Source organism: Ananas comosus, linkage group 6 (assembly GCF_001540865.1).
Source record: "Ananas comosus cultivar F153 linkage group 6, ASM154086v1, whole genome shotgun sequence".
Classification (NCBI taxonomy): domain Eukaryota; kingdom Viridiplantae; phylum Streptophyta; class Magnoliopsida; order Poales; family Bromeliaceae; genus Ananas; species Ananas comosus.
In genome coordinates this window covers 10,730,874-10,801,241 of record NC_033626.1, presented here as the reverse complement: position 1 = coordinate 10,801,241, position 70,368 = coordinate 10,730,874, and the positions used below count along the sequence as shown (strand labels likewise).

The window sequence follows — 70,368 nt, the reverse complement described above, 5'->3', positions numbered from 1 at the left end:
CGAGGATGGACCTATATTTTCCTGCCCACACAAGCGTTGGAAGGAATGGAAAAAATAGGATCTCTTCTGTTCTTCGTTGCGGATTTGTCTTCCCGAGTCGTCTTCGACAAAATGTACCGCATTGCCACGCTTCCGATCGTTGGCCACTGCATGAAAAAATTTAGTGTTTCTATCACCTTTCCTGAGCCAGTGCTGCTTTGCTCTAGTTTTCCATAGGATTTCTTCCTCCTTGAGGATGAGTTGAAGCTGAGCCTTGAGATCGATCCGTTTATCCAACATATCCTGAGTCAGGACATTCCGTTCCTTGAGAATATCGATACTTTGAATTTCTTCCTGAAGAAGCTTTAAAGCGTTGGAAATACTATGAAAATTCGTCTTGCACCATTCCTTCATCCTAACTCTACAATGTCTAAGTTTAGCCGCTAAAGTTAGAATAGCCGAACTCTTGCTTGGAACTTCGCTCCACCAGATTGGTACACTCATAGGGAAATCCTCCTTAGTGAGCCAAACCTTCTAGAACCGAAATCTCCGCGGAGTCGGGAGGAACCCTGTAGATAAGGCTATCGGTGTATGGTCCGAGGTAATCCGAGGGAGCGCCGAAACCCTGCAGTGCGGAAAATTTTGGTCCCATTCCGTTGATACCAGAAATCTATCTAACTTAGCCATGGTTGGTCTGCGTTGCATATTCGACCACGTGAATTCTTGATTAGAAATGGGCAAATCAATGACTTCCAGATTCGAAATGAGATCTGAGAACAAAGCCATCGCTCTATTGCTCCAAGGATTTCCGGATCGTTCGGCTTGATTTCTAGTAAGATTGAAGTCCCCACAGATGATCCAATTGTTGACGCAAGTGTCCCTGAGAGAGAGAAGTTCATAGCAAAACTCTTCTTTCCCGTCCCAAATTGGTGGCCCATAAACATTTGTTAAATAAAAACTCTTCCCACTGGCAAAATGAGTCAAAAACAAGGTGAGCGAAAATTCTCGAACAATGACTTCTGAGCAAGAGAAAAGTTTAGAATTCCAACAAGTAACTAAACCACCAGAAGCCCCAGTAGCCGGAATGAAATGGCACCTGTCCAACCATGAACCGCAAAACGACCGAAGAAAAGAACGCGACATAGAGTCCACTTTAGACTTGTTCGGCTCGAATTTAGCTCGTTACAAATTTCTATTATTCGGATTTTAGGCCAACTAAATGTAAAGATACCTATATTATGAATTTTAATTATTAGATTAAAATTTTAATTTTTTAATTTTTCTTTCAATTTTTCATCTAATAGTAGAGTTAACAATTTAACTTGATATTCGTGAGTCAACTCATGTTTGACTTGTTAATAAATAAGTTATACATAAACTGAACTTTTCAGCTCAATATTTAACGACTCAATTTATATTCGACTAGTTTAATAAACGAGTGAACACAAGCGCCCCAGCTCACACAGTTTCAACTCGTTGACGGTTCTAACTGCAAGTTTTAGGGACTTAAACATACTTCACCCTTAAATAAAAAAAAAAAGGCTTGCATGTACAAAAATGATTTTCAGTTTTGTCATCTTCTAAAAAGATAAGTAAAAACACTGAAAATATTTTAGAATACGTGCAATTTGTGATTTAAATTTTATAAATTATTATAATCAAGTTTTATAATTTAATTTAATTGACGAAATATTAACATGTTAACATATGGCTAATGTAGAAGTGATATAATATTTTAATTACTATTGCGTCATCAATTACAACACTCCTATATTACTTTCGTTTCAGCAAAATGTCAATATTTAGTCAACGAAACTAGATTATGAGACTTGATTGTAAAAATTTTTCATGATCGAATCAAAATTATAACAAATTAATTTTAGAGACAAAAGTTTTAAGCACCCTATAGTTATAAATAACTTTTATTCAAGTATACAAAAGAAAATTGAAAGTACGGGTATAACAACTCTATTAGAACAAGAATAATGTTTGGGGTACAGTAATCAACCGTCCCTAGAGCAAGTAGTAAAAACTTGATGGTTGGTATCCGAGACTCAAGTTCGAATCCTAGTTGATTCACATTTTCCAGCTAAGTTTATTTCTAAATGAAATAAACGAAACATGTAGCGTGGTACCTATCTCTCAAAAAAAAAAAAAATTGTTTGGGGTACAGTACTAAGCACTCGTAAAATGGAATGCCATTGGATGGGATGGGCTAAATATAAAAAATATTATTCTTTTATAGTTTAATTTATTTATTTTTTATATTATTTAATATAGAAGTAGGAGATTGTAAGTTGGAGGCCCTCCAACCAGAAAAGTGGTATTTCTTACCCTTCCCTTTTTCTTATTTTATTTTCTTTTTCCTTTTTAGTTTTGGCAATTTGGGCCAGAGATGGGCCCGGACAAGGCCTCTTTTGGACTAGCCTTGTAATGGGTGGGCCCAACATGAGTGAGAAAAATTTCCTCTTTAGAACACCAAACAGAGTTGGGATTTACCCAATTCAAAAATATAAAAAATTGAAATTTATATAAATTGATGTGCAGGGTACTTTCGAAATAAATTTCGATTTCGTTTGGATTCAATTTTTTGATCTTGTCTTTTAGGCCGAATTAAAAAAAAAAAGAATTATATGATTCTCATTCCTGTTGAAAATTTGAATCAGAAAAAGGCTCCCCCATAACAAACACCCATAATCGAAATTGTCTATTCCTATTCTGATTTTGGAGTCAAAAAGTGTTGAATCAAAAATACCCAAAATATTCTTAATGTAATGAATAAGCATATAAATTCTATAACCAAAATTTGTAAATAGATAATTAGAGTAATTTAAAAATGAATGATAGGAATATATATACATATATCTATATACTAACCATTACTTTATGATGGAACAAAAATTATTAAAAGAAGTCAATTATATGAAACGGACTTATGAGACACGTTACAGAATTTTTTACACAATAAAAAAGTAATAAATTAGCAACCAAATACTTTGGGCTATTAAACAAAAGACGCTATAATTATAAATGGAAAGATCTCGTCTATAGAATATACAACTTTTATTTCCGTTAGGAATAAATTTTATACTTATTGGCGTAACATGATTCACCAAAATACAATTTAGAATAAAATTTTATCAGTCAATTTGGTTAAACTCATAAAAAAAAAAAAAAACAAACAAACAATTGCAAATTAACAACAACTAATTTTGCTTGATAAGAAACCATAAAAGTTAATTAATAACTCCGCGAAAAGATGAGAAAAATAAAAATTATCTATGGTTTATTATTTATGGCGTGGGAATCAAGTGATTTTTGTATTTTTTTGAATATGGTCGATCACCTTCTCAAAATATACTTTTATTTGCAAAATATGTTATTGCTGACAAAAATAAATAAGATATTTCTTAATTGTACTCTTTCACTACACATGACATTACTCTCTTGTGATCAGAATATGTTTATTATCCTTAAGGCTGTGTTTGGTTCGGGTATAAATAAAAACTGCTTATTTTAGAAATAGATACAAATTCAAGTATAAACATGAATTAGATCAATTTTGCATTTAGATGAATAAGCAGGGATAGGTACAAATTCATTTACAAACAGGAACTAGAGTAATTTTGCGTTGAATGAAAATTGAGTTGTTCCTAGAAATAAAGTAAATAGTATTTGTATGATTAGATTGGAACAAGAGAAATAAGAGTTATAATTTTAAATTAAAGTTATTTTATCTAATTAATTAACATCAAAATATTGTTTAAAACATATATCCCTGTTTAATCAAAAAAAAAAATTGTTTAAAACTAATTTAATAAATTAATAAATTTATTAGCCCTGAATATTGTATAAGACTAGTTGAGTATTCGAGGAAATCCACGTAACAAATATTTTAATAATTATCTTAAATTATATAAATTTGTACATTTCATTTATTCAAAAATTTATAATATAAAATTTAAATTCTAAAAAAATAAATTTATTTATTATACACTATTAAAAAATATTTGCTACATTTAACTCAAATTTAAATAATTGTTGCCAACAATAATTATATAATTTTTATTTTATAAAATTTATATATTAGTGTAGATTTAGGTATACATCGAATATTTTTCTATATTTTTTTTAATTCTGATAAATTTAAAATATAAATATATATTTTAAACTAAACGTATCAAAATTGAAAAGTTAATATATACATAGAATAAAAATAATATATAAATACTTATCTTAAAAAAAAATCGAATGATAAAAATATTTAATAAAAAATAAAATATTAATAGTTGGAGAANAATTAATTAAATATAAAGTATAATTTAAATTTTTAATTAGTTAGTAAATTATTTAAGTTGGATAACTAGTGAAAAATTAATTAGATTAATAGAAATATTAATGGTTGATCAATATAAATATGTTTATGGATAAATACATTAAATTATTAATAATTAATTATAAATAATAAATTAATAATTATTTTATTATTTAAGCAATAAATAATAATTTAAATATATTAATTAGATTAATTAATGATTTAATATCATAATTAAAATTAAATTTATACTGTTATTAAGTTTGTTTCTACCTGGAAAGAAGCTTGTTTCAGAGAAAAAAAAAAAGGTGGAACAGCAGTTTCAACCTTATACTAATTTATTTCAAAAATTATATAACTACTATTTTTAGGTGCTAAAAATCATATTTGGAAACAAAAAAGAAATTAAGGACTTATTCCGTTCCTTACTTCCCAACCAAACATTGTCTAAAAGTTGTAAGGGCATGCAATGATTTGCCAATAACAGTAGGTGTGTACTTATAGAAATATTTAGTGCGAAGTGCTAAGTACAAAAAAAAATATATTTTAATAGAAAAGTACAATTGAGAAATATTTTATTTATTTTTATAAGCGATAGCACTTCTTGCGAGTAAAAATATAACCTGAGAAGGTGATCGACCATATCCAAAAAAAAAAAAAACAATAATCACTTCCTTTCCGCATTTATTTTTCTCCTTTTTTCATGGAGTCATTAATTAACTTTTTATGGTTTTCATCAAGCAAAATTAATTGTTGTTTATATGCACTGTTTGTTTGTTTTTATTTTCTGAGTTAGCCAAATTGTCTAATGATATTTTATTCTAATTTGTATTTTTGGTGCATTGCATTTTTTAAGTCTAAACCACCAACATTATGCATCTCATAACTCATTGTCACCAACCCAAAGAATATCAATCAAAGAGAGAGAGAAACAAAAAAAAACGAGAAAAAAAAATGCGCAGAATAGTAAAACTACACACACCTAACTTCTGGTAGTGCTTGTCATGTTTTTATTATTATTATTATTATTATTATTATTAGAAATAAAACTTTTAAATCGCGTAACTTAACTGGGCACGGCACATCTCAATGTGCAAGCTAATTAAATATTCAAATTGTCAACAGTTGACCATGTTAGAGTACACGTAAGCAAAGTTTGGCCGAGAAAAAATGGTAGTTGTGGTACAAAAAAGAAAAAAAAAAACAGTGGATTATTTTCCCCTTAAGGGGGAGAAAGTGAGGGAATTATTAGAAGGTTTTCGATAAAGAGATCAAGAAGAAGAAGAAGAAGAAGAAGAAGAAGAAGAAGAAGAAGAGGGGGGCGAGGATGGACGTGACGGAGCGCGAGGACGCGACGAAGAACGCGCCCATGTGGTGGGGAGTCGTGCGGCGGCCCGAGGTGGTGCTCGCCGGCTTCGTGATAAGCCTGCTTCTCGTGGTGTGCTTCTCTGGTGTTGGCGGGTGGAGCGCGCTCACATTTTCGTCTCAGACAATTGAAGCAGTAAAAGATAAAGGTAAGCGCCAATTATCTAATTAAGAATTTTTTTTTAATTTACAATTTGATTTATGTAAGTAAAGAATGTACTAACAAACTACGTATGTCCAAACTATGCACCTAATATTTTTACTTCGAATTATTCACTTAGTAACTAAGATAAATTTGTTATCAAATTTATTGCCAATCTAACTGAGGCCTCAAGGCACAAGAGGAACTGTTTGATTCATCCAATGAGGTGCACAAATATTTCACCTTTAGGTTTTGTTATTAAGAATTCAGAGTACCATTCTCACGCAGTTGTAGCAATTATCAAACTAGGTTTTTTTACTTCGATCAAATATATTGAGGGCCACCGACCATTCCTAGAGAAAGTGGCAAAGGGCTGGGTGGTTAGTACTCGAGACCTAAATCCGAATCCTCGTTGATTCACATTTACAGCTAAGTTTATTTCTAAATGAAATAAACGAAGCGGGTAGCGTGCTACCTATCTCTCAAAAAAATATATTGAGGGCCATTTTTAACTTCTGAGTTTCGAGTGAATGCAAATGTCGTTGGTCGTAGGATTTCTGTTTGTAGGGTAAAAGAAAACAAAGAAAATTATTGTTATACTACCATTAAAGCTTTTCTGAAAAATCACTAGTGTGCTGGTGTAGATGAGTACCGTGTAACAATTGATTCACAGAGCGTAGTTAGCATATAATAGCTACTAAAAAATGGTAGCATAAGGAGTATAATTGCACATGTAGTCATACACCTGAAACTTGAACTGAGATTAGTTGTTGCTATGCATTTAACTGTACCGATGAAAGCACGTTATGGCGAAATATTCAATTCGATTCATCTAGCAGATCATTTATCATCACACATAACAACTTCAATGTATGTTCATCATTTATCATTTATATCTTCTACTATATTAGATTAGACATCACATTAATTCATCACCAATAATCTTTCCATTTACATGTCTTAGAATTAGTCATGTTCAAAAAGGGCAAGTTGCAGATTACTACTTAAAGGGCAGATGCAGGCCCAAAGTCAACAGTTCTCCCGTGGTTTCTTTTCTCGATTTTTTGTTCACATCCTATACTGAATTATTTACATCTATATATTTCCTTGAAAAAATTTATTACATTTATGTAAAATCTCTTTACCTAGAGGTTGAATATGCATTTTAGCTATATCTTAAAGGATAAATGAAATTGATTGCAACAGGGTCCCTTAACCTATTAACATACTTTCCAATTAGTCCTCAATTCTTCAATACAATTAGACCAGGAATATCTCATTTTCATTTGGTGAAAGTTATTGGTCAAATTGCAGGAGTAAAATGTCTATATAAATAGCACATATCCAAATACCTATCACAAGTTACAAGCATTTCACAATATGGCGATTTTATTAAATTTTATTTGTATTTTGTGAAGTAAAGGTAGAGAGACTGTACCCACTACCAGATTGTTATCTGTCGTAAGATAGCGATCAGAGCGAAGAACTAAAGAAAAAATCTATCTTATAACATTAAAGATTAAAGATTAGAGACTCAGTAGTGGAATTTACAAAAGAAATGTAGCAAGCAAGGAGTTTTCCGCATCGCTCGCTATGCTGACTTCCAAGGATGTATCATTTGCAGCAGATGTCATGGCCAAAGACAAACTTCTTGGTGGATTACTTTCCTCTGAATTCGACGAACACTCCTGTCTGAGTCGGTACCGAGCCGTCCTCTACCGTAAAACATCTCACCATCTACTATCCCCATACCTCGTCTCCAAGTTACGAAAGTACGAAGCCCTCCACAAGAAATGCGGCCCGGGCACTCCACTCTACAAGAAGTCCCTGGAACAGTTGAAGCACAATCACAGCACCGAGCTCGAATGCAACTACGTATTTTGGAGCCCGATTGCAGGCCTAGGGAACAGAATGCTCACTGTCACTTCTATATTTCTCTATGCGTTGCTCACGAATCGTGTCCTCCTGATCGACCAGCCTAATGACATGGTCGACGTCTTCTGCGAGCCGTTCCCTGGCACCTCTTGGGTTCTGCCCGACGATTTCCCTATTAAGAACATGTGGAGCTTTCACCACCGTACCGAAGAGAGTTACGGAGTTATGCTAGAGAAAGGCTTGATCAGAAATGACCCTAACGTTCCGAAGGAGTCGTTGCCTTCGTACGTTTACGCTCATCTTCCACACGATTACAATACGATGTCGCATAGGCTCTTCTTCTGCGACGAGGATCAGTTGGTTCTCAGAAAGGTGAATTGGCTACTGATTCGATCAGATAACTACTTCGCGCCAGGTCTGTTTATGATTCAACAGTACGAAGATGAACTCCGACGGATGTTTCCGTTCAAAGAGACTGTATTCCATCACTTGGGGCGATATCTCTTCCACCCTAGCAACACGGTCTGGGGACTGATCACGCGATACTATGACTCTTATCTAGCCAAGGCTGATGAGAGGGTCGGCGTTCAGATTAGAACTTTCTTCTGGACACGGCTTTCGTCAGACGACCTCTTCGAAGAAATCATCAGATGTGCTCAAAACGAAAAATTATTGCCGCCAGTCAATCGTACCGAATCGCAGCCTTCAGATACTGAAAAACGAAGGATCTCGAAAGCAACTCTAGTGGTCTCATTGCACTACAACTACTACGAGAAAATGAAGAGCATGTACTACGAGCACTCGACTACGACGGGGGAGATTGTGAGTGTGTATCAACCAACGCACGAAGGGAATCAGCAGACGGAGAAGCAATCACACAACCAAAAGGCGTTGGCGGAGATATGGTTGCTGAGCTTCTGCGACGAGCTCATTACGACATCAGTGTCGACGTTTGGGTACGTAAGTAACGGTCTTGCCGGCTTGAAGCCGCTGTACCTGGCAATGAGTGCAGAGATTGACAAGGTTCCTGACCCTCCCTGCCGCCGAGCCGTTTCGATGGAGCCGTGCTTCCATTCCCCGCCAAACTTCGACTGCAGAACGAAAAAGGATGCTGACACAGGGATGTTGGTTCCACATGTGAGGCATTGCGCGGATGTGAACGATGGTGTCAAATTGGTTGATTAGGCTCATCGAATTTTTGTTTCCGGTTTTTTTGTTTTGTGATATCAGGCTTCTATTTCCTATTTGTAGAGCAAAAAGAAGATCACAGCTGTTTCCTTAGAAAAATTTGATTTTATAGTGTAAGAATCGTAGTTTTATACTTCTTTTTGGAAATAAAGAAAATCAGTTAACAATTTTTTTTTTTTTTTTCCATGATTTCTCATTCACTGCTTCATCTGATCTTCGGGCTACTTGGCCCCGCAAGAGTTTCTGAAAAATTTCTTTTTCAATATCAATTACAAGCTTTCTCATCACAATCTTCAACAAGCTATAACAATGTAACAAGAACAGCGCGGATTGAACACTGTGATTCATGTAATCAAGACATTTATACTCATCAGAAAAAGATGAGAAGCCTGTTTTATGAATAAGTACAGAATATCATGTAACTAAGGAACTCTAGACTTATCAGCATACAGGAAATATACGACAACGACAAAGTTAGTAGTGTACCGTCAATTACTTCAAGGACTGCGCCTTTTTTCTGGCTAAGAACATGACGATCCGCGGAAAGAACGATCTCTTCCTCATCTTCAGTTCCGGTACAGCATTTTGTATATGATCCCTTGGCCTGTTCACTCTAGGACTTAGAGGACCGATGACGCGGCAGGTCTCTTCTTCACTAGCAAAATTTGGGAACTCAGCTAAGCCTTGAGCCGCACCGCTAGCTTTTCTTCGCTGCTCGTGCTCTTCCCTCCACTTCCTCAGCTCATCTTCTATAGCCAATTTCTCTTCCTTAGCCTGCTCGGCCTTCTCTATTGCAACTCTTAAAGCATTTTTGCTCTCTTCGATTTTTCTATGCGCCTCCTCTAGCTTCTCCAAGCTTCTTGCTTCGCTATCCTTCGCCGCTTTGATTTGCTCTACGGCCGAGATAACTCGCTTATTCGCTAGCTCTTCGTTTTCATGGGCCTTCCCGCTGAGAGTGTAGTATTCTTCGACAGTAAGTGTCACCCCAATAGGGGAGCCAGGTTCAAGACTCGCGGCTTGTTCACTCTCCTCTAGTGTTTTTATGGATGCAAGTGCCAGCTTCTCCGATTCTTTAGCTGCCTCGATTTCCTTCAACGCGGCATTTAGCCTATTCTCCATTGTACTCACCCCGGCCTTGGCGAGCTCGGCTTCTTCCTTGGCTTTGTTTAGTTCCTCTCTTGCTAACTGAGCAACCGAGTTTGCTCGGTCCGCATCATTAGCCGCTTGCTGCAGCTCTTTTGGCAGCTCAGCCGTCTTATCTCTCGCTTCATTTTCCTTGGTTTGGATGAACTCAAGTTCGGTGTAGGCACGGTTCAGCTCAGCCTCGAGAGACTGAGCCGACAGAGTTGCTAATCCTTCCTTCTGCCGCAAAGTAGCAAGGGCCGCATTTTCTCTCTCTAGATCAGAATTCAATGAAACAGCAGCGACTCGTAAGCACATCACTTCATCCTTCGCCTTCTCAATGCTAGATTTCACTTCCTCAAGCTCCTTCGTAGTTAGAGCTAAAGTTTCTCGAATGGTTCTCTGTGCTTCCTCAGTACCCCGCTCCTCATCTGCTGTTTTACCTTCCTTGTAAGCGGCTAGCTCCGCTTTTAGATTGAGCAGCAGAGCAGAAGCTGCCTCTAAGTTCGACTTCAGCTCATTCGTCGCAAAAAGCTGTTCATTTAGCTGTGTCAACTCATCTTCGGCTTGCTTGAGCTCATAGTCCCAGCGAATTTTATCCTCCTCCCAAGCCAAGGCGGTGTTAATTCTCTGCTCTTCAGCTTCGATATGCGCAGTATGTGCAGATTCTAACACTTCCTTCATTGTAATGAGTTCCAACATAAGATCCTCGACGGTCTTCTCAATCTCCCTTGATGCAGCAGTGGAGTATTCGGCCTTTCTAACTGCAATATCCCTTTCAGCAACTAAAGAACGATAATCTTTTCGCAGAGCTTCGAGCTCTTGTTTTACCGATACCAAATCTGCAACAGCTGTAGTATGTCTTTCCTTGGCGACCTCGAGTTGAGCTCTCGCTGCAGCGCTTTCGGTACTAGCGACGCCTTGTTCGATCTCTCTCACCCTGAGCACGGCTAGTTCCGAGTCTTGCTTTGCCTGGGCTTCCGCGGTTTGGGCTTTTTCTAGGTTTAGTTTGAGCTCCTCCAAGAGCCTTTTGGTGCTATCCAGCTCCTTTAGTACTCGTGCTTTAGCATCTTCTGCGGCTTCTGATTTTCTCTTGAATTCAGGAAGCTCTTCTTCGACATCCTCAAGTTCTAGTCGGACATTCTTTTGCCTCTGCACGCCGTAAAAAAAGAAAAAAAAAAAATCTCAACAGTATAGCATAATGTACAAATCTCAGTTGAGGAGAATATTCTTTTTCGGTGCATCGATTTTCATGCTGACAACGAAAGAACAGCCTTAAGATTCTACTAATTCAAAGAAAACGTTTCGATTTCATTGAAAATTGTAAGTGCTCCGAGTCTCTGACATTGAATCTGACAATTCTGGAATAACTTCTAATCCTTCTCAGCATGGAATGATCCGACGGAACAGAGATTCAAAATCTAACTCAACTTAAGACTGACGTGAAATGCGTGAGACCGCCGTATGTTAGTAAAGAGCTAGTAAATGGTATGGAATAAGGAAAAGAAAACAAGATTGTGTTACCTCCACGGTAACGGCCTTCTGGGCTTTCCAATCCACAATGCCTCCAAATTTGCTTACAGCTTCCTTAACAGATTCGAAAGGCGCAGCAGTGTCGATGACGCCTGTACCGACAATGCCCTGCTCGGAACGCTTTGATCTTCGGTCGCCAAATCTCATTCGACCTTGCGAAAGTTTATTTATAAACACCTGCTGGACCGACTCCGCATCTCGAAAGTCATGTTGCGCCGATGATGCGTCGGATGTGGCATCTTCACCAGCAGTTCCTGGTTTCTTCGGACTCCGCGATGAACATGATTCCGGTGCAGGGCCATCATGAAAAGCACTTTGAGTTGCCTCATCGGAGCCTTTCGGTTGGTTGTGATGCCGATTTGTATCGATGTTTTCATCAGGGGATGGCGAAACAAGTAGTGGATTCTCTTCGTCTTTATGTTCCTCCATTTTTCAAAGCTTCTAAGGAATCTCAATTAAACGAAAAGAAACTGCTTAACAAGCATAGATACATTGCAATCTATACAAACAACAATATCAATAAGGGAATGAAAATATAAAACTTGCAAATAATGTTTTCTTTCTTTCTTTTCTTTTCTTTTTTTAATGATAAATGGCATTGCATGAATCAGCTGCGTAGCCAATAAATATGAAAAATCTAGAACAAGCAACAAAGGAATCCATCTAAATGATCCAAAAGCTGCTGCAGAGGGATCATCACATAACCATTCAAAGAAAAAGAAAAAAAAAAAAAGATTGAGAAGGAAACTTACTTTACAGGAGATGTTTCGTCGTCATTTTCAGGTGATTGATTGTAGGGGAATGAAGAGGAAGAGAGAAAGGGATTTGGAATGTGGGAGGCGTAAGATGCGGTCCCCCTACACGCAGATGAGATACACACGTGTCTCTCGGTTGCTAAAATTCGCCATTATTTCTCACCATTGGATTGCTATCTCCTTGCCCTTTCATTCGAGCCTCTAAAATTTCCATAATTTTTTTTTAATCAATAAAACATTATCTAAAATCCGAATATCCGAGGTCGGAGTGGGACGCGAAACACCGCTGCCTCATTATCTCGACTGCGACAGGATTTGTAGCTCTTTTCATTCCCTTATTAATATATAATATTTATTTAATCTTTGTAAGGTATAAAAAAAAAAAAAAAAATATGGAGACCTCGAGCAAAAGTTTCTGTAGGAAACGGTCCCTGGTCGCCACCAGGAGACACTTATAATAATTGAAGTAGTAGTACAAGGGATGAGAATTATCCATTCATTGGCCAAGTATTCGTAACGGAAGGACGAAAGCCAGGAGTTGTCACTAGTGTGTCAGAGAATAGTTTTTAAATAATTGTATAGATTCGAGACTTCTTATAGTTAAAAAAAAATTAATAATTTTAGGATCTCAGCGTGGCTTAAATTTAAAATTTTCTGCTTTGATATTATATAAAGTATATGAAATAATCGTTGTATTATTAAAATTTAAACAGCTGCAGAATAATATTTTTAATATTTATATTTAATACTATGGGTGTGTAGTACGATTCAAACCACATGTCTATTTTGGCAATGTTAGATGGGTTCGATAATGGTTCGATAACGGTTTCCAATTTTAGAAAAAAATTGTTTTGTTTTTGCCAAAAAATTTTCTTTATAAGCCGTTATATATATATATAGAGAGAGAGAGAGAGAGAGTCCGGCTACTATACTCTTATGAGTATGATCACCTTCATTAGTTGTTTTTGATGATAAAGCTTTCGTATTGATGATCCATACTGTTAAACGTTATGTAGAGTATTTAAAACTTCTAGAAAATAAATTTCATAATTTTTTGACATTATTTACCTTACAATAAAAATATCTGAGAATTGATAATTTTTAACGGTCGGGGCAGGGTAGTTGCTAGTTTAACGGTGTTAAAAAATCGAAATCAGTTGAATTTTTGATAAAAAATTCTATTCACTATCTAGATAAAAATCAATAACTACGATCTTAAGTTGAAGAATCCAATCATCTATTTGTAGGATATCGTTCGATTTTGACCGTTTATTTTATACCTACTTGATAAACTTTATTATAACTTCAAAAAATTATAAAATTTATTTTTAGAAATTTTAAATACTCTAGATCATGTTGGACTGAGTGGATCGTCGATTCAGAATCTCTATCATCAAAAACGGCTTACGAGTATGAAGAGTTCTATACTCATAAGAGTATAGTAGTATTTCTATATATATATATATATATATATATATATATATATATATATATATATATATATANTATATATATATATATATAGAGAGAGAGAGAGAGAGAGAGAGAGAGAGAGAGAGAGAGAGCTGCTATGCTATCAGAAGTATGCAGAAGTTGATGCTTTCGACTTTTTAATTCTTGGATCAAAAATTATATGGTTAGTATAATTGCGGTCCTCCAAGGGTTGAGTAGTACCTCTAGGGCTAAGTGGTCCCCACGTGGTTATAGTATTAATCTAAATGTTAGAAATAATTAAAAGGGTTGATTTAAGGGTCAAAAAGTCAGAAGCACCAGATCATTTATAATTCTGATAGCATAGTAGGTATAGGGCTAGTGTGCTATTAGGAGCACAGCAGTCCTTATGCTCCTAACTTTTTAATCATCTATTAATTTTGATGGATGGTTAGTTTGAGAAAGAGAAAAAAAATAGAGAGAAATTCAAAAAGAAGACAAATTAAAACACTCAATTTATCTCCAATTTCTCTTTTCTCTCTCATCCTAACCATCCATTAAACTTGATGGATGGTTAGGAAGTTAGAAGCACAAGAATTACTGTACTCCTAATAGCACAGTAGTCTTACTCAAAGCTACTATGCTATCGGAAGTATAGAGGATCTGGTACTTCTGACTTTTTTGCCCTTAAATCAATCGTTTTGATCATTTCTAACATTTGTATTAATATTATTACTCTGTGGAGACCACTCAACCCTAGAGATACTACTCAACCTTGGGGGGATCGCAATCATTCCAACCGTACAATTCTTGATCCAAGGGTCAAAAAGTCGAATGTATCAAATCGTCTATACTTTTGATAGCATACTAGCTCTACACACACACACATATATATATATAGTAGGGCTACTGTGTTATTAGGAGTACAGCAGCCCTTGTGTTCCTACCTTTCTAACCATCCATCACTTTTTATAGATGGTTAGGAAGAAAGAGAGAAGATAAATTAAAGAGAAATTTATAGAGAAGATAAGTTGAGACACTCAGTTTCTTCTCAATTTCTCTTTTTTCTTTTCATCTTAACCATTCATCAAAATTGATGAATGGTTAAAAAGTTAGGAGTACAAAGATTGCTGTGCTCATAATAGCACAGTAGCCTGCTTTCTCTCTAGCTATATATATATATATATATAGAAAGAGAGAGCGAGAGAGAAATAGTAATGATTATAAAAATGGATATTAACAACTGTTCGTATACTATTAATAATATTCTAGATAAACTCTCTATCTATATTGTATGTTTAAAGTGTATGAATTTATTAAAAATCATAACATCATGTATGTCAATATATCAACAACTTACCAAAGCAACAGTAAAGAAGCAAAGAAGAGATGGATCAAATTTTTTTTTTTTCTTTAAGAAAAAGGTAGCATGCTATCTGCTTCATTTATTTCTTTTAAAAATAAACTTTGTTAGAAATATAAATCAACTAGGATTCAAATTTGGAATTTTGGATACTAACCACCAAGCTCTTTGCCACTTGCGTTAGGGACGGTCTATGAGATGGATCAAATCTTAATGTAAAATTTCGTAAGCTAATCAGTAATAAAATTATATGCAATACAAGTTACTTTTAAACCCATTTTACAGTTCAAAATGTCTAAATTTCACTTTTAGTGCTTCAAAAATTTAAAAAGAAAAATACCATTTTGTGTGATTGTCATAACAAAGTTGGCAAACGAGGTAAGCCAAATCTTAAAACGACTATTTGTCTGCTAGAAAATTGTATTGAATCTTCTGCATTTACTGCTGCTTCTCTCACAACAAAGGTTACCGAAGAAACAAGATTTTACTTTTTTTTTTGTTCATGATGAGCATACAAATTTACAACAAATTAAATCAGCCTCAACTGATTCAGTAATCTCATTTTAAAAATTGCAAACTGATGAGAAGATGAGGAAGAGTAATTAAGAATGTGATGCAACAGCAACACAAAGCAGATTACACAACTGCCACTCTGCAGTACTGCAACAAAACCACAGCTTGTTCTCACGAATTCGCGCCGGAAAGGGTTTGAATGATGGTTCTCTTGAAGGGGTCCGAAATGTGCGTCAAAAGGTTGTCGATCGGGCCGGCACGTGTCACATACGCCTGCACGAACATCCCGAGCATAGCAACCATCGCGAGCCTACCTGCGATGATCATAAAAAATTCTCCTATCAGCAAATGTTTCGTCTCCGTAGGGGCGTTTATTTCAGTTCCAGAAAGAATCGGCGAATATACCATTCTTGATTTCTTTCAGCTTTAGCTCATCCGCGTGCTCGATATCTTTCGCAAGGCCGAGTGGGTTGAACAGCGGCCCTCCCGGATAGCTGTTCGGGACGATCAATTCGTATTAGACGGAAAATATTAAGATTAGAACTAAGGTTGAGGTTGTATTAGCTTTATACTGAGAGCATGAAACATGGAACTTAGTTTTCGATATGTGCGATATTTTGTTAGCTAAAATTTAAATTCTATATAGCAAAGAATTGATGGATATATATACACAATAATTTCCCTTCGAAATGAGGATATATGTGCGCTGCTCACCCAGGCTGTAAACCTTCTAACGCAGCCTCCAAACCTAGGAAAGTTCCTTCTCTTGCTTGTGATCCAGGGTTAATAAAATCCATATACCTCTTGGTTTCTACAAATCTGGAAAATCGGAAACGAAAAACAATGAGACCAGAGAATTTTGGAAGAGTAAAAAAAAAAAGATAAATTCAATGTAATCTTACCCCATCAGGAAGAGTTGAACAATGAAGAGTGCACGAGTACTCGCAAACTCGAACTTCACGGCGCCTGCTTCAAACCATACTGGTATATTGCCGACTCCTGCGACGCGAAGTAACTAGAGAGCATCAAGATAATCAAACTTCAGGTACATTGTGGAAAACTTGTGCATATAAATAGAATTTTCGAGGAAACTTAAATAGGCATGATCTGCAAGCAAAATTGTCTCCATGAACACACATTCTGAAACATTGTGCCGGTACTACAGTTCAACGGCGAGAGAAAATTTAAGAAAAGCTCCAAGATATCATAAACAGAGTAGAGATCTTCGTTTTCTTTCATTTTCGTGTTATTTTGCTATTTTTTTACTTAATTTTCTATGCTTTTTTTTTTTTTTTTCTGGCAGTAGCATTGCTTATTAATTTATTTATGTAAAGATAAGTAGCATGCTACCTGATTTGTTTATTTTATTTAAAAAATAAATTTTGCTGGAAAAGTGAATCAACTAGGATTCGAACTTGGACCTCGGATGCCAACTATCAAGCCATTTGCTATTTGTGCTGGGGACGGTCTGTGCTTGATTAATTTTTAATGAATAAAGTTGGTGACATAACTTATATGTTCTTTTCTCGCTCACACACACACAAGGGAAAAAAAAAAAAAAACAATGCTACTAGTATACCATAAAGCTAAGTGTACATTTCTCTTCATTCAAAAATCATCAGTATTTTAGTATCATATCAAATTTTTTTTTTTACTAAACTCATTTAGATTTTTGTCAATCCTTTTGGAGTGTAAAAGTAGGATTCCTTGAAAAAAAAAAAAAAAAAGGGCAGCGCTATTGATAGACGGCTCACACTCTTTTCATTCAAAAATTATTATTTATTACTTGTCACATCAATTCTTTTTATGTTTATTAAGAATTATTTGAATTTTTGGGACTTTTAATATGGGAATTGTAAGATCTATACCATTTTTCTAGATGTACAAGTAGAATTTCAAAAAAAAAAAAAAAAATCCTCCACGAAACAAAGCTAATTCATACCAAAAGTTATTAAATTGTCATAATGCAGCAAAGTTACGTTTGCTAAAGAGTAAACACGAAAGATGTGCATTCAAAATCGGAATTTCTTCTTTTTCTTAGGACTACAATTAATTCTTTTCTGTTCAGAAAGAAAAGGATAATAAGTTATCCATCTTGTCCTCCAAACTCAACTAGAAATATAAAGTAATAAAATTTCAAATTTAAAATATTAAATATCAGCTATTAAATTCTTAACAAAGCGTACCAGACACGGTCAATAGGACTACAATCAAACTCAAAATCAGAAAGCCGACGGAGACGAATTACGTACATCGGTGACGAGAATGCCGGCAACGCCGGCCATGGCGAAGCGGCAATGCACGAGCTCCGCCTGGACGTACCATCTCAAGCTTTCCGGATCCTCGCCCAGCCCCAGCGGATCGAACCCGAAGTCCCCAGCTAGCCTACATCACACACCCAACTAACAATCAAATCATCCCACTAATTTTTTTAAAGAAAAATATGGAGTTCTTTTTTTTATTTGAGAGAAAAATAACGTAGTATCTATTTTATTTATTTTTTTAAAAAAAAATTTAGCTGAAAATATAAATCAACTAAAATTCTAATTTGAGACCATCAATTAGGCTCCGGATATTTCAAATAAGATATAATATCAAGATTAATTCCACATTCCTCTTTCGTCGTCGTGACCATCAATTAGGCTCCGGATAAAAAAAAATGTTGGGGGGAGGGGTAACGCACGTGCCGTCGAGGTGAGGCGGCGGGTCGAGGCCGGGGAGCCACGTGGCGCGCTGGGCTCGGGCTACGAGGCGAGATGCGCGCGGGGGCGTGGGCGTGGCGTAGCAGTAGCGCTGCGCGGGCGTTCCGGGGTAGTTATTGGTGCGCGTAGCAGGAGGGTGCGGGTGGGCTCCGGCGTAAACGCCGGGCGGCGCCGGGGCGGCGAACAACGCCATGGCTTTTTTTTTTTTTTTTCCGGTGATAGGGGGATCGATCGATGTGGTGGATATGGAAAGTGGAATTGTGAAGCCGAGTATTGGCCTCATCCTCCCTACTCCCTAGCCCCCACGCCCAATGAGAAGCGAGAACTCCTCATATGGGGCCCTCTTGTAAGAACTATTCACCTATTTTCTGCAATGGAATCTGAACAAGATTAATTAGGGGATGTTATAAATGCAGTAAATATAGTTGGAGATGTATGCAGTTGAAAAGATAATTATTAGGGCACGTTTGGTTCGCACTATGAAAGATTAGTAGGAGTAAAAAGATATCCAAAAATTTTATTCCTATTCATTCTATTACTTAGAATGTGGCATTCATGTGTTTGGTTCGCACGGTCATATTATTTAGTTATATTATTTAAGTTTACAAAAAATATACAACTTATTTATTTATTTTTTTAATAAATTTTAGATAATGCTATCAAAAATTTCAACATCTTTTTAGAAAAAATGGAGAGAAAATATAGGTTAGAGAGAGAGAGAGCATAATTAAATAATAAGAAGAGAAATAGAGTCGAGATTAGAGTGAGTGAGGGAGTTGAAATTTTAGAAAAAGAGGGGGAGAGAGAGCTTAGTTTAGAGAGAGAAAAAGAGTTGAAGTTTAGAGAGAAAAAGATAAGTTTAGACAGAGATATGAGGTTAGAGTATAAAGGATAATAATACTTACTAGCTGGCGGGTAGGAAGAAAGAAAGAGATTAAACATATTATAATTACCCAATTCATTAATATGAGGATACCCACTCTCCCGCAAGGGAATGAGATTAGTACTTTGGGATAAATCTCATTCCCAAGTGAATCTAATATTACCAACTAGATTATTTAGTGCCTTTAGCCAAACACCGTCATATTTTCTTATTCCCGTTGCATTACTAGAAATCTTAAAAAGATAGCGCGAACCAAACACACCCTTATAACTATATGCATTATGTTTGGTTGGATGTTGTAGAAACCACTCTAACTATAAATAATTTATTTGGTTGCATACAGTTGAGAAATTAGTATTAAAATTTTATTATTTTATATTTATGATAGTAAGATTACTAAATAAAAAATAATTAAAGAGATAAGTTTACCTTTTGTTTAAATTTGCTCTCTTCAACTGTTGCAGTTGGACTTCCCCCTGCAGTTCATATTATAACAGTTGGAGTTAAATACATCAAATCAAATACAAAATTTGTATTTGCATATAGTTACAATTGTCGTACAGTTGCAACTAGATACAACCAAACGATCCCTTAATTTTGATGCTGGCCCTTTTTCAAAAAAGGGAATTGAATTTTAATTTCTAGTTCATTTTGAAATAAAAATGAGTTTTGAAATGATCCAATCTATTTATGATTTTTCTAATTAGCATACTCCAAAATAAACTAGATAAAATTCTCTCTGACGAACATCTCTCTTTACTCTTTTCATTACTCTCATTTCTCTTAATCAATTTTTTTAAAAAAAAAAATCTAAATGTTCATTTTGATTTAACTAATTTTAGAATAAATTATTCAAAATCCCTTCTCACAAATATCTTTTACTTCTCGCGCTTCATTATTCTCCTCATCTTCTTGAATGAATTTTTTTTTCAAAATTTCAAATATTTCAAATTATCTAATTTTTGATTTGCATTTTAATGACAAACCAAATTTTTTCAGACGATTCGTTGTTCCATTTCTCATTTAAACACAATCTAATTTTATTTGTTATTCTATTTCAACCACAACCCAAATAGGTTCTTAATATTAAATAATTAAATTTTAAATTTAATATCGAATATTAATTATTAAGTTCAGAGTTTTCTCAGTCAAAGATTATCGTCTTTTCCAAGCGGCTTCAAATATTAATTTGCTAAGCATGAGGCTTGGACGCGGCTAATCCACCACTTTGTACAGGTAGAAAGTATTATTATTACCAACCGTCCCTAGAGCATGTGGCAAAGGATTTGGTGGTTGGTACCCGAGACCCAAGTTCGAATTCTAGTTGATTCACATTTCTAGCTTAGTTTATTTCTAAATAAAATAAACGAAGCAGGTAGCGTGCTACCTATCTCTCAAAAAGAGAAAGTATTATTATTATATTTCGAGCTATCATTAGTTGGTTAAATCAAAGCTGTCCAAACATTTGCTGTCTTAGTCGGTGTTACTTCGTACCAAAAAAATATCATTAAAAATTCCAGTCAAAATTGTAAATTGGATTATCTGTCTGTTGGATGTATAATCAGTAGATTTTTAAAGTTCAACATTCTAGAGAGTAGGCACATTTCGGAGACTGAGATGAAGGTCAAGGTGTCTGAAAACTTCTAGTTGGGGACAACCCAAAGGACAATAGTAAGGAATCTAAATAGAATCGCAACTCGTTTGTAGATGATTTAGTGGGAAAGAAACGACATAATTTTTAGGAACTAATTATTTGACCTTTTTTTTGATAATTAGACGAATCTGGAAAGTGAGTTAGAAATGAATTGAATTTTGCAGCTTTTAGTGACTTGATCTTGAATGAGGAGTAGAATTAGTAAATTTTTCTACGATTTTTTCTCTTTGTTTTTATTTGTTTTTTTTTTTTTTACCTTAAATGTTTTTCGCGGTCACGTTGGCTTAATTCCTGTAGCCAAATTTATTTTCTAAATAAATAAAACGGGTAATATGCTATATTTTTTTAAAAAAAAATTATAAAAAGAAAAGAAAAAAAAAGTCATAGCATCAATTAAAACTGAGAATTCCAAAAAAGAACGATTTCCATTTCTAAAAATTAGTCAATAAATAAATAAACACACTAACATATCAAAAGTTCAATCACTCGTGCCTAAGAAATACTGAATTGAATATTTTTCATCTGTGACAATTTGTTAAATTGTATAACAATTAATTAAATAATAAAAAAATGAAAAATTCTACTTTCGCTCATCTCTCTTGCTGAATCGGCAGTGGCCATTAAAAATGCAGGGCCCCACTTCTGCTGATGCAGCAGTCCTCTCTTTGACAAACAACTGTATAAAATTATTTTCTAAAAAACAAAACTCAGTCCCTAAAAAAAAGAAAAGAAATAGAATCAATCAAACAGTGGAAAGCAGAGCTCCACATCGTCCAGGGCAATCAAATCCTGCAGCCCATCCCACAACTCCACCATCTCCCAATCCTCCCCTTCCCAGCGCTTCTGCTGCTTCTGCTCCTGCTGCTGTTGTTGCGACTGTGCCTTCGTTTCGCGAAGCGGCGGCGGCGGCGGCAGCGGCAATTGGTCGGGGACGGGGAAATTGAGCTTGGCGCGGGCGCCGCGGAACTCGATGGCGGCGAGGTCGTAGGCCCGCGCCGCCTCCTCGGCGGTGTTGAACGTGCCGAGCCACTTGCGCGCCGCGCGCCGCGGGTCCCTGATCTCCGCGGCCCACTTTCCCCACGGCCGCTGCCGAACTCCCCGGTACAGATTCTTATTCTTCCTCCTCTTCCTCTTCTCGGCAACCGCCGCCACCGCAGCCGCTCCTCCGTTGGCGAAATTCAGAACAACTGCCTCGTTCTTTCCTCCGCCGGGCGCGAACGTTTCGCAGCCGAGACACCCGTCGATGCCACAGAGGCGGCACGGGGCGGCCGACTGCCCCGAGAGGACGCGCACGAGTGCGGCGACGATGACAGCGGTTTCGTGCTCACTGCGGAGCTGCGAAAATGGAGCAGCAGCAGCAGCAGCAGCTTTGATGCAGAAGTGGGAATTGGGTTCGCTGAAGTGGAGTTCCTGTTTCGGGACCATTGCGTTGTGTACTGTACTGTACTTGGGGGTTTTGCTGGGATTTGGGGCTTATTTGGGCGCGGCGCGCTTTATAAGGGAGTTGGTGACGACATCCGCGACGCAAACGCGGTGTGGAAGCGTTTCTCATTCTGGTGATTTGACTCTGATGCCCAAGGGGAGATCGGGGTTTTGTTTTTACTAATATATGGAATNATTAAAAAAAATTATAATGCATTACAGTATTAGTTATATTATTGGTGGAGTGTTTCCAATCAATTAAACTTTTTTTCTTTGATTAATCAATGATTTCATTTTTATTAAAAAATATTTTTATTATAATTTTTTAAAATAAAAATATGTTTGGCTAGAAATAAATTATATAGATTTCGTTTAGAACGACGGAAAAATTGCGTTATGTAGGATAAAAAAATACGATAAAAAAATATTATATTTATTTTTATATGTAATATTATGTTTCGCCATAAGTCGTTTACGATTTTACGATCCTACTTAAAAAAACAAAAAAAATATATCCTCATATAATTTTATTCTAATTTTATTTTATTTATTAACAGCATATACGAAACAAAGCCGAGTGCTGATGTTATCATCTAGAACTTATCGGAAAGGATAGGGTCGAACTCTGGAGATGAGCAGGCGATTTTGACGGTGGACACTGCACACGCGTGGTGGAGGCGCGAGAGCGCTGACGTGGGAGATTTTCGTCAGCAAGGGTCTTTCATTTTTTTAATCAAGAATTAATGTTGTTACGAAAGATAGATTGTATCTAATTAATATTTTTTATTCTTTTAAATGTTAAATTCTAAATAATTTAATTATATATTAATGGTAAATAATTTAATAATATATTAATGGGAATATATATATATATATATATTTTTTTGTATTTCCTACTAATAATGCATTGTCAACTTACTTTAAAAGATCTATCAAAAATAAAAGAAAGTTATTTCCAAATTTTAGTTTTTATTTCCGAATAAATAAATTGGATGGAAGAGTTATAAAAAAAATAAAAAAATTCATCATCCCCTACTACATTATTTTATATAAAAATTTTATTAAAAATAAAAAATGCAATAATCTTAAATCGTAATAGCTCACTAAAATTAAGGTATAAGGACTCGGTGTAAATTTTACTACTTATGCGGAGGTCAAACTACGTGGACCATCCGAGGTGGCAACAGGTGATACGAGGAGAAGTTGAGGCGGTTTCAGCAAAGCATTTAAAGCACGCGTTGAAATTGGAACAGAGAGGCTACAGTTCACTTGCGCGGTGCGCCCACGGTGTACCCGTCGTGGCCCGCAGTGGAAATAAAACTGGAACGTTCCAGATGAGCATGTCAATTAAGAAACTTAATGAAAAAGAAAGAATAGGAGATTATAGAGTGTTTTAAAGTTATCTAACAAGATTAAGGAAATCATAAAAATTAAAAAAGTCAATTGTGAGCTAGGTTGCCTAGTTGCCTACTAAAATCCTAAACTTGTTAGATTAAAAAGAGAGTTGAAGCATAGACACAAACAGAGATCCAATTCTTTACTTTTTGTTGGGACCGTAAAAAATATATCGTAATCAATTAATTGCGATATTTGTGCAGCGAAATATTACATACGAAAGATACATGATATTTTTTTCACCACACAAAACGAAATCTAATCAGAATATACCAAATGGAGCCAAGTACTGAGTGGATGTCACATATGATATACGTGTAACGCAATTAGCTAAACTATCAACATTAAAACTGTTCTCAGTCTCAATATCAGAAATAATGTTATTTGATAAAGTATTATTCGAAAGAGATGGTTAACGAAAACACTGTATTTGATTATTGGAAACTCTAGATCTTGGCTTATACTATTAGACAGATCTTTTATTTGCTACAACAAAAACCTAGACTTTTCCAATGCTCAATTTTTTTTTTTTTTTTTTTAAGAGAAACGTAGCATGCTACCTGCTTCGTTTATTGTTTTTTTTAGAATTAAGCTTAGCTGGAAATGTAAATCAATTAGGATTCGAACTTGGGACTTTGGATACCAATCACCAAGTTCTTTGCTACTTACGTTAAGGACAGTCCGTTCCAATTGTCCAATGTTAATCATAAAATATTGCATCTAAAAAGCAGAAGTAAAAATAGGCACAAACAGACATGCACATGCACTCGCACACCTACTAAGTGCATCGGGGTTGATACATAATTTAGTAGGACCAGGGACTATTTCCAGCCCACAGGCCCACTCTGTTAAATGTATCGAGTGGGCCTCTCACTCTTTTCTCTTTTCATTTGGCCCACTGTCTTTAATTCCAAGCAAAATTTTAGAACTAGTCCAAGTGACCAGAGAGGTACATAACATCTCAGGCCAAATTAACTATTCTAAACAATGATTGTTAATAATTGATAAAATTTCAACATCTTAACCAAATACTTCAATTTAGTAAAAATTTCATTAGTGATAAAAAAACACAAGCGCACACAACCAAAACAAAAACAAAAACAAAAAAAAAAAGAAAAGGAAATTGGAAAGCATAACATGTAGAAGCATCACAACAAAATGATTCAAGCAATTGCATCTAAAGTGGCGCGCCTATTTCAGCGCGCTTTAGGACGACCTGATCTTCTCCCAAATGCAGTAGCCATTGCCATGAGCAGTTGTGTGGAAATTGGAGGGGATAATGTTTCCGATGTCGTATCGGGGCCCCATCTTGACGATGATCTTCTCGTCAATCACCGCCACATAGAGATCGGCGTCGGCGACGAGGATGCGCAGCGCACTTGCAGGATGGATGCCGTTTCGGCATCTTATTGCCGCCAACGTGCTGATCTCGTCCTTCAGTCCCCAGTCGAACAAATGATCATAGAACTGAGCCAAACCGAAATGAGAGAGAGAAAGAGGGAAAAAAACGAAATAATTCGTTAGGATTTAGGATTAGATACATGGAAGATATATGACTTAGCGAACATAATAAACGAAGCAGATAGCGTGCTATTTGTCCCTCAAAAAAAAAAAAAAAGTATTGTCAATGTTGAATAAGAACAATTAAAAATATATAACTAAAATTTTGAGAAATAAGGATGCGTCAGCCAATGTTAATCTGACTTCAAATTTTAAACTATTTATTTATTTTAATAAATTTATAGTTACGAGAATTATATAAAATATACTAATTAAATTTATAAAAATAAATGAGACATGTTATTAACTATTAATATTCAAATAAAATGATATATAATTTAGATAAGTTGTATATATATATATATATATTTTCTGCTTAAAAGAGTGGAGAAGTTTACAATGCTGGGGATCCCCGGATGTGTGAGAATGTAGGCGTAGCCCTGCATGACCTTATCGGAAGGGAACGGCCACAGCCTCTGCGTGGATCCGGTGTCGTGATTGTCGACGAACGTGACCGCCTTCTCCGGCCACCAGCCGAGCATCCCGGGCGCCTTCCCGCCGCCGTCACGCATCCGCCACAGCTCCCCCTGCACTGCCGCCTGCAGTATCCCCTTCGTCGTGAAGTCGAACGCCGTCGCCGGCCCGCCCACCGCGCTCACCCAGTTCACCAGCTCCTGCCTCTCCGCATCCTGATTGCTCGCCGGCTTTCCGTCGCTCCCGTACGCCAGCGAGCTCCATATCTCCGCCACCACGAACTCCGGCGAGGTGTTCTCCACGTACATCCTCGCGATGCTCGCCGAAAACCCCTTGGCGAAGTCGAACCGCCACCCGTCGAAGCCGAGGTCGGTTTTGAGCCAGTTGAGCCAGTCGGACAGCTCGCGCTGGACCCGCGGGTTGAGGTGGTCGATGTCAGGTGCCGCTGCGAAGTCGAGGCCCGTGTCCGGGTGGCCCGTGCCGTCGGAGAACTGGCGGTCGTCGCTGCAGATCATGGAGGGGCCCCAGTCGAGGCGGTCGTCGGCGGTGCCGCCCTCGAAGATGCAGTACACGCCGCGCCCGTCCTTCTTGTCGGCGCACCGGTGGTTGATCACGATGTCGGCCACGGATTTGACACCGCGGGCGTGCAGCGCGGCTATCAGGGACCGGAGCTCCTGCTCGTTGCCGTACTTGGAGGCGCTTAGGTCGTAGAGCCTCCCTGGCATGTAACCTGCATGCGAAAACAAAGATATGTTGTAGTACTTAGAGATCCAGTGTTAGCTCAATTTTCGATCGATCGCTTGAGATTTATCAAATGTTTTCCCTTAATTTGTACAAGTAGAGGCTCCATTTGTGGAGTTTCTTAATTTCACTGCAGCTAACTTTTCAAATAATTTTGTTGGCAAAATTATATGTAAAGATGACCGCAGCTGGAAGTTTAAATAGGTAGTAGCTAAATTATCATTCTCTCTGATGGTTTTAAATTTTTTAAAAAGTAAATTATCATTTTATATATTTTAATATGGAATCAAATTAAGCAGGAGATTCATAGTTCGAATTCCTCCAAACTTCTACACAAGGAAAATAGTTGAATATAAATATTTAAACACTCGTTGTTTCATGTAATTTAAGATAATATTGTTCTCATCCAGCTTAACATTATCAACATTATTTATAATAAGAAATTAATCACGAAGTAAAAAAGGCTGATTTATCAATTATATGTACATGCAAATAATATTACTTTGTAAGAATCAAGTGGATTATCGTTAAAAAGACTTCACCAATCTGAAAACCTCCGTCCAAGGTATAAAATAAACCCTCTTTTGCAGGGTTTAAACATTTTTTTTTTTTTTGAATTTTTAGTAGTATAGGTAAGGAGAGGGAAAAGCCTAGAGGAGAAAAATTGGTCCTTAAATAGAGTTATAATAAATATTATATATAACCACTTTTTGGTTGTAGGGCTAGTACAAACTCTACAGTATACGTAACTGCGTACACCGCTACTAATTACATGCCTACACAAAGTAAAAAAAAAAAAAAAAAAGCATAAGAAACAGCTAATTAACAACGTGCAGCTCATAAAGAATTTACGTGTATTACTACGTAAAATGATTAGTGAGATGGCTAAAATAGTGACTTACTATAAATCTTTTTGTCATGTAAAAAAAAAAAAATACTACAACATAAGGAAAAAAACAAGAAAGAAGAAGAAGAAGAAGAAAAAACCTTGTGGGGAGACGGAGTGCGAAGGTGGAGGGAGCCACACGTGGGTAATACTGGAGTTGGCTATAGCATCCGCTTGGCTCTTGAGATAATTGTACAAACCCCCTTCTTTTCTCCACGATTCCCAGTTGAAGCCCTGCATCATGCATGTTGAAATAATTAAACACCGCGTATGGAAAAATCGTATCAATTTCTATAAACTAATTCTAAATATATTATATCTTTCACACGTGAACAAAAATATTAATGTTGTTTCTGAAGTATATTATTAGATTAAAACCTTATACGTACGTATAAACATATGCGTGTACGCACCTGGAAAAGGATTTGAGACCGTGCTATATTGGAAAGGACTGATAAGAGAAGTAGCATCGCAAAAGCGCGAGTGAGAGGCGCCAAATGTTTCCCCATCTCTCCGAGCTCTTTTTTTTTTTTTATTACTATTGTTATTGTTGCTGCTGCTGCCACTGCTACTGCTACTACGATAACAACGTAGAAATTAAGGAAAATTTAAGAGGTGTGGAGTGTAAAGAGAACTAAGCCAATGGGAACGTATATATAGTGCGACGCGGCCTAGCTACATTCTCTTATCCCAAGTTGCGTTCGTGGGTCCCGCGCTTTAAAGGGATCTGTTAATGGATAAGGGAATGCAGTTGCCAACGGAAAGAGAATGGCAATGTTGAGAGAGAGAAAGAGAGAAAGAGAAATCCTTTCCCTGCACCAAGTGTATCTGTGAATCTTATGCACCGCACAAACACAATATTTTTTTTTTGAGAGAAGGGTAGCACGCTACCCGCTTCATTCAGTAAGAACGTGAATTAAGCTACATGGGTGAGGCAACGAGACCTCGAAAGGGGCGAGAAGGCACCAAAAAAAAAAAAAAAAAAAAAAAAAAAAAAACTACTACAGTTGATTCAGTCCGGCGAAAGTTTCATCCACTGCTCCGACAACTGATTGATATTGTAAATACCGACTGTTGGATCGTACTGAGCTGTCGTGAAGATCGCCCTGTTCCGTAGATCCCAGATGATCCACCAGGCTGCTATAAGTCTTATGAAACGACGTCCTGAGGTAGTTGAGTACCTATTTGTTTCGACCCATCCGTCCCAAACGTCCCGCACAAACACAATATTTAATATCAATGTGGTGGTGGCCCTAATATGCCCCATTGCATTTGACTCATTTTCCTTAAAATATACTATTCTGTCAAATTATGAACGTCAAAATATCTTATTAAAGAATAAAATTCATGCTTCTTGCTTTTAATTGTTAACATGTATTTCTGGACTTGCTTTCAACTAAATCGATCTTTTGGATAATATGACATATGATCAATTATAAACTCTTTACTGCTGTAAGATTGTAAGTTTAATTCCCGCTTTTGATATTTATTAACTAATACATAAGTTACCATTTGATAACTTATTCTGACATTGGAACAGTCTCCAAATTTTGATTAATAAGGTAGTTATGGTTCACGGTGCACGAGGAACATGCAATTATTTTCTAGAGAGAGAGGGGGATGGGAGAGATTGGGAGGCGTGTCCGAGGTGGTGTTTATCTTTTCGATTTTTTTTTAAAAATTTTCCTTGTCCTTTTTTTTTTTTTTTTTAATTTGGGAACCGAAAATACGCAGCGTATCGGGCACGGAGGCTGGTTTGGATCCGAGCCTTTATTGCCTTATTGGTGGGTTTTTTCTAAGGTTTCTTTATAGCGGTTATAAACTTTTTTTGAACGCTAAAAATATATAAAATGTAACTCAACTATCACTTATTTGAATACCTTTAAATATTTATTTAACGCGTCTTTTATTCTTACTAGCTAGTTTAGTTAATTAATATATTTTCTACAATTCATGCAGCTATAAATATATTAAAGTATGTAATTAGCTTACATTTTGTATCCAACAAATCATCAAATTACTTAAATGAAAAAGAATTTATTATCGAACCAAAATAGCGTGTACAATTCAGATAAATTTTGTATATTTTTATCTAATTAATAGCTTTTATCTTAGAAAGAAGGAAGCGGTTATGTTCAAAACAAAAAGCGAAAAGAAAAAGAAAAGGAAAAAGAAAAAGGAAAGTAGTTAGTTACATGTGGAAATCTAAAGAATCTCCGTTGTGTTAAATTGATGGTGATTTGTGTGAGAGTATGATGTGGATAGTTGTGGCGATCCACGTACGTGGCAAATGCAATGTCATTAACAAAGGAAAATTTCCACCAACTTGTTGTGATGAGAGGAAACTGAATTTTCATCAATCAAGTATGAATTTCACGCTCACCGCTGACAGAATTTAGTGTTAATTTTCTTTTTATTCTTATATCAGTAATTCACGTGATCTCGTCTTAAAAAGAAATGCGCGACGACTGTCGTGTTAGTTGTGAGTATCAAAATTTTTGCTCAAAATGTAACTCAAGATGATGTTCTCAAGTCTATAGTTTAGAAGTCCGCAAAAGCACGGAATTCCATTATTTAATGTAATGCCAATTCGACATACCGTACAGAAGCATTTACAAGAGCAATGCTCACTCAGAATATTGCTTGATATATATGCGTGCTTTTGGTTTAAATTTTTCATATTGAAAACATTTGTTGTATCGTGTATCAATTTCTATGATAATTTATGTTCGTTTTTTTTTTTTTTTTTTATCTGCCATGTTTGTGATACGGATGTCTAAAAGTTCTTTCATTTCATATGATCCTATTTTTTATTTTTTATTTTTCTAATTCCTTTCAGATACACTCAATTTTATTAGGAGCTCGAGTATCGATGCATAATTATCGACATTTTTCTTATTAGAATTGTATGAACGTTTCCTTTTTCTTCTTCTTTTTTTCCTTTTAATTTGTTTCTATTTTTTGCTTTTTTTTTTTCTTTTCTAAAATGCTTCGAAGCTAAGATTGCATTAAAGTGTATAAGGACAATTACGGCATTTCAACCATTTTCGTATGGTATTTTCCTTTGTCGTTATTTTAAGACCTAGGACCAAACAGCTACGATGTTATCCGTATATCCAGCGTATAAGTATACGACAAAAAAAGAGTAGTAGGAAGCAAATAGCAAATTGGACCTTATCCCTTCTAATTTCTTAAAAAATATATAGAAAAATAAATGCTTTTGTTATGGGCTAAACCCACCTCTTCATAAGCCCACGATTCAATTAAACTCTAGCCCAACTTTTGCGGATTTTGTAGCCAAAACTTTATAATTATTAATTCGGCGAAAATATGGACCATTGCTAACTCAATTTTGACTCAAATAGAGCACAACAATTATGCTTCCCCAATCACACTTTGATCTAATCTAATTTAGAATGGTTCGGATTTAGATTTGAATTTTATTAGATGAGTATTGTTGGGGTTTGCCTCCAAATCGTGACCTTACTGGTGTATAATTATTTTTCTTTAAAACTTTATCAAATTAATTATCAGAGAATGGTTAGATATTCGATTCAAAACTTTTTTATAAACCGTAAAACTGAAGCAAATTATATAAAACAATCGTTTTTTCTTAAAAATTTAAGCCGACAGAGAATAATTAATAGAGTAAAATGCAACAAAAAGGAGACATAGATATTAATAAAGCAACATTTATTAAACAGGAGATATCAAATATCTCTCAGCTCTTATGATCGTATAAATCACTCAACTATGTTCGTGTTACACAAGCATAGGTTTCCACTCAAGCCATGGAAACAATAATCTTACATCCTTGGAGTGTTTTTATGTAATTTTATGATACGGAAATAGAAAATATATGGAGAAATAAAATGCGCCGGCATAAATTATTCCATGTCTCCGGCATTTTTCTCCCAGACGGCGTAGTCGTTACCGTGAGCAACGACTTGGAAGTTCGAAGGGACTAAGTTGCCGACGTCGTATCTCGGCCCGATCTTCACCATGATTTTCTCGTCGACCGCCGCCAAATAGAGGTCGGCGTCGGAGGCGACGATGCGCAGCGTGCTGCCCGGGTGGATCCCGTTCCGGGCCCGGATTGATGTCAGATGAGTGATCTCATCCTTCAGTCCCCAGTCGAAGAAATGATCGTAGAACTGCATCAGGAAACACGAGTTACATATATAAGTGTTGTTGATTGATCCAAATCAAATAAATTGAAAAGTTTGATGATATAATTAAAATTTTGAAAGTTTGGATAGCAGAATCAAAACTGTCCATAGCTTAGATAAATTTTATACATTTTGATCTCAAAAATTTAATTTGTAGGACTAGCCAGCTTAGTTGAAATATATTATTTTTTTCCCTCAGCTGTAGAGTGCGGTAGTGAATTTTAGTGTTATTTATTATATTATTTTGTCTAAACGACTAAAACAGAGGCTTATAAGTGCACTAATAAAAAATAACTGTTAAAACTGTCTCAATAATTTAAAGCTCCTAGTTGTCTTGACAACCTAATTAGAGCTTTTCTACTTTCAAGTAACATATTAATCTTCAGTGTTTTTTATTTAGCAAATGCTATATTAGAGGCAAAATAGATGACACTTACAATGGTTGGAACTCCAGGATGTGTGAGAATGTAGGCGTAGCCCTGCATGACCTTATCGGAAGGGAACGGCCACATCTTCTGCGTTGATCCGGTGTCGTGGTTGTCGACGAACGTGACCGCCTTCTCCGGCCACCACCCGACCACCCCAGGCGCCTTCCCGTTCGGGTCCCGCAGCCGCCACAGTTCCCCCTCCACTGCCGCCTGCAGTATTCCCTTCGTCGTGAAGTCGAATGCCGCCGCCGGCCCCCCGACTGCGCTGATCCAGTTCACGATCTCCTGCCGGTGCGCGTTCTGATCGTAGGCCAGCTTGCCGTCGTTCCCGTACGCCATATTGCTCCATATCTCCGCGACCACGAACTCCGGAGAGGTGTTGTCCACGTATATCTTCGCCATGGGCGCCGAATACCCCTTCGCGAAGTCGAACCGCCACCCGTCGAAGCCGAGGTCGGTCTTAAGCCAGTTGAGCCAGTCGGAGAGCTCGCGCTGAACCTGCTGACCATAAAGATATCAAAAACACCGTTCTCTACTACTAGCTTAACTGTAATGATCCGACCCAAACCATTGGCGTGTAGACCTCTTATATATTCTAACAAGAATCATTTTTTTCATCGACCGATTCAAACCACAATTCGTTGGTGTAGCATTTTATTCCGCATAGTATTTAATTCTTATACTTTCAGCTGATATTCGGATCTGATATCAATTGTAACAATCTGACTCGCTAGCAATAATAACTCGTTGGGTCCAAACTATCGGTGCATAATGATTAAGTCCATTTATTATTACTAGCACATAGCCCTCGTATATTCTAATGATAATTATTTTTTCAATGAATATGAAACTGTTGGAGTATTATATTAGCTTTCTTATAAGATTTTAGAGTAGTGGGTTGTTTCACATGACATGACCTGCTGGTTGAGGTGGTCGATGTCTGGGGCGGCCGCGAAGTCAAGGCCGGTGTCGGGGTTGCCGGTGCCATCAGAGAAGAGCGTGTCGTCGCTGCAGATCATGTGGGGGCCCCAGTCGAGGCGGCTGTCGGGGGTCCCGCCCTCGAAGATGCAGTAGATGCCGCGGCTGTCCTTGTAGTCGGCGCACCGGTGGTTGATGACGATGTCGGCGACGGATTTAACCCCGCTGTCGCTCAATGCCGAGATCAGTGATTTCAGGTCCTCCTGGTTGCCGTATTTCGACGAATTCAGATCGTATAACCTCCCGGGCATGTAACCTGATCAGAAGAGGAAGCAATAACAAGAGTGGTTGATGTTATGCTGCACCACTTTTTTAAGTGGAGAATGTTAATTATAAAAGTAAAAATTTTATTTTGCAACCAAAGCGAAATCAACAGAAAAAAAATATTAATAATTATAATTTGATAACAACTCTTTTTAAGGTAGGGGTGCCACAAAAAATTTAATGGTTGGTAAATGATATTCTAATTTTGAAGTTTAGTTGTTTGATATTTTCAGAGCTGTCTAGGTTTTTTTATAAAAAGTGTGAAAAAAAAAAATCAAAATTTTTTGATTCTATTTCTCAGTTTTCCGCTTATTTGGTTATAAAAAAAAACTGTTTTTTTTTTTAAAATTTCTTTATAAAAAATTAGTAATTTTATTTTTTGAAGATTTTATAGAAAAATAGAAATACTAATTTTTCATAAAATTTGAAAAGAAATTAAAAAATTTTTAATTTTTTTTTTTATATTTTTCTGGAGAAGTTAAACAGCTCTTTAAATTTGTTTCTAAAGAAAAATTGACAAGACGATAGCAAGCTGTCCTTCCCTCAGAATGTATGCTTTATCTTTTCGAGTCGGTTAATATTAAAAACCTCTCCACTCTTTGCTTACTAGTAGTAAGCAAATAAAAATTTGCTAAATTATTATTGTAATTGCGTGACACGTGTTCTTCACGCCCATTTTGGGTCCAACAAATTTGTAGATTAATTAGGGGACACGTGTTCATCGCGGTCCCACAAATTTGTAGATTAATTTTGGGGATACGTGTTCATCACGCCCATTTTGAGTCCCACAAATTTGTAGATTGATCGACTGATACTAAGTGTCATTCTTTTTACATACAAACAAGAATTAATAATTAATAATTTTCAATTATAACGACTCGTAGGGCTCAAAATTCATATTTTTTATCAAAAGAGGAAGCGCACTTATATTTAAAAATTACGAAAATATTCAACAAATAACGAAATTAATAATAATTGATTAATAATAATATAGTGGGCTAATGAAAAAAAAAAAAAAATCCTAACCTTGCTCTGCAACAGAGTGCGAGGGTGGGGGGAGCCACACGTGCGTGACACCCGCGCCGGCGATGTCATGCACGTGTCCCCGCAAGAAGTTGTACCATCCCCCATCCTTCCTCCACGACTCCCAATTAAATCCCTTCATATTTCAGAAAAAAAAAAAAAAAAAAAAAAACTTACACGTGTCAATGGCAATAATAATATCCCTTCTATCATCCAATAACAGGGCGACACGTGCAGAGCTTCCTTGGGTACCTGGAACAGGATCTGGGCGACTGCCACGTCGGACGCGAAGGAGATGAGCAAGAGAAGAGCGAGCGACAAAGGGACCAGATGCTTCCCCATCTCTTCTTTGTTGAAAAGGAATTTGAGATAGAGAAAAATGAGTGCGAAGAGTTAGGCGCAGAGTGATTGGTTTATATAGGGAGACTCGGTATGGAGGTTGCTTAAGTTATGGTGTAGAAGATATGAGAATGGTGGGGCCCAAGTTTTATTAGATTGTGGGGGGAATAGGGATAAGCATGTACCTGGAAAGAGTAGAGAAAAAAGGTGGGAAAGGGAACCGTTTTGAGGCGGTTGAGAGAGAGAGAGAGAGTGAGAGAGAGAGAGAGATTGATTTTTTTTTTTTTTTTTTTTTTGAGTGCATATTCTGTTATCATATCTATCAAGTATGGCTTTTTATCGACCGTCTCTAGAGCAAGTGGTAAAAAGTTTTATGGTTGGTATCCGAGATCCAAATTAGAATTCTAATTGATTCACATTTCCAACTAAATTTATATTTAAATAAAATAAACGAAGCGGATAGCGTGCTACCTATCTCTCAAAAAAAAAAAAATATATATGGCTTTTAAATTTTTAATATGATATTGTAGTGTGGTAGTAAAAGGTAAAAAGTTCTGGATATGAAGACTCTTTTTGAGTTGTATCACTTTTGCCGTTGCCAACTGCATAGGAGTGGAAGAAGCTTCACATAGATTACGTGGGCGTTTGATCTAAGATTCTGAAAAGTAATTTTAGAGTCAAAAGTGATTTTTTTTAATAAAATATTTAGTAATTTTTTTTGGGTAAATTTTAAATACTATTTATGTGGTTTCGTACTTTTTCACTTTAGTACCATATGATTTAAAGTGTATCAAGTTTAGTAGCCTGTAATTTTATTTTTCTCTTTTCGTCAGCTCTCTCGTTAATATTTTGTTAAATTATATACAAAATGTTTCATATACCCTATCTAGGTTTATCGAATATTCACTTTAGTATTATTTAGTTTTAATTTTGTTACCGATTTAACAAAAAAGTTAGTGGAATAGATAATAATAATAAAAAAAAAAATCATAGAGTGATACACTTTAAACCATAGAGCATTAAAGTGAGAAAGTGCAAAACCACTGCGATGGTATTTGAAGTTTTATTTTTTTCAAAATTTGATTCTAATGTTTAGAATCAGTTTTCTGATTTTACAGGCACAAAATCAAAATTAGCTAAAATTTGCTTTTTGAAATCAATTTTTGATTTTGCACTCAAATTTTATATTCTAATTTTAATGTTGAATTCAAATTTAGATTTTAAATTTTAAACTTTAAATTTTAAATTTAAAATTTTAAATTTAAAATTAAAATTTAGTTTTTATACCTCAAATTTAAATATTAAATATTAAATTTTAAATTTTAAATTTAGATTCTTAAATTCAAATATTAAATTTTACATTTTAGTTCAAATTAAAATTTTAAATTTTAAATTTTAAATATTTATTCAAATTCAAAATTTAAATTATTTTAAAATATAATTCAGTAAAACAATTTTATTATTGCAAGCAGCAAAAAATTTTAGTCAAACAATTTTTATAGAATCAATTCAGAAAAAACGTCTTTTTATTTAGACTCAGCTCTGTACTTTACCTTTTTTATTCATTATTAATTTTCTAAATCCAAATCAATTTTGTAAAAAATGCAAAACGCAAAATGTGAAACGCAAAACGTATGAGTTAAAGATTGATCTTGTGAGCTTTGTGACGACAATACGAGTAGCAACTATCAAACAATCTCGGTTATAAAAGGCTCAAAAAATTTAATGGCCCATTTTTAAATTTAGTTAACTTACTAAAATAGCCAAACTATGCAGTCGTTTTTTTTTTTAGAGATAAATAGCACGCTATTCGTTTTGTTTATTTTATTTAAAAATAAACTTAGTTAGAAATGTGAATCAACTAGGATTCGAACTTGGGTCTCGGATACCAACCATCAAGCCTTTTGCTACTTGCTCTAGAGACGGTCAGTAAAATATGTGGTCGTTTCAGAAACAATACAATAACTCCATGACTTTTTCCCTTATTATTATTTTTTCCTCTTAGAAACCAATAATTAATAAATGAATAAACAAAAGTCTTAAGCAGCCAATTATTATATTGACTTCTGTTGTTACTTCCGTACATTTTATTGATAAGCTTCGAACTACAAATCAACTATGTTGTCTCTTACTCTTGCCCTTTTTTTTTTTTTTTTTTTTTTTTTTCACTCATTGTTTCACGGATCCTTTACGTGTTGATGAAAAACTTCAAAATTCCCTATTATTATTATTTTTATTATATATTTTTTTGGATCTTTGCGGCCCCAACTCCGCACGGACCTGCTCCTTGGGCGCTTCCTATCTCCACTGAGTAGAAGGGTGTAATTAATGGGATTGAATGTTGGGGGAATTCTCTGGTGTTTTCTATCTTCACTAATCATGTTGGGGGGATTCCAATGTTACACTCAATTCCCCTCTATATATTTATATGCTTTGCTTACTATTCGTACGGTGATATGGGCATGGGAGAAAAAACAAGTGAAAAAGAAAGTTTTATTAAAGAGATTTTCATTAATTTTATTTTCTACTTATTTGATTCTTTTGTCGGATGTTGAAATAGTTTCCGTCCTCTTCCACGTTTATGCTCGTAGAATGAGAAATTCCGGTCGTATTTTGGGACGATATTTTCGGTTAATGTCGTAGGAAAAACGAGAATATGCCCTAGGGAAGAATCTTGGTGACGTAAATGTGATTTTAGAAATAAAAATTCTTAGGTTATTTGATTTTATTTTTCTGATCCAATCTTATTATATCTAAATGATTTTTGATAAATTTATATATTCTGATTGCTCTTCCCTTTTTACTTTTTTTATTCTAGTGTTCAACTTGTAAAGAACATTAGTAACTCTGTAAATCAGGAGAGCTGTGTCCAAATTATTGATTTTTTTGATATACCTAACCAAAAAAACTATATCTGATATTGCCTATGTCATATCAAATAGATATACTAATAACCCTAATATGACTCATTAGATTATTCTACAGAGAGTATTTCGTTATCTTAAAGATAGTCTCTCATATTCTCTTATATTTATTGGCTATTTTGCTATAATTGAGAGATACAACGATACCAATTGGATTTTAGATTCTTTGGATATCAAATCTATTTTTGTTTTTATATTTATTCTTAATGGTGGTGTAATTTTTTGGTAATCCGTCAAACAAACTATAATAATTAGAAGTACCATTGAGATCGAATTAGTTACCCTTGACACTACTTGTCTTGGAAACAAGTAGCTCAATCTATTGTCATCGATTTCTTAATTTCTTCTCTGATTTTATTTATTTCTGTTCAGCGTGACTCTCAGGTTGTAATTAATTTTTGTAAAAAAAAAAGGATAAATTTTAAGGCTAGTAGATATATTAAGTTGAGACAGAAGTTTGTTATACTGTTAACTTCTTATGATATTATTATTTTGAGTTGTATCAGATCTGAATTGAATCTTGTAAATTGCTTGACAAAAAGTCTGAATAGGATTAAGATTCTGAAGTTATCAAGGGGAGATGAGGCTTTACCTATAAAGGGCCTTCTTATAGTAGGAACCCAAATCTTGTAATAAAAAATCCATTAAAAAAGATTCAATATAGTGAAAATAAGTTATCAGGTTGGTCAAAAAGAACTTTCTACAATTTATATAGAGGAGTTTTAGCTTCAATTTCATTCATATGGTAAGTAGTGCTCTGTATAGTAGTTGCGATTAAACTTATAACTCTTAATGGGATTCGGGATGGTAATTTTTGCGAGATGTAACTCTACACACATATCTAAAGAAAATTTTCATATATGGCAGCAGTTATGAGATGTGGGCTGTTCATAGTAATTCTTATAAAAAATTAAGATATTGTATATGACTATTAATGCACAGATCTGTGACAGAGAATTCTGTATTGTCTGTGTGGTAGTTGAAATCATGATCAAACAAACGTAGTTCAAGATCTAATTTACCACGATTCTTTTTGATGAAAACTGTTTACGCTTAGGGCCTGTTTGGTTTGATATAGTAGTTGGAAATACATATAGTTAAAAATATTGCAATTGCAATTACATGGATCCTATTTGGTTGGATGTAGTAGAAAGTGCTGCAACTATAAATAATTTGTTTGGATACATATAGTTGAGAAATAATTTTTAAAATTTTATTATTTTATATATATATATATATGTNTTATTTTATATATATATATATATATATATATATATATATATATATATATATATGATAGTAAGATTACTTTCAATGTAAAAAATATATATTTTTTATTTAAAAATAATTAAGAAGGTAAGTATATTTTTTGTTTAAAGTTACTCTTTCCTACTGTTGCAACTACGGCCAATTTGGACGTAGTTCCAACGGCTGCAGTTGAGCTTCCTTTTGTAATTTCTATTGAAAGTGTTAGAGTTAAATATATCAAATCAAATACCGAATTTATATTTGCAAACAGTTACAACTGCAGTACAGTTGTAACTACATGCAACCAAACGACATCTAAGTAAGGTTAAGTTTCTTAAAGACACATCGGTTATTAGATAGTATAAATATCTGATAATTTATTTTTTTATTTTTTATTTTGAAATTTTTAATTTTTTGTGAAGAATTATTGATTAAAAAAAATTAAAATTTATTATTATTATTATTATTATTATTATTATTATATATTTTGATTTAATTAATGTTTCTTTAGCGCGGATTTGCGCGTTCCGTGCACGCTCACTCTGCACGGACCGGCTCCTCGGGCGTTTCCTATCTCCACTAATTAGTAGGGTATAATTAATGGGATTAAAACGTTACATTCTATTCCCCTCTATATATTTATATATTTTTTATACTGTTTATATGGTGATATAAACATTGGAGATAATGACTGATATGAACATTGGACAAAATGACAAGTGAAAAAGAAAGTTTTATTATATAGATTTTCATTAATTCTATTTTTTACTTATTTGATTCTTTTGTTGTCTGGTATTAAAAGAGTCCTTGTTAATCTTCTTCGTGTTCATACTCGTAGAAAAAATTTCAGTTGTATTTTGAGGCGATATTTTTAATTAATCCCGCACGAAAAATGAAAATACGTTTTAGGGTAGTATTGCACATGCTTCTGGATCAAATTATTTTCTACTTTCTTCAAAATTTTTTGAATTATAGCATTGACTTGTAAGTTAATTTATTATTTGTTATCACAAAATTAACTTGATAATTAATTACAATCAAATTTTTAGTAAGGTTTTCGTAACATTACGCTCCCAGACAAGATATACATCTTGCATTTTATTCGTCCAAAAAGTGGTTTAATACTACAATAATATTATTCTATTATATTAATTTAATTATATCAAAAATTAAATTATTGTAAAATATATTTATTACATTATAATTACAACAATAATTTGCAATGGTTATTGTTTGTTGCAAAAAATTATTATGCAACTGATGTTTATCAATTGCAACAGTATTTACTATTAGAAAAGAATGAATTTTCTGCAGTGTTTTTCCCTACTTGTTCTATCCTTTCTTCTTACGAAAATTTAAAAAATCTCGTGAACTCTAGATATTATGCATAGGATGTAAAATTTGTACCTATATATATATATATATATATATATATAGAGAGAGAGAGAGAGAGAGAGAGAGAGAGAGACGAGAGAGAGAGAGAGAGAGAGAGAGAAGGGCTGGTATGATTCTGAAAGCACAGAGCCCTCCGCGCTTTCCAAGTTGTTTTTTGATGTTCGACTTTCGAATCGATATCGGCTCCGTTAGACTTGATTTAGAGTAAATTTGAAGTACCTAGAAAATAAATTTTGTGATTTTTGATATCATTTGCCTACTGATCGAAGGGCCTCAAAATTAATAATTTTAATGGCCGTGTGGACCTTTGCAAGTTTAACGGTGTAGAAAATATTCAAATCATATGAAATTTTGCTAGAAAATTCTTTTATACCAGATAAAAAAGATCAATACTTTGATCTAAAATTTTAATATCATATCATCATATTTTGTAAGATTTTTATTTTCAGCTGTTGATTTTGAGCCACTTCGATTACTAGGCAAATGATATCTAAAAATCGCAAAATTTATTTTCTGATACTTCAAATACTCTAGATCAAGTCTACGGAGGCCGATCGTCGATTCGAAAGTCCGAAACATCAAAACAGAGTGAAAGCACGGAGCTCTTCGTGCTTCCATAAGCATCCTAAGCCGCACTCTCTCTCTCTCTCTCTATATATATATAGATTTTTTATTTTTCCTATTATAGTCTTTTTACGATGTTTTTTTTTTTTTTTTCATCTTCTTCTTCACAACTAGATATTATTTTTATTTTTTCTTTTCCTCCTCTACCATAAGAAAAATTTTAGAATGCAACGGGTATATTGGTGACGTGGCGTAACAAGCCAATCAAATATTTTCTTTTAGAGATATATGTTCCATGATGATTATGAAAAAATATTATTATTATAGTACTTTTATTTAAAAAAAAAAATGATTGGATTGTTATTGATGACGTGGTACAAGTGTGATATTATAGAATTCCTCCTTCCATAATGGTGATCATATTCATCCTAATGATGTTCAGCCCACATAACACGGCAAATTAAAGACTCCGAACATCGATTTAAGGTCGAGATCAGATGGAGAGTAAAATCTAGATGGTTGCTTTTATCTATATATATATATATATATATATATTATTTTCTTTTATTTGTATGAGTTTCAAAATCAATGAGCTTGAATTTAGTTCTTTATTTAAGTTTGGAGGCCAAACTCTATTTCTTTTTATTTTCTTTTAAATTAGGTTTATAGCTTTCCTTATATAAATTTCAGCTTCTTTTATGTTTTCTTTTTATATTTTTTCTGCATGTTTCCAAAATTATATAATTTATTCAACCTCAACGTTAATGCTATGTTTACGGGCTTTATTTACTTATGTTGATAGTTTATTCTTATTGAAAATTTGTAAATACTTAGTTATATCACCAAAAAAGCTTACCGTCAATTCAAATACTGAAGTACTAAAATATTAATCATAGAATAGTAAAGTAATACAATTTACAAATTACAAAGTGGCAAACTATAGTATTTTATCAATCTATATTTTTATATCACCGTCTTATAATTTATAAAATATATTATTGTACTATTCTGTGATTCATAAATTTTAACACTTTAATAAATTAACTCCTTGGCAGTAGTTTCTAATGATGAAATAAAAGTGAAACCCAAAAATAGAATACCTTTAATCATAGAATAGCTAACAAAGTTGGTGTGAATCTATGTAGTCAAATGCGTACAAGGAAATGTGGAGTGCGATGCTTATTGTCTCCAAGCACCACCCCAACATTATCATCAAGCATTATAATAAATAAATAAAATTAAGGGGTTCTAGAGACTAGATAGAGAGAGATGCTATATGAATTTGGGATTTGGTGAAAGCAAAGAATAGGTTTCCTTACACTCAATATGTAGTGTTCCTGAGCTTTGGATAGGATTGNATCACTAGGTAAATGATATAAAAAAATCATAAAATTTACTTTTTTGATACTTATAAAATAGTCCGAATTAATTATGTGCTTTCAAAATTTTAACAATTTTTGTGTTATTAAATTATTTTTGATGTTGCAACATCTGAATCAACAATCGGTTTCAGTAGATTTGTTCTAGACTATTTTATAAGTATCAAAAAAGTAAATTTTATGATTTTTTTATATCATTTACCTAGTGATCATACATGCTCAAAATCTACGGCTCAAAATAAAAATCTCACAAAAAATAATTATATGATATTAAAATTTTAGATAGAATATTGATCTTGGTTTACATAGTATAAAAAATATTTTCTATTCAAATTTCATGTGATTTGATATTTTTATATTATTAAACTTGCAAACGACTCACCATAGTCATTAAAATTATTTATTTTGTGATTTTTCGATCACTAGACAAATGATAACGAAAAATAGTAAAATTTATTTTCTAGATACTTCAAATACTCTAGATCAAGTCTAACGGAGTCGATCGTCGATTCGAAAGTCCAAACATCGAAAACAATTTGATAGCATAGAGACCACCGCTGTGCTTCTAAAAACACATTATATTATAATGGTGGCTATAGTATTTTTTAAAAAGTATTAATTAAGTACGTACTTGATGCTTTTAAGTTTTTCACCGTTAGATTTATTTTTTTGACCAATTTCATTCTTTACATTATATTATTCTATTGATCACTCACTTAATACTAGAGAACCGCTATTACCCTAATCCAATAATTTTTATTTAAAAGTCGAAATTTATAAATACCAAATGACTTGTGTAAATTTTAAAAGCATAAAAGGTATTTTTATATAGGGTTAATTGCATACAGGTCCCTACAAATATAATGAATTGCAAACATATCTCTACAAAGTTCAACTTTTATATGTTATCCCTACAAAAATTTTAATATTTTTAAATATGTCTCTACTGTTAGGATCCGTTAGAAAAAATTAGATAACCATATGTAAAATACCTAACCCTAATTAGTTAATGAGGTGAATTGATGTTTTTACCTCTCTTTAGTTAATATTTGAAACTTTTGGAAGGATATATTTGTGATGCCAAAAAGATTATTTTATTTATAAAATAAATAGTATTTTAACAATAATAAACTAGATAGATATATTTAAAAATATTAAAAATTTTATTTTATAAAAATATATTTATAATTTACGATATTTATATCAACCTGTACTAAGTTAACCGTTTTATATGTGTACACACATAGAGAATGAGATGGCGTCAGCGTCGAACGGCCGTTGTAAGTTAGCTGCATTTAGTCAACGATCGCGCGACATGATAAGATGCACCCCGGAGACGTTGAGGCTTCATAGCTTTCTTTCACATTTATTTGATAAGAACGGCTGTCGAGATTATCTAACAACTCACTGTACAACGCTCTGACTGTTATCTGCAATAACCTTTCTTTGTGGGGCGTTTGGATTGATGAATTTGTAGATCCAACGTAAGTCAAGTGTAGTGATATTTGAATTTTTCTGAAGTGTGATTATTTTTTTATTATTTATTTTGACGTAACTCGTACAGTCTGAAAGTTAAATTCAATTACTTCTTCTGTTTGTTTTGATGTAACTTGGTGCTTGTAACATTAGTTTTTTAAGTTCCGTTATTTGTTTTTGATGCAAGTAAGTGAATCTCATTATCTCCTAAATATAGTAGTAAATTTACAACTATAAAATATAACTTATTATATAATTAAATTTTTTATTATTATTTAGAGATAATTCTAATTTATTATAAATAACGTAATTCTAACTCATTATAAAGGAAGTAGAGTTTAAGTTTTACTGTTTAATTAATTTTTTAGAGGAGGTTGAGTGTGGTGGAAGTCGAGTTCGGCACTTTAGATGAGGAAGTTGAGAGTAGCTAAAGTGGAGTTCTAACGTAACTTGAGTTACATTATATTTTTCACTTACACCAAAACAAATAACAAAAGTGATGGAACTTGAGTTCCATCACTCCACTTACATCAAAACAATCGGATAAGGATGCAAATGAATCCGGGTGGTGGAGCTCCCGCCCCGATCCGCCCCTATTCGCCCCGAATGGAGCAGTAAACGGGAGGAAATAAACGGATTCGGGGCAGGAAACGGAACAATTTTTATGATCCGTGGCGGATTCGGGGCAGGAAACAGGAAAATTTTTGATCCGCCCCGAATCCGCCCCGTCATGAACCACCCCGAATCTGCCCCAAATGTATGTCTTTAAAATTTTTCCATATGTATGTATTTAAAATTTTTAAATTTTGTTGCGAGTTGTGATTGATATTTTTTATTTTTATAGTTGATATTATTAATTATATATAACTTTATAATATTATCAATTAATATTAAAAATTTTGTTGATTTATATTTATAAAATATTAATAATATTATAATTTATAAAACAAATACTATTTGGCGGGGCGGATTCAGGGCGCCGGCGAGAGGCGGGTTGTAAGGTGGGACGGATTATGGAATAACTATTTTCAACCCGTCACGGATTCGAAGCGGGAGGCGGTGCGGACTTTTTGTAGTCGGGGCCGGAGGCGGGGCGGGGCTCCCGCCACCAGATCCGCGCCGTTTGCATCCCTACAAACAGACCCTTAGCGTGGTTGGAAATCTTTTTTTTTTTTTTTTTCCAGAGAAAGTTAACATGTTATTCAGCTTATTTATTCTATAAAAAATAAATTTAAATAGAAATGTGAATCAATTAGGATTCAAATTTGAAATCTCGAATATCAACCATCAAATTCTTTGCTATTTATGCTGGAGATTTAGTACTGAGAACTATTTAACAAAATAATCAGACAAAATGGAGTTAGAAGCTTATACTTCTTTGCTCTTTGATGGAACTGTAGAGTACCATCAAAAAATGTATTGTATCTAATCTGTTGATAATGAAAATGAGCACTGAATAAACGAGGCGCCAATTTTGGCGTGTTTTGATTATTGTATCACGTCCGAACATATCCACTTGGACGAGTAAAAAGCTGACTTACTTGAATCGAGTAGTTCAGAGTTTAAATGAATGTCGAGGGTCAGGAAACTGTTAAGGAAAGAAGGATGGCGGACTGCAGGAGTTACTCCGGCGATAGCAGCTGCGCGCCTATAAAAAAACCCGAACGCCTATCGGATGAAAAAGAGATCCCGAACATTACCCAAATATTAGTTTATATCCCGCATCCGAGGTGTAGGAGTAAGCGTAACGTAATTCAGAAGTAGCTACAATATTGTAATTTAGAAATAGCCATATCAATAGAATATGCTATCCTTACCGACCGTCCCTAGTATAAGTGACGAAGGGTTTGGTAGTTGGTATCCAAGATTCCAAGCTCGAATTCTAGTTGATTCATATTTCTAGTTAAGTTTATTTCTAAATGAAATAAACGAAGCGGATAGCGTGCTATTTATCTCTCAAAAAAAAGAAAAAGAAAAAAGAATCTACTACCCTTTAGTTACCATCTCACCCGACGATAACTTCACCCGAGACGACCATTCTGACTTTCGGCAAACTATCTCATCCTCATTGGTGACCGCATCTTTCCGACATGCGTCGTTTGGCAAATGAACCATATAGCGCTACGCGTCTTGCTCCAATGTGCGGGCTAGCCTATTCCCATTGCGAATAAAGTCCATTCTCCGCCAACACGATTATTGTTGTAAAGTCTGGCTACTGTACTCTTATGAGCATAGATTTCTATACTTATAAGTTTTCGGCCATTAGATCTATCTCTTTAACTATTTTCATCCGTTAATCGATCGTTCCTAGCACAAATGGCAAAGGGCTTGGGGTTGGTACCTGAGATCCCAAATTCGAATCCTAATTGATTCACAACTTCAGCTAAGTTTATTTCTAAATAAAATAAACAAAGCAGGTAGCATGCTATCTATCTCTTAAAAAAAAATTTATTTTCATCCGTTAGATCATACTATTCAACCAACCACCCACTCAATCCTAAAAAATCACTATCATCCTAATCAGGAATCACTATTATCCTAACCGCACATCTCTTCATCCAATAGTCAAAAACTTATAATTATAAATGGCCCTATACTCATAAAATGTTATATATGCATAACATGATATAAAGCATGAAAATAAATAAAGTATTTTCATATTGTATTTTTTCATCTCACATAATATAAATTTTCTATAACTCTAAATAGAGCTTAAGAAATCAAAATTTAGAACCGCCGCGTGTACATTCCAAGAGAAAAAGATCAGGGGTTCAAATTTCTAAATTTTCGGCTCATGTAAACATACTGGTTCTGGAAAGATAGAACAAGCCTCCGTGCGAGTTAAGGATACCAACAAACAAAAAGAAATAAAAGAAAAAAAAAGAAAAGAAAAATCATATTATCTTTGATACCGGAGCTGGCACAAGTCTTCAAGCAATTTCCTCTCCATAATTGGATTGGAAAGGGGTTCTTATCTTTTTGGGTCCCATAACTTGAAATAACCTTCCTTAAATTGAGGAATTTCCTTTACGACCGTTAAAGGGGTTTAAAAGAAAAGAGCGTGAAAGAAGGGAAATAAAAGTAGCTGAGCGGAATAATGGTATTCTGTTACTGTAGAAAGGAGTAGCAACAAACTAACAAAGTGTAGAAAGGCACGTATATGTGTTTGCAATGCGTGGAAGGAAAACGATACATCGACAACGCTCGAAGTTGCGCGTCAAGAGATCGAGAAATTCTATCGACGAAAGCGAGAGTTGCAGGCCCACCAAGAATCGATATTTTTAACTCATTTGGATTGCACTGGTTATGTCGTTCTACACGCATGTATGTCAAATGTTGTGAGCAAGATCACACAATTAGAAACATTTGAAGCGATAAGAATAGAGAAGAGCAGAGAATGACATTTGAAAGCAATTGATGAACATTGATACACTCACAGATGAAGGTTTTATATGCATAAAAGTAAATGGTAAATCTGCTGGGAACAAAACAGTACGAGCACGAACTTGGTAAGGAAAATTAGTGAGGCAATCCACAAAGAGAAGTACAATGAAGAGAGATTTCTGTCTATCAGATGCTACAGATGAAAACCAAAATACAAAAAAAGTACCAGCAAAAGTTTTCATTTTTTAGAGAATTTCCACTTCTTCATAAGGAATGTTTGCGTGACCGAAAATGGAGCGAGTGAAATTGTTTTCAGCCGCAAATACCTTGTTTGATTTGCCGGTAATTAAATTTGTCCGCAACTCCACTTTTCCAAAATACACTGGTGTCTCCCTGGGTAAATTAACTCTCGTAAATTTTTTTTTATTCTTATGTGCGAGTGCAAAAATTTCAACAAAATAAATAAAAAAGTAAGATATCTATAGTTTCAAAGTCATTAACTTCTTATTAAATAAACAATGGTGTGGAAAAAAAAAATTATCTGAAGTTCAATTAAACTGAAACATACTTCCAAGCAAAATTATTTACGGGCAAACAAACAGGCTCATAGATAGTGTTTATTTACGACTTCTGAGCTGAAGTTCAACCAGGAACAGCAGCAGTTAGCTAGATTGCATTTTGAGTTGTGACAGATCAATATGGACTTAATCAACATGTCCTAGTTTTGCTTAGCTGTGATAAACATGGTTCAACCATGTGGGAACCTTGTGGCCACCATATGAACATTTAGTAGAGTACTGAAGACTTCTAGCAGGTGATGACAAAAATGGTTCAGAGTCAAGTCAAGGATGAAGTTTGAAGTGATTTCTAGACATCTTTGACAAATATAGCTAATTTTTCATGTAGCCATTCATTGAAGAGATCATATAACAACAAAAGATATATTATTGTATGTGCTACAATATTGACATTTCTTAGAACAGCAAAACCAAAATTTTAATTACATCGAAATCGACGGATAAACCTTTAAAATTTTAGTTCTGCTTTTACAGTTTTTGGCTGAAACTTGAAACCATGCTTGTAAAAAGATGATGCAGATCCTATTCCTAGAGGACAAGATTCAGAATCTCTAGCAACAAGGTTTTCTTGTATAGAATTGATGGGCGCGGCACATACGCATCTGCTACATCCTTGCCTAGTTGTTAGAAGGAACTTCACTGTGCATTGCAAATTCTAATTCATGGAAAAAGTTCACAAATTTTATTTTCTACGAAGCCAATTCGGCATTATTCTCCTAGGCCCCGATACGCTATTCCTCCAAATGGAGTGATTTTTTGTCGGAATGTTTTATTATGATCAAATCTTGCTATTCTCGGTTATCACGAAATAGCTTGAAATTTACTATTTCATTTTGGTGGAATAGTGCTATTCCAATTCTTAATTTCAAACTTAATTAAAATTATAAATTGAATTAAAAATAAATTATATAAATATAATATGTNAAATTTATAAATTTATTAATAATAAAAGTTTATAAATTTATTAAAAATTTAGTTTTATCAAATTTATAAATTTATTATAATAAATTATTTTTATTAATTGTTCCCGGCCCTATTCTTATTTTAAAAATTTAAAAATTAAAAATTCAAATTTTAAATTTAAATTTTTAAAATTTATAATTTGTAATCTCAAAATTAAAGTTTATAATTTTAAATTCCAAACTTTAAATTTTAAATTTAAATTTTGATATTTTAATTTTTTGAAATTTAAAATTTGATATTTTATATTTTTCAAATTTAAATTTGATCTCAAATTTAAAGTTAGAAATTTAAAATTTAAAATTTGAGATTTTAAATGTCAAATTTTAATTTCAAATTTTGAAATTTAAAAGTTTATATTTTAAATTCTAAAATATAAATATAAAATATAAAAATTTAAATTCTAATATAAAAAAAATAATATCATTATTTTTTACTTATAACTACTCACTTTAATTCTTATTCATCTTACCTAACCCAACGTTTTTTTTTTTTTTATTCCCAGAAATAACCCAAGTTTCATCCAAATGCAAAATTGATCTAATCTCCGCTTATAACTCAATTTATACCTATTTCTGGAATAGCCACTTTTTGCTTATCCCCGAACCAAATGATACCCTATGATTTATAGTACTAATAAAAAAAAATCTCACTGCAACAGAGAGAGGATCCGATAGGCTAAACTAGCGCGCCTAGTTGATTGCCTAAACTGTTGGAATTGGATGATTAAGTCACCTAATATTGCCCAACTGATCAATTGATAGATGACCTAAATACAAAAAAAAAAAGGAAAGTTGTTTGAGTTTCAACAGAATCAGTTTATTTAACTCAAACAGCTTCCCACTTGACTCGCAAAAGTTGAAAATAACCGATTCAAAATAGTAGAAAATTAAACCAACAAGAATCGAAATGAGAGAAAAAAAAGAGAAAGAATTAATGTCCTTTTGCTAGGTTCCAACTAGATGATTGTATCACAAGAGGCTCACAATCAAAATGCCATGACAAGAGGCTGAGACCTGATTTAGGACAGATTCACTTAAGAACATACCAACAAAACAAAGCAAACACCTAATAGGAGTTGAAAAGTCACACATCAGAATGGCAATGCAAAGAGTAAGTTTTTGATCTAAAGCACTCTTGAAAGTTTCAGGTACAACGAACAACTGTATGGTTGAATGTCGCTTCCAGATCGGGATTCTGGAAGCATCAATGCTAAATCCATTAATGTCGTCTTCTCTAGTTCTTATGTCAAGGCCAGGTTAGCTTCGATGGCATATAACAGGTGGAAAACAACAGGATAAATTATTTCGGAGATGAACTTGTAGAGATCAGATCAGCGCCCCAAAAAGATACTAAAAGGCTGAAATCATTAAAAGTTAAATGAAAAATATACATTATGATTGAAAATTGGATATGCTGTTAAATTAGTTGCGTAAGATCGAAAAAAGCCTAACCAAAGGTGCTGACGGTTCAACCAAATAGATGGAGTCCAGGCAAACACTGAGGATTACTGGAAAGATCATTCGTGGCGTCTAGAACAAGAAAAGGAAAGAAATCAACGCTTCACACCCAGCTTCTCTCTGATGGTCAATGTGAAACAACTGATCAAACCTAAAAGCTTAATCTATAAGAGAATGATGTACTAGATGGTTTATGCTCAATACTCACAATCACTCCTTAGCACAATGTTTTCAACTCCCAGAACATGAAGTTGGAATTAAATAGGTGGACATTGTTTTGAAGTTTAACTATCAATAAGCCTATTGGGATTCAAACCCAAAGCCTCCTGCTCTAAGATCATAAAAAAAAAAACAACAACATATTTCTCTAAAAACCTTAATCAGGAGAGCCAAATTGTAGCTAATAACAAGGGTCAAGGATTCATTCGATTCACCAGAAACCAAAAAGCCATTCTTACTGCAACACCTCACTCATGCACAAGATTCAAATTGAAAACAAAAGGGATCAAACGACCACAAGACCAGCACCAGAGCAGATACCTCGACATCCCTTAACAATTATTGAAGCAAATCATATAGAAATACAGATATGCACTTTTAACTTCCTAAACATCCATGATTACTTGAATATATTCAGAGAAAAAATAATAAGAAGAAGAAAAATACTTCATATCATAGAACTAATTGCATTAAACTATTATTTTCCTTCATTCATAGCAAAGTTTTATGGAATAATTTATTGAGAAATTACAATCTTAAGGGTATAGGAGCTTCCCATCTACAGCTTGGAAGGCTTGGGGAAAATATCCGGCGTGAACTTCTGCGCCGCGCTTATACTTCCCTTGATCTTAATGGCACCTCTGCATAACACAGCATGTTACATATAAAACATATTGATCATCCAATGAAGGGAACGAAACCACAACTAAACCATAATTCACATCACCTAAGGAACGCCATTTGGGGATTCAACTTTCCGGAGGCCATCGCGAGGAAATCGCTATCGGTGAACGAGAACGTCGCATCGGGTTTCCCATCGTAGGGCCCTAAAGATACAAATTTTTCGTTAGAAGGAGAGGGGTTTTGGTTCAATTAAGTAAAAGGGGGAGAGGGGGAAGGAAAAAGGCAACACCTTTGGTGACTTTGCCTTCTTTGAGATCCACAACGTAGATCTCCTCGTCGACCCCAAGCTTCTGCAGACCAAATATTAGGGCAAAACGTTAGACTAAGAGAGAGAGAGAACGCAAGGGGAGGGTGGAGAGAGAAAGAGGGGGGGTTGGGGGACCTTGGGGGCGATGTTGAGTTGGTATACGAGGCCGATCTTCTTGGTGAGTTTTTTGCCCTCCTCGGTGGCGAAGTGGAGCTTCATCTGCTCCAAGAGCGCCGCCGATTTCAACGAGCTCGCCATTTTTCTAGGGTTTCCGAGCTTCGATTTCGCGCGGAGGAAGAGGAGGAAGAAGAAGCGGTGGTCGCTGCGTGTGATTTAATGAGGAGGTTGACCGAGAAGGACGAGTTTTTAAGAGTTGTTAATGCGACGCGGTTGGGATCGATAAGGGTTTTGATTTTTTTTATTATTATATTTATAATATATGAGCGAGTGGTTGTTAGTGGGTCGAAAGAGCGTTCACAAGTCGAGCTCAGCCCAAAAAAGATTTAGGAGATTTCGGTTGTGCCGAGTTCGAACCAATAATGGGCTGCATCTACGGCCCATTTTTTTCTCCTGTTACAGTGTTACTACCCCAACTCTGGCCGAACACTATCCGGATTCAACCGTGCTTGGTTCGTAAGCCCGAATCCAAGAACCATGTCGTACGATGCGAATTGATCATGTCGTTAATGAGTGGCGGGATCATCTTGTGCACAGTTATGCCTAGCAGTTGAAGTTTTCCACATTCCCGCATATATTGTTGATGTAAGTCCGAATATGCCCGCAAAATAGCATTTCTTTAACCAGATTTCTGTGGCGAAGGAAGCGGCGAGTCATAAGTGTTTTTGGGCTATTATAGTTTGTAGCAGCGCTAGTGCTATCTATGAGAGTCCGCACCAAATATATTAAGATTGCATTTGCAAACTCGACCTAACCAAACCAGCTTTTAGTGTCTTTATGCTTTAAACTTGTGATCTAATTTGGTGTCCGCCTAAAAACTAGCCTTTAAACCTTTTGGCCACAAATTGAGATTTAGATTCCCCTTGGCAAGAATATAAGATAGTATTAAAATTCTAAATTATGTTGTATGAGATATTTGTGCTAAATCAAATACAGAAATTTAGGGCTTCGAAATTACATTTGTAATCCCAAACGCATGTGGTAGTTAACGTTATAGATATTTCAGGATAATTTTAAAGAAAATATAACCGATAAGTTAATTTTACACAAATGGATGAACAAGTACTTGATATCCAACTCAAATACCCCATTAATGACATAATTTTTATTCACTCATTGTAAAAGGGAGATCTAGATTTATCCCCACAATCAGCCCTCTATCACATTCAAGAAATAAAATTTCAGTGGTGTGAATAGCATGGGATAAATACAAATCAACTACGTACTCTCTATTAGCGCAATTAGTTAAGAGTTCGATAATTTATATCTCCAAGCCTAGCGACTTAATATTTCTAGCTAAGTTTCTTTTTTATTTAAAAAAAGAATGAAATGGATGGCAAAAGAAATTGCGTACTCTCAACTCTGAATAACATGTTGGACCAAGTCTAAGCAACAACCCAAACATTAACAAATGAATCTGCAAAGATTTTATTCCAAGGGAACACCTCACTTTGAATAAAAATCTCTCTAACTAATTAGATCGAAAATTTTAAACTAGATGTGAGTTACACAATTAAAATTTACCCCTTTGGCTATGGTCGGTAATAGAACAACCAAGGGTAAAGTAGTTTATCCCATAAAATCTGCATAGTAAATTGGATAGTAAAAATTTATTCCAGTCAAAATAAATTATTTTAAAATAATTTTGTATAAATTCGATTTATTCTGGTCAAATCTATTCTTTACCCCGTAATCCACATTGTATTTTACTCCTTTCTTATCTATCCTTTCGCAAGGTTGAAAATGCCAAACTAAGCGCTTTTTTTTTTTTTTTTTTAGTATTTCTCCATCCTAAGAAAAAACATGGTACTCACTTAATTCATTAGGAATATAAATTAAACTACATTGGTAGCGAAACTAAGCCCCAAATAAAAAATCAAAAGAGGGAGAAGGAAAAAAAAAAAAGAAACAATGCAAAATACAAGAAAAGAGAAAAAAAAAAAAAGAAAAAAAAAGGGAAAGATTTCCTCGCTACCTTCCAATAGCTCTAAAATCATAAATAACCCTTAAAATTTAAAAATTTTATATTTTCCCTCAAAAAGCATGAAAATTTTTAAAAATGCCTTCATAACTATTACTTTTCATGTTTAGGTATAACGGATTCAAATACCGAATTTACCCTCCAATTCATTTTCATCAATACCATCACAAAATTTCTAAAGTTAATATATGGAGATTCCCTTAACTATTATACATTATGAAGTAGCACCAACTCTTTCATCAAAGTCTTCTTAATACTTTGTGTCTTGAAATTGGATTGATTTTTGTCAATTAAATTACAAATTTTTCCATCCCATGGAAGATTCCAATATATTTAATAATTTTAATTACTTCGTAGAAGTTAAAATAAAAAATATAATGAGTAATAGCTAGCAGAGCAATTAAAATTAAATAAAATTTTAAATACAACCAACTAAAATAAATAATGAACCAAAGTTAGGAGCTAAATAGTATTAAAGAATACCGGTAAACAATGTGGTTTGGATGTTAAACAATAATGAACAAAAATTAGGGGCTAATAGTAAAATCATATACTAATATACCCTTCAAAAGCTTCTTTAATCATGGGTAGAATAGACACTTCAAATTTGAAGTGTTTTTTTTTTTTTCTCAAAAAAAAAAAAAAAAACTTGTTATAAATTGATATTCTGGTCAAATCTATTCTCTTACCCGTAAATCCACATGTATTTTACTCCTTTCTTATCTATCCTTCGCAAGGTTGAAAATGCCAAACTAAGCGTTTTTTTTTTTTTTTTAGTATTCTCCATCCTAAGAAAAAACATGTACTCACTTATTCATAGTATGTAAATTAAACTACATTGGTAGGAAACTAACCCCATATAAAAAAATCAAAAGAGGAGAAAGAAAAAAAAAAAAGAAACAATGCAAAATACAAGAAAAGAGGAAAAAAAAAAAAAAAAAAAGGGAAAGATTTCCTCGCTGCCTTTAATAGCTCTAAATCATAAATAACCCTTAAATTTAAAATTTTATATTTTCCCTCAAAAAGATGAAAATTTTTTAAAATGCCTTCATAAAAATTACTTCTTCATGTTTAGGTATAACTCGATTCAAAATACCGAATTTACCCTCCAATTCATTTTCATCATACCATCACAAAATTTCTAAAGTTAATATATGGAGATTCCCTTAATGTATTATACATATGAGATGCACCAATTCTTCATCAAAGTCTTCTTAATACTTTGTGTCTTGAAATTGGATTGGATTTTTGTCAATTAAATGTTTACAAATTTTTCAATCCATTGAAGAATTCAATATATTTAATAATTTTAATTACTTCGTAGGAAGTTAAAATAAAAATATAATGAGTAATAGCAGCAGAGCAATTTAAAGTAAATAAAATTTTAAAAACAACCAACTAAAATAATAATGAACCAAAGTTCGTTAGGAGCTAAATAGTATTAAAGAATACCGGTAAACAATATTATTTTGGATGTTAGACAAAAATGAACAAAAATTTAGGGCTAATAGTTAAAATCATATAAAAATATACCCTTCAAAAGCTTCTTTAATCATGGGTGAGATAGACACTCTTCAAATTTGTAAGTGTTTTTTTTTTTTTCTCAAAAAAAAAAAAAAAAGATACTTCAAAATTTAACCTATATTAGATGCTCACCATGCTAACTAGAGTTAATATGATTTGAAGTAAAGAAGTATAACAGCGAGGGTATTTTGAAAGAAAGTATATATGTATTTGGAGAGTCCGGCTACTATACTATTATATATGACCAAGCGCTTGGTGTATCAAATTTTTCTCAGTTAGATCTATCCTTTTGATCTTTTTTATCGTTTAAATTATACTAATTACAACCCACCACTCAACCATAAAGGGAGTAACTATCATCCTAACTGCACAATGCTTTCATCGTGAAACTAAAGTATCAATTAGTGGGTGTTATTATAATATAGTAGTCTAATTTATATTGAAAAGAATACTTATGGTATGATAAAATTTATAAAAATATTTATAATTTTTTGAAATTTAAGGCTGCGTTGATTGGCGTAATAGTAAGAGACTGCCTTATTTAGATCACAGGACCTAGACAATTATGCGTTTGGAAGAAAAAAATTGAGAAGTTCCTACAATAAAATAAAGTGTTTAGATGGTTAGATTGCAACAAAGAGAATAAGAGTTATAATTTAAATTAAAATATTTTATTTAATTAATTAATATCAAATATTACTTAAAATAATTAATAAATATAAATTAACTAATTAGATATGACATCATTTATATATAGATATAAAAAATATATTAATAATAATTAATATAAAATATAAATTAAAATTAATTTTTAATTAGTTAGTAATTATTTTAGCTAGATAATAGTAAAAAAAATTAATTAGATTAGTAAAAATATTAATGGTTGATCAATATAAAATTAGTTATATGATAATACAATAAATAATAATTTAAATATATTAATTAGATTAATGAATAATTAAATATCATATATTATTAATTTAAATTTTAATTAGATTTTAATTAATCTTTGCTTCAAAAAAAAAAAAAAAAAAAAAAAAACTAAACTTGTTTCAGAAAAAAGAATGGAACAACATCTTGTACTAGCTTATTTAAAAATTTTAAGAATTATTGTTTTTGAATACCAAACATAACATTTGAAAATAAAGAGAGGAACAACAGCTTACGTGATGCGTTTCTTTGTTTTGGAATCAAACACTGCCTAAAAGGCAACAGATGAAATTAATCGAAAAAAACACCAATAACAACGAAAAGCGGTCACATTACTGGCCGGCACGTTCAGTAGCTAGCAAATCAATCTACTGACCCGTCAAGTTTAGCACCAGCTGAAGCGGCCAATTATATCATATCTGCTAGATATGATCAAGTGTGATTTGATATGAATTGATTGGGTGGTTGGGTTCAAGGATCTGAAACATATTCTTTCCAATTATGGATCCTCCGTATCCTCCTCAAAAGCTTTGCGTTTTGCGTTTGATCGATGCTGAATCCAGTGAGGATCCTCCATATATCTCTTCTTGTGAGTCCACAGTTTTCTACTTTTGCTTGAAGATGATCGGTTGATCGTACGAAAATGAATAACAGGATAAGAAGAGATCTAATACTTGATTCGTCGTTCAATAGTTGGAGCTAGCGTACCAAAGAAATATTTCTTCGCATGTCAGCAATCAGCAATCGAGAATCTTCACAACAGTGGCCATATTAATAACAAAGAAGAATTCGACGCTCACAGTATTTCTAAAAAATCTCAGAACTTAAATTATCTATCAAACAGCTTGACCCTGACCGCGGAGATATTCTGTCTGACCCTGACTCCCTTACTTGCCCATTCACCCTCAAGGAAGTTAAGAAAGTTAAGAACGCTACCTTTTAGCTGGGCAGTGATAAGGTCTCCGAACCTGACGGTTTTTCGCTCATCTTCTTCCAATACTTTTGGAAAACAGTTAAGGAAGACATCTTCAATATTTTCACGGATCTCCAGGATAACACCCTCTCCACGTCCCCAACTGACTACTCATATGTGTGCCTTATCCCTAAAAAAGGAGCGTGCAAAATAAATGACTTTCGACCAATAAATCTCATCAACGGAATCCAAAAAATCATCTCCAAAGTCCTGGCCAACAGACTCGCTCTCATTTTGCCGACAATTATCTCCCCAACACAATCGGCCTTCTTGAAAGACCGCCTACTGGCCGACTCCTTCATCACTGCAACCGAACTCATCAGCTAGTGCTCAAAATCCGGTAAGAAGTGCGTCAGTGTTAAGGTTGACTTCGAGAAAGCATTCCATAACGTCAGATGGTCCTTCCTGCAAAGTATACTGCGATGGCTCGGCTTCAGCGATAAATGGTGGAGTTGGATCAAACAATACATTTGCAACGCTGAAACCGCCATCTTAGTAAATGACTGCCCAACAAACGTGGTTGAAAGCAAGGAAGGGGCTTAGATAGGGAGACCCGCTCTCCCCCTACCTTTTCATTTCGGTGGCCGACTGCCTGACCAGATTCACTGAAACTGCTAGGGGCAACAGCTTGATTCACGGAATTGATCCAACTGCAGACTGTCAAATAGTGCTTCTCCAATATACGGACGACACAATATTTTTTTTGCGAGCCAAGGAAGTCAAATATGTGCAACCTCCTGTTTATATGGAAGATCTTCGAATGGGCCTCAGGTCTCAAGATCAACAGGAACAAAACGGAACTTTACTATCTGGGACCTAACTCAAGCAGAGCAGACAGATAGCTGACATTTTGGGTTGTAGGGTAGGCAATCTGCCATTTCGATACTTGGGGTTGCCACTTCATAACAAACCACTTGGAAGGAAGAATTGGGCTCTGATCGTTAATCGTATAGAAGCGCGCATTGAAGGCTGGAAGGTAAAACTACTCTCATAAGAGGGAAGACTCATCCTTGTTAACTCGGTGCTTTCAAACATGCCGCTATTCTACTTCTCTATATTCAAAGCGCCACAATGGGTTATACACCGCCTAGAAGCCCTAAGAAAATCCTTCTTCTGGAAAAGGTGCCCCCAAATTTCTGGGGGATCATGTCTTGTCGGCTGGAAAACTATCTACAAAAGCAAAAAAGAAGGGGGATTAGAGATCAAAGATATGGAATCCATAAATACGGCGCTCTTAACCAAATGGTGGTGGTGCTTCTTCAACGGGCCACAACTGCTTTGGGGGAGGTTGATTAGATCTTTATACTACACCAGAAGAAGGCCGCTACATGAGGGAAGAGCCTTCAAACCCTACTCCCAGTGGTAGAAGAGTGTGGTGAGGTGTCGTAACGTGTTCAAATGTGGTGTATCTTACGTGCTTGAAGACGGAAGAAACATCAGGATGTGGTCAAATATTTGGATTGGAGAAACCCCTCTTAGCACCATGTTCCCAGAAATCTTCGCCAAAATCATGAACAACGAGGTCACAATCTCTAAATGTTGGAACGCACATGGCTGGAGATGGCGTTTCATATCTAGAGGTCTCGCATCTTCTCCTTCTACTAATAGTCGTCGACAACTGACGATGCTTAAAGAGCTGCTGCTTCGTTACAATCCAAACACCACACCGGATCTCCTCAAGTGGCAGTGGACCACCAACCAAATTTTTACTGTTAAATCCCTATATAACTTCATTACCGATATAGGCCAGAGAAACTCCACGTATGTACACTTATGGAGTTTACGAACTCCGCCCAAAATCAAAATCTTCATTTGGATTCTGCTCCGCAAGAGATTACTTACTGCCGATAGACTGCTGTCCCGTGGACCAGGATTGCCTCTTCTGCGCTTTATCCTCAGAAAGCTGCGACCATCTCTTCTGCAACTGTGTATTCGCTAGATACCTTATTTTCAATGCGGGAAGCTCAGTTGCAACCGACTATGGACCAAGCGATGATGTTCGACGTCTATGGTCAAATACATCTAGCATCCCCGACGCTGCGAGGAGACCGAAATGTCTAACCAATTTGGCGGCAATCTGGTGGATCATCTGGACAGAACGCAACAACACTATCTTCCGCAAGTATCGCCCTAATGCAACCAGGGCCCTTGACGAGTGCCTAGATCGAGTCTCTTTGACCCGTCATCTTTCTCTTTCACTATTGGGTTTTTCCCACGCTTGTACTTTCTCTCCTCTCCCTCCTTCGTGCCAGCTTTCTGGCTCTCTTTCCTCATTTTATTTTTGCCTAGGCTATGTTTTTTTGTTCATTTCCTATTTTTTTACTCTGCTTTTCTTAGGAGGCCCTAGCTGCTTCCATCATGTACGCTTAGTTCATTTCGCTTGATAAACGAAGCAGATAGCTCGCTACCTCTTTCTCAAAAAAAAAAAAAAAAAAAAAAAAAAAATCTATCGAACATCACTGCTCGATTGATGGAGTTCTTAGAATACGGTGCAGTATTGGAAGTTTCTAACCAAGTTCATGAAGAAAATGTAAATCCAATGTGAGAAGTTTCTCCAATTTCAGATCATTAATTTTGATGTAAACTGCTGTTAGAACTTCCTGATCAGACCTTTAATTTATTGTGCATGTTTCAAACTCTTAACCCTCTAGTATGTAAGCAGATTAATTAGAACTTTTTTAAGTACAGACGTAGTATTCACTATGATAATTAATTAAACTGAAAAGTTCAAATAAAACATTTAACTCACATAAGTACATATAGTACACGAAGTTTCGATACTTGTTCATCAATCAAATCATCATTAACTATTTGCAAACGGCGAAGCAACGAGACAAGAAGATTATTAGTTACATTTGCCAAAGTTTTATTACTTGTTAAGAAACTCTCTTAAAATTGGCTTCTTCTAATTAGCCGTCAAGATTGGTTGTCTAAGGTACCGTTTGGTTCCGGTATAAGAAAGAATTAGCTATTACAAGGATAGGTACAAGTATGAGGATAAGAAAAATAATGTTTGGATGAAAATTGGGTTGTTTCCGAAAATAAGAACAATTTTAGGTAATTCTATATAGAAAATAGAAGTGTTGGTGAGGATAACCGGAAACTACTATTCTCGAATAAAAAATTAGCGTTTGGATATAAAAGGAGGATAAGGGTCTATTCCTATTCCTATTCCCTAACCAAACGCTGCCTAAAAGTCTATTTAGATTACAGAAAGAATACATTATGTATAGTAAAAAAATATTTTTTATTTATTTTTGTAAAAAAATATCACGTTATATAAATCATAATGATTAGGTCACGCTATAATTTCTGTAGCCAGGTTGAAGAGTAAAGAATTATCTTCACAATTAGGTAGTGTGATACAAATTGGAAAGCTTCTTAAATGTCAATTTCGTGGCTAGCAGGTAACAAACAAGCAGAGTCGGCCGCGTTTGTATCGGTGCGATCCAAGTGATAGATGTGTGGCCTATGATCGTAAGCGCACCATCGCATCTACGAATAATACAACTTCACGGTGCGGTTACGGATCGAAAATTTTCACGGCTCTCGAAACCTTCTCTTCCCCCACAAATAGTATCCAAAGGGTAAAGCCAAAAGAAAAGGGGAAAAGCTCGTAGGGTCACGATTCAGAGGCAACATAATGCATGGCAAAGAAAGAAGAAGTCGGTGCCGATTCAACGATCCCCGCATTACCGGCGCCGACATTATCTCCCCCCTCGCGGATTCCTCTTAAATCCGCCACCCGAACCTTCTCGGACCTTCTGGGACCGAGACACCAGCCGCATCGTGACACGTCGCAGCCCGTCCAGCTGGCGGTGACGTCACCCGGATGGCAGGGGAATCCGGAGCCGCTCGTTCCCGTGCGTCCTCGGGCCCCCACCCAGCCGTCCGATCTCCGGTAGCCACAAACAGCCCCCGGCGTCACCCGCCCTAACCCGCGACGCAACAAGGCCGAACAAAAATTTGGTTTTCGGGTGACCGTCTTGTCCCCCGTCCATTATATTTGAGACTCGTGCCGGACTGTCTGTCTTATCTTTTATCTTTGAGATTTAGGCTTCGTTTCGTTTGGAATTACGGGCTGATTACGTTACGTGCTGTAAGAAAGTACGTTGAAAAAATTTTTTATTTATTTCCGTATGTAATATTGCGTTCCGCATATTACGATGAGTCGGTTACAATATATTTTCTGCGGTTCCACTGTAGAACGCAGAAACATATCCCTATATATTTTTTTCTCAACTCTATTTTATCTAATAACGTTAGATAGACTTCAATACCAAACTAAGCCTTATGCTGACTCACGCAACGAACTGGGGACCGAACCGTCTTGTGTTCATCAAGAAAGGAAGTCTGTTATGTCACACTTTTACCGCATTATTAATAACCAGCAAATTACATCTTTTTCTTTTAGAAAAAAGTATAATAAAAATCTTATACCCTCATTCGCTATATTTGAGACTCGTGCCGCACTGTTTGTCTTATCTTTGTATTTGAGATTCGTGCCAACACACGCAACGAACTGTTTTGTGTCCACCAAAAAAGAAAGTCTACTATGTCACACTTTTACCACGTTATTAATAATAAGTCAATTACATCTCTTTTCTTGAGAGAAAAGTGTAATAAAAATATTTTTCTAATAATCGTGATAGAATGGATGAATCAAAAGGAATAATTTGATTAGTTGGGAACGCCACATCAGCAAAATAACGGATGCATTCTAGATTTTTTTTCCTAGCAAGGAACTTACTGTCAATTCTCCTATTTGAAAAGAATTTTTTTTTGTAACAATAATAATATATGTGATACATTTCAAATTAATGTTATTGTATCATATAGAATAATGAGAAAATAATATGATAATTTTATTTTATAATATTATATAATTGAGCAGGGCTACTGAGTATAATTTATGATTGGATATATTGAAATCCTTAAAAATTGCTAGAATATATTAAAAGTAGTATTTTTCTTGAGAACAAGTAAGGGTAGTTTGATTTTGCCCTCTCTTGTAATATCCTAAAAATATTTTTAAACATTTGAGAGAACAAAATATTGAGTTTTAAAAGTCAGGTAGGAAAAATAAGAAACAAATATTTGCAGGAAAATATTTTGTGTTGTAGACAAAATTATATATTAATAAAATTTTGTTATTTCACCTTTGTACTATGCGGAGGTTATTGATTATTATTCTTACTTAAAAGAACTGTTACAATAAAAAATAGGAGAAAACATCACCATCAAACTAACCTCCGTAAGTCCGTATTGCATAAGAAAGTATAAGAATATATTTCTTTAAAAATTTTATTATATTATTTCTGATTAGATTAGAGCCTTAACAGAGATAGTTATGAGGAAATTAGGTTTGCCAATATGTGACAAGTGGTTAAATATGAAAAATTTTAATTAGTAAATATTAACATAATTTAATAAATTAATTAATTTTCTAAAAATAATATTTAGAAGGAAAAAAGATAGATGATAAAACTGTGGATTGATCCTCTCAATAATGTAGTGACAAGGATAAAATTTTATTAAATTTAACTATCAGATTTAGTTATTTTAAATATTTCGCCAATTATGTAATTACATATTTTAATTACAAGCTGTTATTTTAGATGAATCTCTATTTTAATTCCAAAAAAAAAATTAACCTGGACTAACATTACTATAAATTCATTACATAATAAGAACTGTTGCAATTGATAACTTTATTTGCAATAAAAATTTTTTACAACAAAAAAGAATTAATCACTATAAATTGTTGTTATAAATCTTATAGTAATTAACGGCAAACTCCTATGATATGTATTTTCACTACGGTACAAAATGTTGTAGTAATTTAATTTTTGATACATGTTAATTGATATAATAGAAAAAAATTATTGTAGTGTAAATTAATAATTAGAAAGTTGGTCAATAAAATAAGGTCAATGCATTACTTTGGGAGTAGGGATGCAAATCAATTTGGGTTAATAGAGCTCCTATCCTCATATGTCCCAAATGGGATCGAAAGTAAAAAACAAAAAAAGAGTTCTGAATTCGTCTTGATCTGCTAAGAAAATAAAGTAAGAGGCAATGATTTTCTTAATTTCTTTTTTTTATTTGCTTCGATTCGTAAAAGAATTTTTAAAAATCTACTCTCGTCCTAAATAAATAAATAAAATAGTAAAAGAAAGCAAATCTAGAATAAAAATCCTCCTACCTCGAATCCGCAAGGAAAATGGGCCGCATCAAGATTCGCGTCGTTTGCATTCCTACTTGGGAGTTAGGTCTTAAATTAGTTACTTATTATGATTATGGTTTCACACCTTTAATTACCACTCTAATTCAGGAAAAAATTTCAGTGCGGAACTTTCCAACAAAGCATTATTGAGGAGCTTTCAATTTGCTGTGGTTGAGGAGCTTTCACTTCTATGATTTATTTATTTTTATTTTTTAAATTTTAGTATTAAAAATATAATAAATTTTTGAACATAAGCGAAACTAACACGTGGCAGCAGATCAAGGAGCCCTATAATGAGGCGTAGCTAGGGAGCTCCCCACTAAAGTTTTTTCATTTTATTTATATTATCCTTATCAATTTTACCAAATATATATGAAAGCATAAAATTAAGCATACAAAAGATTATGTGCATGCGACCAATGAGTATCTTGAGAAAAAAAATTTTAAAATTACACATTGTTGCTTAATTAAGTGAACGTCCCCAGCTTTTGTTTAGGTTTGACAACCGGTTGGATTCTGGGCAAATTTTTAAAAATTCGAACCGACTCCAAACCCGAAATCCGAATTTGAATCCGAATTCGAATCCGAAACAATTATTTTTCTTTTTAATATTTCAAAATATATTGTATATATTAAATCTAAATTTTTAAAATATAAATTTAAATATAATATCAAATTTTTATATACATATTATATGTAATTCAAAATAAATTCGGGTTCGTATTGAGTTTGGGTCGGGTTTGGACTCCGGTCAGGAACAGTCAACATCCATATCCGTATTTATATCCGTTGGATTTTTATTTTTGATGTACATATCCGAAACCATATCATTTAGTAACAGATAAATACGCTCTGTTCAGATTTAGATTCGAATAAAATTTCAAGTACCCATTTACTTCCCTACCTTTTTTGTTATTCCTAATTAAGGAAGTTGTTATAATATAAGGTAATATGGTAAGTTAGAGGCGGTAGATTTCTAATGCCACGTGGGTTGTATGTGACTAGATTTGGTAATCTCAATTAGTCCCTAACATTCAGAGATGAGTCCCCATCCATTGGCTTTTATTTTTTTTTTTTTCTTTTTCTTTTTTTAACTTTTTTTACTCCTCATTTCCCTCCATTATAAATACCCACTGATGCTTCCCCAAACCACTCCAAACCCCAATCACCTACCTCCCCACCTCATTCCCTAGTCCAAATCCTAGCCCAAGTAACAAAACCCACAATATATATATATATATATATATAATTTTAGCTTCTACTTAATTGGTTTAGTTTGAGAGAGATGGTGACCATAAGCTACGTAGCAGCTTACACTTTTTTTTTCTTAGCACTGGTCGCGTTTCTCTTCATGAAAAAGCACAAGAGGAAACCCCAGGAGAATCTAAAGCTCCCACCCGGTTCAATGGGTTGGCCTTACATTGGAGAGACCCTTCAACTCTACTCTAAAGACCCAAACATCTTCTTCGCTTCCAAGCAAAAAAGGTACATATATACATGCAACAATTCCACACATTTGTTTACAAATTATGAAATTTGATGATTAGTTGATTACGTACGCGCAATCACGTACGAATGTTTGTGAAGTGCGTTGTGCATGTTTACTATTTTGAAGGTACGGGGAGATATTTAAGACGCATTTGTTGGGCTGTCCCTGCGTGATGTTGGCGAGCCCGGAGGCGGCCCGGTTTGTTCTGGTGACCCAGGCCCACTTATTCAAGCCCACGTACCCGCGAAGCAAGGAGCGGATGATCGGCCCGTGGGCCTTGTTCTTCCACGGTGGCGGCTACCACCTCCGCCTCCGGAAGCTCGTCCAGGGCTCGCTTGGCCCCGACGACCTCCGCGGCCTCATCCCCGACGTCGAGGCAATCGTGATCACCATGCTCGATGCGTGGAATGGCCGTGTACTCAGCACGTTCCACGCTATGAAGAAGGTTAAGAATTCAGTGTCTGCTAGCTGTATTTATTTTTAATCATAATTCTCTCATAAAGTGCTTAGCAAAAGCTCTAAACTTCTGCTTCTGCTTTAGTAATGTTTTCACTACACACTGTGCATGGACTTGATCTTGAACGGTAACAAGCATATGCATAAACATTACGATATTCCATCTCTCGTGTGTAGTTCTCATTTGACGTGGCCATTCTCACTTTCTTCGGAGATCGCCTAAGCGAGCGACACAAAGTAGAGCTAAAGAAGAACTACTTCATCGTCGACAAGGGCTATAACTCATTCCCCACAAATTTCCCCGGGACTCCTTACTACAAAGCAATCCAAGTAAGTAGATAAGTAAAGTACTCATCATATGTATATATTTCTCTCATGAAACTAAATAACCCATTTGTTTACTTGTTACTAAAAGGCTAGGAAGCAACTAAGTAGGATACTTAGTGAGATAATGAACGAGAGGAGGGAGAGAGGAGTGGTGGGGAATGATGATCTCTTGGGGTGTCTCATGGACTCAAAGGATGAAAAGGGTGCGCGACTCACCGACGATCAGATCGCCGACAACATCATCGGCGTGCTCTTCGCGGCGCAGGACACGACCGCGAGCGTCCTCACGTGGATCGTGAAGTATCTCCACGACCACCCGAAACTTCTCGAAGCCGTGAAGGCGCGTTAAGAATGCTCGATGGATCGACTCTTTTAGATTGAATTACTTGCTTGTTAGGTATGAGATTTTGATTGTGATCTTGGATTATTTTGGCGTTGCTTATTTCATAAATGCAGGGTGAGCAAATGGCTTTTCTTGAGGCTAATAAGTCGTGTGGAAACCGACCCTTGACATGGACCCAAACAAGGAGCATGACACTGACTCACAGAGTGAGTGCACCCTCATACAAAAGTGGAAATGGATTACTCTTTTGTTCTCGTGATTAGGGATGGCAATCCAGCTCGCTATTCGCGAGTCAGCTCATGTTCGGCTCGAAATGAGCTCGAGATCGGCTCGCTCGTTTAGTAAATGAGCCGAACACGAGTTGAATTTTTCAGCTCGTTTAATAAACGAGCCGAACACGAGCTAGGATCAGCCTTCGCCTCGTGTTCGGCTCGATAACAGCTCGAATATATATATTTTATATTATATAATTTATTTAATTTATATTTTATATATAAATAAATAATTATATATAATATATATTTTTATTATTTTATTTTTAGCAAAATAAAATATAAATACGAGCTTAATTATAAAAAGACTCATTTATATTAAAGTTTCAACTATTAGATCAAGTCTAATGATAAGATTTGATAAATTTATTTTTTATATATATTTAATCTAATTATTTTTAATTTATTGTCTTGGCCAGCTTGTTTAATAAACGAGCCGAACACGAGCCTATCCCAGCTCGCTCGTGTTCGGCTCGTTTACACTCCTACTTGTGATTATAATTGGGTCACGTTTGAAAAGTGATTTAACCTTCATTTTTTTTCTTTTTTTTTTAACACGACAGGTTATAATGGAGAGTCTAAGGATGGCAAGTATCATTTCATTCACGTTTAGAGAGGCAGTGGCTGACGTGGAATACAAAGGTAAGCTAATTAAGTTACATGCATGTAATCGACCAAGAGTCGAGCAAATTCCTTTTGTTTTAGTATTAAAAAAAAAAAGGATTACTCCTTTTGTTTTAGTAAAAAAAAAAAATAGTATTAAAACTAGACCTTTAGATGGTCAAATGGTAGGATTACAACCTAGAATTCAAAATAATAATATTATTTTCTACACGAAAAAGAAAATATTTTACCATGGTTCTATATACTTGTTCAAATGCTAGTAGTTTCTCATAAAATAAATATTGCTGTGAAGAACAATGTTTTAAAATTTGTATCAAGCAATAACATGAAAATATTACTAGATTAAGGATCAGTGGTTTAACTAGTGAGTCAATCATTAATTAAACTATTTACGTTAGCATGACGTTGTTTTTAATTTTACTATATATATATTATTCTACTTTTTTTTTTTTATTAGAGATAGGTAGCACGCTATCCGCTTCATTTATTTTATTTAAAAATAAACTTAGCTGGAAATGTGAATCAACTAGGATTCAAATTTGGGTCTCAGATACCAATCACCAAGCCCTTTACCACTTGCTCTAGGGACGGTTGGTTATATTATTCTACCTTTTTTTTTTTTTTTGAGAATAGGTAACACGCTATCTGTTTCATTCATTGAAGGTATGAATTCGGCTACAAAGGTGAGGCAACCAGGGCCTCAAGACAAAGAGTTGAGAAAAAAAAAAAAAAAAAAAAAAAAAAAAAAAAAAAAAAAAAAAAAAAAACACCAAACGATCAAAGGATGTCTTTCCACGAATCAATCAACTGCTTGAGCCTTCTCTCCTCTAAAACAGGATCTAGCTGTATCCCACGAAAAATAAGATTGTTCCTGGCCTTCCAGATGGTCCACTAGCTTGCAGCCAATTCAGTCAGTCTGTTCCTCGTGCTAAGTCCACCATAGCTTCCCTTCCACCTATCCCTGACGTCGAGTACGTCTTCACCCAACTCCCCCTCTCGAACGTCCTCGAGTCCCATAACCATGATAAACTTGATAAAGACGCATTGGGTGAACAAGTGGTCCACAGATTCCTCAGTAACCCTACACAACACATAAGCCTTGTCACCAGACCATCCTTTCTTACTGAGGTTGTCCGCTGTAGGTGTCCTTTTCTTTAGAACAAGCCAGCAGAACACTTTGATCTTGAGAAGCATACGGAGCCTCCATATTGAACTGCTACGTCAGTCCCTCGTGCCCCCGTCATTCATCATTCGATAGGCCGATTTCACTGAGAAAATACCATTGCTGTTCCACATCCAACCTATCCTGTCCTCTCTGTGTCCTACCTGAAATCTGGTAACTCTCTCTTTGAGGTCCGAAATGGTGGGGTTCAGACCTATGTTAGTTAATTCGCGAATTATTCGCGAATTATTCGCGAATTTTTGAAAAAACGAATTAAACGGCCGAATTCGTATTTTTGCGAAAAATTCGGAAAAAAAAGGAATTTTTTGATTAAAAAGACGTGTACGCGTATAATACACGCAGCCGAATTACTCGGCCCAAAAAATCGGACACACCCGCCCCTACCCGCACCGCCCGCGNTAAAAGATCTAAACACTAGAGCGCCATCAAGATGGCCTTTTTCCACGAGATTACGCAATATAATCTCTTCCAATCCCCAATTATCTTCGCCACAAAATCCAATTTGAACTCACAAGAATTCGATCAGGACAGAAACATTAAACGCGATAAAGCAAAAAAAAAAAAAAAAAAAAAAAAAAAAAAAAAAAAAAAAAAAAAAAAAAACTCTTTCCCAATTTTTTCTTAATTAGCTTAATTTTATAGTTATTTATTTTTATATTTTTAAAAAATATGAATATTTATGCTAATAGCATAAATTTTGAGAAAAACAAATTTTAATTTAATAGCCGAATTTTTTATCCCGAATTTTTAATCGGTAAACGTATAATATCCGTATAAATCACATATCCGAATAATTGATGAATCTATTTTTTAGCCGTATTTTTGAACGAATTTAAAAATTAGAAGACGAATTTTATCCGAATTATACTCGTACTGAATTTTTGCCGAATCCGAATTAACTAACTATGGTTCAGACTCGGCGGAATAAGGGCCTCGTCGCCCAAGATCCTACTTCAATTCCAACCATCACTTTCAGAGCAATCCCTAACTAGAGTTGGTTTACTATCCAGCCGACCACAAACATCCGAAAAAGCCGCTTGAAGTGTGGTGTCCCCACACCATCTGTCCAACCAAAAGTCCACAGAACTCCCATTGTCCAATACAAAATTGGTCCCCCATTTAAAAATAACGTTAGTGGTTAGCACTCCTTTCCACCAAAGTGAGAGAAGCCTGAATCCTGAATCCTCCCGCAGGGGCCTTCTTCTACGATAATAAAGTTCTTATTCTAGTACCATTCTTTTTTTCTTTTTTTTCTTTTTAGAGATAGGTAGCACGCTACCTGCTTCGTTTATTTCATTTAGAAATAAACTTAGCTGGAAATGTGAATCAACTAGGATTTGAATTTGAGTCTCGGGTACCAACCACCAAGCCCTTTGCCACTTGCTCTAGGGACAGTCGGTATTCTAGTACCATTCTTAATGATAAAATACTGATTTCTATATCAAATTAAGTATATACAAGTTTTCAAGTTTTTTTTTTATAAGACTAATATGTACTAATAGAAAATAAAATAAGATAAGTTGATTTTAAGCCGTAAATTTTAATATGACTTAATAAAAAAAATTCGGCCAGTTTGATTAAAACTGGACTAGTACTCGATCATCTGTTCGACAGTTGTACCACTAGTTCGAAAGATTCAAAACGGCTTTTTATCTTATCCGGTTCAAAGGATTAAATTGAACCACTTTATATATAAACTGGGTCAAGGAGTATTTAAATCATCGGCGAAGAAGACATTTTCATCACAAACTAATCTATAATGTCATTGAAATTCTCATAGCAAAATGCAATGAATTGTAACTATGTTTCGGATTATTAATTTACGAATTTTTACTACTTTTTAACATGTTTGTGTATGTATGATAGGATACCTCATCCCAAAAGGGTGGAAGGTGATGCCTCTCTTCAGGAACATACATCACAACCCGGAGTTTTTCCCAAACCCGCACGAGTTCGAACCTTCCAGATTCAAGGTTAGATGCTTTTCTAGAAGGTGGATGCAACAAATAATATATATTGCATGTTCCTTTCAGCGCATTTACACCTCTCTTTTATGTGACTACGACCTCAAACTTTTTATGTACTCAGGGACGGAGCTATCTGTAGGCCCAAGGTTGCCATAGACCCCCTCAACTTTTTAATATTTACTTCCAAATCCTTGGTATTAATTCCACTCTCATTTTTAGATAGTCGTGGGCACCCTAGCTAGATTTTTAGTATTTGCTTAATAATCCGTCACTACAACAGAATTAGACTATACGGACACATTCTTGAAACACTTTTATATAAGTGTCCCATTTATGCCAAAATTTTTTTAAAAAATCTACTAAGACTTAAATATAAAGTCCAATCCAATCAAAAATAAAAAGTTACTCTACTCAACCAACAACACCCAGCCCACTCGGCCCGATTACAATAAAAAAGGAAAAAGAAAAGAAAAATTGATCACCATCTCCTCTTCTCATCCTCCGCCGCCGCAGCTGACGAGATAAGGTTCCGACGGCTGGAGTTCGGCTGCGAGGATCTTGCAGGGACCGTAGAGGGCTACAACCGTCACGTATCCCTCCGCCACAGGTCGCTGGAGTAAATGCCAAATATCAAAGCGGCCCTACTTATAGCGACCCCACATATAGCAACACTTTTAAAAATTGTCGGTAATTTAGGCAGCAATACTTTTTTTGACATATACCAACATTTAAAAGTATCGCTATACACCATTTTTATTGTAGTGCGTCATGTGTGAAAATATATTAAGAATTTTTTATTTATTGAGTATTTAGAAATATATTTCTCTGCTTTAAAATTTTTGTAAGTTATTTGAATGTAATAATATAAATAAATTAATTAGAAGTTAAACTTCTGAAAATAATAAAAAAAATGTTCGTATTGTTATATTAAGTATTTAA

At 34.7% G+C, this 70,368-nt stretch overlaps 8 protein-coding genes across 14 annotated transcripts in view; 2 read left to right on the top strand and 6 right to left on the bottom strand.

Moving 5' to 3' along the window:
• Positions 5,568-9,014, top strand: LOC109711417 (probable fucosyltransferase 7). Of its 2 annotated transcripts, none has more exons than XM_020234433.1 (2): positions 5,568-5,808; positions 7,429-9,014. In XM_020234433.1, exons 1-2 carry the CDS (start codon positions 5,622-5,624, stop codon positions 8,859-8,861), a joined length of 1,620 nt encoding a protein of 539 aa, XP_020090022.1. In that variant the 5' UTR covers positions 5,568-5,621; the 3' UTR covers positions 8,862-9,014. The 2 variants fall into 2 exon arrangements, with proteins under 2 accessions (XP_020090022.1, XP_020090021.1); XM_020234432.1 differs by having other exon boundaries at positions 7,426-9,014.
• On the bottom strand, positions 9,105-12,459 carry LOC109711894 (protein WEAK CHLOROPLAST MOVEMENT UNDER BLUE LIGHT 1-like). Of its 3 annotated transcripts, none has more exons than XM_020235247.1 (3): positions 12,272-12,459; positions 11,511-11,969; positions 9,105-11,138 (listed from the first exon to the last, which is right to left on the bottom strand). In XM_020235247.1, the coding sequence occupies exons 2-3, from the start codon at positions 11,946-11,948 to the stop codon at positions 9,357-9,359; spliced, it is 2,220 nt and encodes a 739-aa protein (XP_020090836.1). In that variant the 5' UTR covers positions 11,949-11,969; positions 12,272-12,459; the 3' UTR covers positions 9,105-9,356. The 3 variants fall into 3 exon arrangements, with proteins under 3 accessions (XP_020090836.1, XP_020090835.1, XP_020090837.1); XM_020235246.1 differs by having other exon boundaries at positions 11,511-11,960; XM_020235248.1 differs by lacking the exon at positions 12,272-12,459 and having other exon boundaries at positions 11,511-12,248.
• Positions 15,614-18,560, bottom strand: LOC109711302 (photosystem I chlorophyll a/b-binding protein 5, chloroplastic). The gene is made up of 6 exons (XM_020234272.1): positions 18,265-18,560; positions 17,834-17,966; positions 16,484-16,596; positions 16,296-16,400; positions 15,987-16,075; positions 15,614-15,895 (listed from the first exon to the last, which is right to left on the bottom strand). Exons 1-6 carry the CDS (start codon positions 18,474-18,476, stop codon positions 15,753-15,755), a joined length of 795 nt encoding a protein of 264 aa, XP_020089861.1. The 5' UTR covers positions 18,477-18,560; the 3' UTR covers positions 15,614-15,752.
• Positions 21,289-22,342, bottom strand: LOC109711388 (ethylene-responsive transcription factor ERF109-like). The gene has a single exon (XM_020234400.1). It carries the CDS (start codon positions 22,243-22,245, stop codon positions 21,559-21,561), a length of 687 nt encoding a protein of 228 aa, XP_020089989.1. The 5' UTR covers positions 22,246-22,342; the 3' UTR covers positions 21,289-21,558.
• LOC109711289 (alpha-amylase isozyme 3C-like) lies at positions 24,705-27,847 on the bottom strand. Its single transcript, XM_020234250.1, has 4 exons — positions 27,652-27,847; positions 27,340-27,472; positions 25,536-26,341; positions 24,705-25,104 (listed from the first exon to the last, which is right to left on the bottom strand). The coding sequence occupies exons 1-4, from the start codon at positions 27,745-27,747 to the stop codon at positions 24,844-24,846; spliced, it is 1,296 nt and encodes a 431-aa protein (XP_020089839.1). The 5' UTR covers positions 27,748-27,847; the 3' UTR covers positions 24,705-24,843.
• LOC109712005 (alpha-amylase isozyme 3B-like) lies at positions 30,915-34,481 on the bottom strand. Its single transcript, XM_020235413.1, has 5 exons — positions 34,353-34,481; positions 34,104-34,236; positions 32,753-33,069; positions 31,845-32,333; positions 30,915-31,392 (listed from the first exon to the last, which is right to left on the bottom strand). The coding sequence occupies exons 1-5, from the start codon at positions 34,440-34,442 to the stop codon at positions 31,126-31,128; spliced, it is 1,296 nt and encodes a 431-aa protein (XP_020091002.1). The 5' UTR covers positions 34,443-34,481; the 3' UTR covers positions 30,915-31,125.
• LOC109711223 (non-specific lipid-transfer protein-like 1) lies at positions 50,237-51,297 on the bottom strand. The gene is made up of 4 exons (XM_020234158.1): positions 51,093-51,297; positions 50,940-51,000; positions 50,754-50,853; positions 50,237-50,667 (listed from the first exon to the last, which is right to left on the bottom strand). The coding sequence occupies exons 1-4, from the start codon at positions 51,213-51,215 to the stop codon at positions 50,586-50,588; spliced, it is 366 nt and encodes a 121-aa protein (XP_020089747.1). The 5' UTR covers positions 51,216-51,297; the 3' UTR covers positions 50,237-50,585.
• Positions 63,952-70,368, top strand: part of LOC109711340 (abscisic acid 8'-hydroxylase 3-like) — a 9,644-nt gene continuing 3,227 nt past the window's right edge. The window contains exons 1-8 of one of the 4 annotated variants that reach the window (XM_020234338.1): positions 63,952-64,253; positions 64,384-64,702; positions 64,891-65,043; positions 65,129-65,380; positions 65,497-65,589; positions 66,219-66,297; positions 69,329-69,435; positions 69,551-69,833. In XM_020234338.1, the coding sequence (XP_020089927.1) occupies positions 64,054-64,253; positions 64,384-64,702; positions 64,891-65,043; positions 65,129-65,380; positions 65,497-65,589; positions 66,219-66,297; positions 69,329-69,435; positions 69,551-69,568 (1,221 nt within the window). In that variant the 5' untranslated portion in view covers positions 63,952-64,053 and the 3' untranslated portion in view covers positions 69,569-69,833. Of the gene's footprint in view, positions 64,254-64,355; positions 64,703-64,890; positions 65,044-65,128; positions 65,381-65,496; positions 65,590-66,218; positions 66,298-69,328; positions 69,436-69,550; positions 69,834-70,368 lie in introns of those variants that run through there. The other 3 variants (XM_020234337.1, XM_020234336.1, XM_020234339.1) reach the window with 3 other exon arrangements.

Bases quoted from the DNA above. Each gene is read 5' to 3' on its own strand.
- LOC109711417 (XM_020234432.1), top strand. From the start codon at position 5,622: ATGGACGTGACGGAGCGCGAGGACGCGACGAAGAACGCGCCCATGTGG. The intron at 5,809-7,425 runs GTAAGCGCCAAT...TATCATTTGCAG, and splicing joins TGAAGCAGTAAAAGATAAAG to CAGATGTCATGGCCAAAGAC.
- LOC109711894 (XM_020235247.1), bottom strand. From the start codon at position 11,948: ATGGAGGAACATAAAGACGAAGAGAATCCACTACTTGTTTCGCCATCC. The intron at 11,139-11,510 runs GTAACACAATCT...TACGGCGTGCAG, and splicing joins AGAAGGCCGTTACCGTGGAG to AGGCAAAAGAATGTCCGACT.
- LOC109711302 (XM_020234272.1), bottom strand. From the start codon at position 18,476: ATGGCGTTGTTCGCCGCCCCGGCGCCGCCCGGCGTTTACGCCGGAGCC. The intron at 17,967-18,264 runs GTGCGTTACCCC...TGTGTGATGTAG, and splicing joins CCGCCTCACCTCGACGGCAC to GCTAGCTGGGGACTTCGGGT. The intron at 16,401-16,483 runs GTAAGATTACAT...CCGATTTTCCAG, and splicing joins GTTCAACTCTTCCTGATGGG to ATTTGTAGAAACCAAGAGGT.
- LOC109711388 (XM_020234400.1), bottom strand. From the start codon at position 22,245: ATGGTCCCGAAACAGGAACTCCACTTCAGCGAACCCAATTCCCACTTC.
- LOC109711289 (XM_020234250.1), bottom strand. From the start codon at position 27,747: ATGGGGAAACATTTGGCGCCTCTCACTCGCGCTTTTGCGATGCTACTT. The intron at 27,473-27,651 runs GTGCGTACACGC...TGCATGATGCAG, and splicing joins GGTCTCAAATCCTTTTCCAG to GGCTTCAACTGGGAATCGTG. The intron at 25,105-25,535 runs GTAAACTTCTCC...GGTTTGGCTCAG, and splicing joins ATCCGGGGATCCCCAGCATT to TTCTATGATCATTTGTTCGA.
- LOC109712005 (XM_020235413.1), bottom strand. From the start codon at position 34,442: ATGGGGAAGCATCTGGTCCCTTTGTCGCTCGCTCTTCTCTTGCTCATC. The intron at 34,237-34,352 runs GTACCCAAGGAA...TGAAATATGAAG, and splicing joins TCGCCCAGATCCTGTTCCAG to GGATTTAATTGGGAGTCGTG. The intron at 31,393-31,844 runs GTAAGTGTCATC...TTCCTGATGCAG, and splicing joins ATCCTGGAGTTCCAACCATT to TTCTACGATCATTTCTTCGA.
- LOC109711223 (XM_020234158.1), bottom strand. From the start codon at position 51,215: ATGGCGAGCTCGTTGAAATCGGCGGCGCTCTTGGAGCAGATGAAGCTC. The intron at 50,854-50,939 runs GTGTTGCCTTTT...TTGTATCTTTAG, and splicing joins AGAAGGCAAAGTCACCAAAG to GGCCCTACGATGGGAAACCC. The intron at 50,668-50,753 runs GTGATGTGAATT...TGTGTTATGCAG, and splicing joins CCCCAAATGGCGTTCCTTAG to AGGTGCCATTAAGATCAAGG.